General features: G+C 38.1%; 1 protein-coding gene across 2 annotated transcripts; it reads right to left on the minus strand.

Annotated features, from left to right (window-relative positions):
• Positions 1-18,874: 18,874 nt before the first annotated feature.
• LOC119708038 (guanine nucleotide-binding protein G(i) subunit alpha-1) lies at positions 18,875-52,496 on the minus strand. Of its 2 annotated transcripts, XM_038153840.1 has the most exons (9): positions 52,031-52,496; positions 32,817-32,859; positions 32,597-32,738; positions 28,043-28,200; positions 26,411-26,539; positions 23,277-23,406; positions 21,918-22,071; positions 20,817-21,031; positions 18,875-20,715 (listed from the first exon to the last, which is right to left on the minus strand). In XM_038153840.1, exons 1-8 carry the CDS (start codon positions 52,146-52,148, stop codon positions 20,841-20,843), a joined length of 1,065 nt encoding a protein of 354 aa, XP_038009768.1. In that variant the 5' UTR covers positions 52,149-52,496; the 3' UTR covers positions 18,875-20,715; positions 20,817-20,840. The 2 variants fall into 2 exon arrangements, with proteins under 2 accessions (XP_038009768.1, XP_038009767.1); XM_038153839.1 differs by having other exon boundaries at positions 18,875-21,031.
• Positions 52,497-72,089: the final 19,593 nt, after the last annotated feature.

Here is a 72,089-nt window from a genome sequence, read left to right on the forward strand (position 1 = left end):
AATACCAAGGTTTCCATTCCAAACTTTCTACTTGCACCCTGTAAGAGCTGTTTCAATGCCAATTAAATGTGCTACTGCTATCCATGCTGTTCTTCAGCTAGAGCAGCCACACTAAGCTTCTGTAATTCATAGCAAGTCATAACAATAATGTTATTGTCTGTGGATAATCATCTGTGAGAACTGCTGACAGAGGGGAAGAAGGAAAAACTCTCCATTGTGTTAAATCCAGTTTGAAAGAGCCCAGAGGGAGGAAGAAGCACAGACTCATGGCCTGAGGTGCTTTCAGAGCACCCTACCATGCTCCACACAACATCTTCCCTCTTTCCAAAGCTCTGACATGTCCAAGGATGGCCACATGGCAGGGCCAAAGGCAGCCTGTGTCTGTTTGCAGCAGCTCTGTTCCTTGGACACTCTATGTAATAAAATGACCAGAAAGCCAGAAAGGGTTGAATCCCAACTCCTCTCACTCATCTTCAGTGGCATTTACTAAGGAGCAGTAAAGTGAACACTTTGTTGGTTTGAAGAATTTTTAAATCAGATTTTGTTCTAGAGGTGTGCAGAGTAGTCAAAGCAGAAAGAAAGGCTGCTGTGAAGAATTAAAACAGATCAGAAAAAAAGAAAGAAAAGATGTTCTATTCCTTCACTGGTGCAGTTGTGCCGTTTTGCTTCAGCAACATGTTTCTTGCTGCTGTGAAATAGGAGAGAGTAGAAACACGGAACCCACCAAACCCTGAAATATCAAAATTGTTTATGTCAATTTTAGGAAATGTCTGTTCTAGAATACTCCAAAGAACATTTGATCTTTGCTTTTTTTCTTTTCCCTCTCACTCACAGCTGTAAATGTAGGTCTGGAAAAACAAGGCTTTAGTCGCAAAAAGAAAAAGATTAATTTTAGAAGCTGCTTTATGCCCCTCATTTTTGATTATCAGGCACATAACATATTTGCTCAGAATATTTACTTTTACTTTGTTAAAGTATAGGTCCAAGTTCATTAACATACTGTGCTTGTTTTATTCTACCCCAAAGAAGAGAAGCGGCCATAAACTCTGCTGAAGAACACCTGATTACACTGGCTCTGTATGCAGAATGAAAAAAATATATCAGCAAGAATACATCAGTCAGGGTGGACATAAAAGTCTATTTCTACTCATAATAGATAATTTGTCATCCTAAAATATTAAGCTTTAAACGGCAGATGTGTGTCTTTACTTCTGACATAATTTCCATCTTTGATATAACATCGCGATACATCTTAAAAAGACACAATATGATTGTAGTTCATGTTTTTTAAAGGTCACTTTTACCACATTTTCAAATCTGTTGATTATTAAGCTTAAACACCAGAGGAATGACTCCTGTAATGGCTTTGTCTGTTCAGTGTCTATTTCTCTCTGCTTCCTGAGAGAAATCAAATCATGAGGAATATTGAAGTCCCTGGTCACATATGTGAAAAGTTCATAAGAGACTTCTGTATTTATTTTCCTAAGAGAAAAGAGATTCATCTCATCTGAATTACTCTGTTTATAAAGTGTTACATCCAAAGCATACAAAAGTCAATTCAAGTGTTCTGAATAACATTAGCAGACTTAACATCAGGCCCTAAAGTCATTTATGGAAGAACAAAGATGTCCCTGTATGCCTGGATTTTTAGATTGAAAGCCGTTGAACTTGTTCATTGTGAATAAGATGATGATTTAAACATTATTTGTTGTACTTTCAATTTCAGATACAAGTCAAAGACATCTTGGATGGCCACTTCATTATTTTCTCCTCACCTCCCTTACTGTTACACATTGCAGTCCAAAGACACTGTCAGGTCTATATGCAGCAAACTGGAGGAGTACACACAAGATGTGTGTGTTATTCAGCAGTTTTCTTTATAGTTTGCAGCACTTTCCCTGAGCTGTTAATGGAGCAGTCTGGGTACTGGCTCAGCCAGATCAAGAGTTGTTTACTTGTCTTCCTCTCTGCTGGATCATCTACATTTTCACAGGATGTGGAAGATGAAAAGTTCTCAAAACTCCGTGATTTAATACACTCACCTTTTAAAAAATGTAACACCTTGCAGGTCTCAGTGATAATCAGCAATGCAATGTAGAGGTTGTTTAACTAGAATCCCTCCTTCACTAAAAGTCTCACAATATTTTAAAAAATTTGGGAGTTTTTTAATTACCCTAGAGATGAAAAAAACACCAACAACTTTTTTTTTTCTCTCTCTCCCTACAGATAAGTCTGTCTTCAGACCAATTTCAAGATAGTGTTTTCTTTAGGAAAGACACAGTCAGCAGACTACCAGCTTGCAGTGTTCAAGCAACAGAAATACATTGTTGGAAACCCTTCGTGCTAGACTTCAGCTGTGCTGGCTATTTAATTACCTGATTTAGTAACGCAATATTCCCTCTTGGACTTATCTGAAAGCAGCAATATAATATTTTGAGGACAGAATTATAAGCAAACCTACCTTGAAGTAGTAATGATGCCAGCAGTGCAGTGCACATGATTTACATCACCTTTGAATGTAGTTGAAAGTATTAGGCTGCAAAGACTGAAGAGAGTTTCCAACAGAACAGTTGCAATCTTCACTTTGGAGTTTTTGGATCCCACATCCCCAATATTGAATCAGTCTCAATCACCCTGAAAGCACCCTGACTTAACAGCATGTGCAACTCAGATCTACCAGCAGAAACGGGTTTTCACTGCATAGCCATTGCTGCACTCTAACACTTGGATGATGAAACCCTGGGAACTTCTTCCCTTTCATTCTTGCAGCTTCTAAAGGAGCTGATCTTCATTTGCTTTTGAAACTCAGAGCCAGCGTAGCTTATTAAACAAGATGACTAGAGTTGCCATCAGACATGCCGAAACTCTGAGATTCCTGGTGTTGAGAAGAACCAAGTCAGAACTTCACCTGATCGTATTCAATGTGACAGGACTGAGATATCTCATAGGAACAGAGCAATTATACTAAATATGAAACACAGATATAAGGCCTCCTGAAGAGGGAGTCATACACATATAGGTTTTGGCTCTTTGCTCAGCAAACTTGCCATAATCTACAGGATTTTTGTGTTTTGTGTAGGACAGTGATAACCCTTAATTTCTGATTTTTTTTTTTTTGTCTTTGGATGCTGGATGCCCCCTGTGTGGTGGGTACATATACCACCTATGTGGAGGATATGGGATACACTGACATTGATTTCTGAGAACAAGACAATCTTTCTGATTTTTACTGTGGGCTGATGCATTGCCCCAGTAACTGTTTTCATTCTCCTTCAGTTTTTCACTCATAGGAAGGGAAGAACTATTTCTTTCTTCTAATAAAGTCCTTTGAATTAATATTTATATGAATAAATTCTGTAGCATGAATAAACTCTCCAACACTGCACTACCAATAATTTCTGTTACATAATTATTACAGAATATTGATTTATGAAGAACTTAACAGTTAATAGGATTCATATGAATCTTGATTAAATGTCTGCATTAAAGTAAAACACTTCACAATGGCGTTAAAATACACACTGCAAAAGGTAGCTGAAAATTTTCAATGCAATGAGGACAATCCTTCCTCTTAGAGCCAAGCACACACGAATATCAAACACTTCAAACAGTTGTAGACATCAAAAATGTCTATTGCTTGGAAAAAAGGAAATAGAAAAGTAAATGGAATGCATCAGGGCTGAAATTAATAATTTCTGAGATTAGGCTTCTGTTTGGAGTGTCATGTGCAGCCATTATACTCTTAAGCAGACCTGACCAACATGCTCAGAGGAGGGAAAAAAACCCAAAAACCCCAAAACACCAGAAAAAGTAAGAAAACTCACTGGAATTTGGAATATAATTTATAATCTTTGTGCTAACACAAAAATATCATTGCTGTTAAAGTAATCTTCTTAAAAAGGTTCATGGGTTAAAAATTTCATTAGAAATTAATACCTTTAGCTTGAATCAAGGCACTTCAAAAGATAAATTTTCATCTGTTAAAATTTAAATTATCATTATTTCATGGAAAAGAGGATTTTAATTAAAAAGACACTGAACTGCCTTCATTGGGACAATACTGTAGTTTTTCTTCTTTTTATTGTTTGCTTGGTTTTGCCATTTTTTAGAAACAAATAATAGCTCTGAAAGCCCAAAATTTGTCAATCACATTATCAGGTGATTTTATTAACTGAAGAAATGAAGGGAATAGGGGCCCGGAAAAAATATTATTAGCTTTGCTGACATAAGGAAAACAACATTAAATACCTGGGGTATTTAAGAAAAAAGCCTACATGGGTAGATATACTTATTTCCTTTCCAAATTCCAACTGATATGCCTGAAGAAAGCTCAAATGACCCTGCCCTCCCATTTTAACTGCATATTGGCTCAGCCTCATTGCTAATCAGAGGTCATTTCTGTGAAACACAGGATTGTGGAACAGAATTACTACTCCAGCTCTCAGGGCCTAACCCTTGCTCTAGAAGGGTGACATCATTGCCAAGCACCAGTAAACTGAAATAAGACTGAGCTGATTTCCTGTTACTTTGTGTACCTCCCTGAAAGATGCACTTTACAGTCCAAGTTCACTGCCTTGCAGGAAGAGGATGATTATTTTTAGCAACATCCTTGAATGTTTCGACCAGTGTGCAGATATAGAAGCAAACGGGACAATTGCTAAATCTCATTGCTCTGGCTTTTTTTGTTACTGAAGAACAAAGTTAAATAGAATACAATGGTGGATTTATTTAGCGGAATCAAGCATCAACAATTACAAAAAATATAATCATCTTATGTTCTTTATATTACCTTTTTATTAGGAAAAAAAAAGGAAGAAAACAAATTGAGGTCACAACTTATTTTTCCAAACAGTATGAAAACATTATGAAGAGTTATGAAAACAGTTATGAAAACATTAAAAAATTCAGACCATGTAATCAAATCCTGTGGTAAGATGCATACCAGCTTCAGAAGATTTTACTTCAGAAACCTCCAGCAACAAATCTGCCCTTTTCCTTCTCTTCCCACACCTACAGCAACTGTTCTGCCATGGTATCTGCCGTAAGATTCCTGAAAGGAATTCCATTCTATTTCCCCAGAGTTTTCTTCACCCATCAGTTCAGAACCAGTGTTTCTTGAATTGAGACAAAGACAGAAGTTGCAGATTCTCAGATTTGCCATTTGGCAGCTCAGAATTCACATCTCTGCAGCAGCTTTCCTCTGCTTTGGGAAATGTAAAATGTGCCATGTGCTATAACTGCATGGTCTCAGTACCTCTTGAGGCCTTTGAAGGGCTTAAACACACCATCCTCACCTTCCTGTGCCAGTCACAAACAGCTCACCCCAGCCCCATTATGGTATGGCAAGGAGCAGGAGCCCTGCATCCCCTTGGGTTGTGTTTGTGTGGGCAGGAGGATGTGCCAATAGCAGATACATGGTATGGGATGAAAGCAAGCAGCTGTGGGAGAGGGATACCACAAAACACGAGTCACCCAGTATGGAACACCTGATTACTATCCCGCTGGAATTTTCCCTGCCTCCACACTCCACCTTCTTCCCACTAGACCACTCCAAGCTTCTAAGACTGCTTATCCTCTAGCAGGACAGGCCAGCCATAGTATGGATCACAAATATTGATGTCCCCAGAAGAAGGGATATTGGTAGATTTTACTGCAGAGCCCATGCCAGGTATTTTGCTGCCACCAGGAACAGAAACAGGTCGCATAGTCTCAGATGTGGCTGAGAAGAGCAACTCCCAGCAGAAGGGCATGTTTGCTCAAAGGATGATGTGGCTACTGTGATTAATGACAGAGGGAATTCTTACACCAGTGCAAAAGCATCAATCCAATCCCTTCCAAGCAGGAAACAAGGAAAAAACAGGAATGGACCAGTAGTATCAAATCCTTCCCACAACAGACCAGCCCACCGCTCCAAACTCAACTGCTTTTCCCATGGGAAAACCCATTCCAGGTTCCCATCTCTAGACTATTATGAAAACAGGGAGATCATTCAGACTGCACATAGGGCACTACCATCCTCTCCCTCTCCACACTGAAGGATGTTTAGCAGTAGTTCATAAATAATTTCAGTAAAGACTCTTCTCCAATAAGCTTTTTTTTTTTTTTGGTATTTTCATCAAACCGAATAGTCTTACTAAAACTTTTGAGATCCCAGTAAGCTAAGCACAAATACTGGCAACAATGCCTGTCTTCAGACTAAAAAAGTTCCTCACCACAAAAAGATCTGAGACTTTAGCCTCACCTATCCCCAGGCTTGCCCATACAATTCAGTGTGGGTCATCTAGCAGCAGGCTGATTGTCAAAATGTTTCAAAAAAAGAGAAGAGGGAGCAATGAAAAAACAGACTGGTGTGATGGGCTGCACTTGAAGGAAGGTCATGGACACCAAGAAAAGTGCAGTTCCTTGGTCATGTTTTCTAATCTGAGTCTCCTGCCCCAGAAGACCCCATGGCAGGACACTTTTCTGGCTCTCCAGGTGTAGCAGGTGTCCAGGCAGAGGTCAAGTAGGCTGCCATTAACTGACAACCTCATCCCAGTCTCCTGCCCCCACAGGCTGGCTGGATCCTTATATTGAAAAACAAACAAACAAACAAACAAAAAAAAAACCCCAAAAAACCAAAAACTTAAAAAAAGTTTGTTTCAGTGTTTTGATGGGAGCCTTTTCTGCTCCTACACCTCTCACAAATTTTAAGCTTTTCAACAAGAAGGCAGCCCAAATACAGAAATCCAGGCTGATACAGAAATCCAGGTTGCTAAACAGGAGATTTATAAAGGAGGAATTCTTTATCTCCACAGATAAAAGGCTGCAAGCAGTAAGGAGAAATACTCAGAACTTGTAGAGCAAAAGAGCAGCCTTCCAGCAGGCTAAGAGGTTTCACAAAGCTTTCATAGCTCTGTAGAACAAGGATGACCTTTACTGTCAATAACAGCAACATACTGGTTATGCTTTGTATTATACGAGTGTCCTTATTAAGTGCCCTTATGGTTATGGGACATTTTGTGCATGCTGCAAACTTTCACTGTGGAGAAAAGATCAGTGCTCTAGGCAGGGAAACAAGCAATACAGATGAGCACAATGTATGGTTAGACAAGAAGGGGGACAGGGAGTTTGGAGAATGGCAGACTTGGACAAGGCTGAGCCTGCTGAACACTTCACTGGGATGGTAAGGCACAGCTCACAGCTCTGCACAGTGGCTTCAAGCACCTTACACTGCTTGTAGAAAGGCTGTCCCACACCATCCTTCTCCTTAGTGACATGACAGAAGACACCCTGCATGTCAACAGCAAAGAGTTAGGAGATTCTCAAAGCAAGTGCATGAGCCTCTAGGTCTGTTGGTAGGGCTGAATGCTAATGAATACCAGGGAGAAGAAGTTTTTCCTTGAGGAGAAGAAATGGACCTTAGTGGAAAAAGGCTAAAGGGTAAAAGGCAATTTGTGATGCAAGCAGTTGTCTCTGGTGTTGTTGCAGAGACTCAGAGATCCCAAATCACCTTCCACAACAGCTCACAGGGCCTGTAAAAAAAATAAAAATTACTACCACTACTACTTAATACGATCATAATTTTATTATGAACACTGCATACAGGCATGTGTACTCCTTTCCAGTTGAGAGATCACTAATAACACACCAGTACTGATTAACCTTGGGTATACAACTGTTAGAGACCAAACTGTACTAAAAGTGAGATATGACATCACAAGCTTAACCAGCAGATGGTCATCTTACTTTGAACTGATTCCTCACTGACCAGTGCAAGTGAAGGATTCCCAAGATCCAGAGAGCAGTGGCAAGGCTCTCTTCCAGAGGCATGAGCTCCCAGGAGATTGTGCCTTCAGCGGAAATAAAAGCACTGGGCACAGGTTGCTGCTTGTTTCTGTACCAGTGACACACAAAGGTTGAGCTGTGCACAGTCTCCCTCAAGTGAGTAACAAGATGTGTGTGCCTACACTAAGTTTAGTTTTCACCAGGAATGTGCATCCAAAGGAAATGAATCCTCATTGCTTCCCAGAGTTAATAGGTTCTGCAAATCTGGTTCTGTACCAGGAGTGCACCTAGAGCTCCTAAGGGGCACATGGTCCAAAAGAGCAGCGGATTCAGAGTAACATCTGGTGAAACAGAAACCTTAGGCATTGCACCCTTAGCAACAGGGATTTCACTCGAATAAATCTGCCTCTTGCAGTCGGGGCTGCTTGCTATCAGGTATAGCCAAGGTGAGTGTGAGACAAGTGATCCACCAGCACAGGTGGACAAGAGACACACTCCAAAAAAAGCCAGAGTTGGTGCTGCAGCTGAACCACTGCACAGCCCAGCCAAGCCACTGCAGAGCACAAGCAAGAAGAGCATGGTAACAAGCCAGTCTGCATGTACTTGGAAGAAGGACTTAAATGCCCTCCCTGATGATCCCTACAAAAGTTAGCAGAGACAAAATTCTCCACAGATTCTTTCTATTTGAAAGGCGTGATACAAGTGTTCTGTTTTCCTCTAATGGATATAAAAAGCATGTTATGCTGGAACAGGTCTGGCAATTTCAGTTTCAGATACCAGCTGGTTTTAGTACCAGCTTTTATGAATCCTTGAAAAGATGTTCAATTTTGCTTTAACAGGATTGCTGATAGATCATACTGTAAAGCATTAGTACATAGCATTTACTACCTTGAATCTGGGTTTGAGAACACTACATCTGAAGAGAAGCTATGAAATCTATTTTCTATGGAGAAGATAATAGCACTCTGAAGTCAGCTATTTTTAATCAGAGAGAAAACATGATAAAACCAACTAATTTAAGATAAGTTTCATATAAACATGTTTTCTAAAAGGAGATAAGCACACATTTTCCAAGAAAAAGGTTATAGATCTAGTTTCTAAAGTAATATTTCACCCTGTCTCTTTGGAAAGTTTAGACTGTTTTTCTAACCTATGCCTTTAAAGAAAAGCTGAGTACCTTTCCAGGACATGAGAGTAATTAAATACTAAATAAATGATCTGAACTACATCACTGCAGCTCAGAGAACCAGATCTCAGAAATGGCTGAGGGACAATAGTGCAGTTTTAGAGATATCTAAAGAGTAAGGCTGAATATGATTATCTCATACTCACTTGGTCTGCCACAGACTTCACATGCAACTTCAAGTAAGAAATGTATTATAATAAGTGAGGTATGCCAGGAAATGGTCTTTCAGAGATTCTACAGAAGTCATTTTTGCCTTCTGTTTTCAGTAACAGAGTAATACTTCATGACATTTCCAACTGTGGAAATTTAAGTTCGCTCTTAAAGAAAATATCTTTAACATATCATAGCACATTACAGCATGAAAAGGGACTGTTTTACAGGTAGAAGAAGCCTTCTCACCTACACTGGACATGATATTGTTTATATAATGATTCATAATAAATAAACCTAACTGAACTCCAAATAAAATAGGGATTTTAAAATATACAGAAGCATCCTGTTGCTAGCATTACATTATGTTATCTTTTATGACAGCATTTGAATTTTATTGCACCAGACTAAACAGAAACCATCTTAAATGCTCACTGGATACTAAAAAGTTCTGCTACCAAACCATTACACATCAGAAAACATCTATTATAAGTCCTGCCATGTTAAAGGTAGATGCTCACTTGACTTACTGGCCAGCATGGGGTTTGTGGTCATCACAGGTTAAGTCAGCACTAGATTAGCTGGTCATCCTCTAACCTTAGTGGAAGCAGAATTGAGCCGTGTGGGACAGACAACGCTGAACACAAAACTCCCATTATGTTGCCAGCAAAGCAATGGGCAGCACTGTCAGGTACGTTTTAGCATTGTTTTCTAGTTACAGTACCTTTTGCTTGGGTCTTGAGAGAAATTCCCAATGCCTGATGCTGGTTTTGAGGGATGAAATGTGATATGTTTTGATGTTCGTGAGTTTTTTTCCAAAAGAGGATTTGTATCCCTCTCCAGAGCAGGCTAACTTCTCAAGCTTATTTACTGCAGTGAAATCCTGTCTGACTGGTAAATCATGGTGTCCCCTGCATATGCTGCAGACTCCTTTGGCTGGGATTCACTCTGTGGAATCACTTCTTACATCTCCTGAATAACTGTGGGGAATTGAATACTACCCATGTCTTATTAAATGCTATTCCAGACAATTCACCTCAAATGATCATTTATGGGAACAAAGCAAAAAGACGTTTGCATTTGTGGTCAGAGCAGGTATTTGTGTAGGAAATGAGGCAGCTTCCAACTGGCAACTTCCAATTCAGGATAAGTTTGTTCACTTTAAATGGGAAAGATCTAGAAAGTTTGGTTTTGGTAGTCCTCTAACTCGTATCAGACCATCACTGCTTCATCCCTGATTTAGCATGGTTTCACACCTGGCACTCCACTGCCTTGGGTCAGACTGACCAGCTGTGTCTCCCACAATAAAACAGCAGCCAGCCAGGAGTTTTTGTTCCATCAGCAGTGTAAGAGTGACTGAAAACAACACTTTTAAAAGCACCAAACCCAATAAAGCCAAACAATTATAGTTTATAGCAGGGCACAAAGCATTTAAGAACACAACACAGCAAGTGCTAAGAAACAGGTGCCAAAACCTTCTTTGATCATACACAAGACATGTAGCTCAGGAGTTGCATGTAGCACAGTCAGAGGCTGTGTATATGGCCATGTAATCATCATATGGAAGCTGTTACAGAAGAGAAAACACGTAAGGATTCCATATTGCTTTAAATGGGCTTATTCTTTATCTTTCCACAGTGTGCAGATCTGACAGCCTCTTTCCCTCTGCTTCCTCTCCAAAAAACTAAATATGGCATTCACAAGACAGATGTTAAAATCCTATTTTGCAGCTATAACACATCCCACAGCCACTGGCATCCTCAGCTGCTTCCTCTTCCCCAAGATCCACTCACTGCATTTCCTGTTACCTCCCTCTCCTAATAAAAATCCCCCTAAATCAATTCATCACTTGACAAGTGCATTTATTGTAGTTGTAGATAAATAACAAGAGAGGGGACAAAAAAGCCCTGTAAATAAAAAGGTACACTGGTCAAAGCTTCATGGCACTACTTAGCCTTTATCAAAGTGTGGCTCGTAAGCTAACAGCCCAAGTTAAACTACAGAGAGATTTCAGGCAGCCTGAACTAAAAAGTAATTTTCAAAAGCACACAAAGCTTCAAGTGCAGTACCAGAAGAGAAAAAGAAAACATGCATGACATTTCTAAACTGCAGAGGAAACAATTATTGTGGTCCATAATAATTGATGTATCAGCAAGACTATAAGTACTCGTGGGGTTTTTTTAACAGTATATTTAGCACAGCTGCAGTACTATAGAACATAGAAAGGAGTACAACAACAGAAAAAAAAATTAAAAAAGGGAAACCATGGAAGGAAAAAAGACCTCTAAATTAGACCCATTAAATATTTAAACCTATAGCAAGACAATGGGAAAGCTTAGTATAGTTATTTGAGGCATTTTCCATATACTGTGTAAGATTGTAGCTCTAGAAGAGAGATAGTGATGAGGGAAAACTTTCTAACAAAGACAGTACGAATTTTTTTAAAGCACTACAAACTACCAAGGTCACAAAACTACCCACCTGCCTCTTGAGCTGAAGAGCCTCCAGGGAGCAGCAGGCAGCTCAGGTCTAAAGCAAAGATCCATTGAACAAAGCTATTGAAATATCCCATAGAACTACTGAGTTCTGTCACTTAGCTCTAGCTCTTCCATTATCCACACTCTTTGCCATCAGAAGCAAACTCATCCTGGTGACAAAATACATTCTGATGACGCTGCTTCATGATTATCATTATCGTGATTATCTGTGATACTCATTATTCGTGATTATCTGTGGCCTGACCTCCAGGTTGTTTGACAGCAATAAAAAACCAAGTCAGATATTAAAGATTAATCAATATAGGAGGATGAATGATTGCACCTTCTCACCATACTTCTCATGGCATTTCTCTTTCAAAGAATTCAGCCCCACTGGGCACCTAACAAAGAATACAAGTGAAGAGGTGTGCTCATAGAACTGCTAACAGAGTATTTTATTTTGGTATAATGAAATATAAACAACACTTTGCTGTAACAACACTTTGCTATAAACAACACTTTGCTGTGCTTAAAGCACAGAAGCCTGTGTAGACACATTAACTCCACAATTTTGCCTTCCAGAACAAAGCTTGTAAAAAAGATCTGCCTTAGAAGTCCGGCTTATACCTCCTGGGCCATTGGAAAATTGACTTCCTGAGTCTCTTTTTGAACACAGCAAAGATTAATGGCTCTAAAGCAGAATAGAGGTGGCAATGAGGCGAAGAAATGCTTTTATAGCAGCCTTTAGTTAGAGCCAATTCAGGCAAGGGACAAACACCTTGCAAGGAAGCTGCATGCCTTCATTCAGCAATTTAAAAGTGTTCCATTATCCAGTTAAACTCCTGCAGTCCTATTTCATCATTCTGCCTTTCCTCAGTGTGCCACCTGAATTCTTCTGGAATGAACATAGTACTCTGATTTTGTCTGTCTTTCCCTGGTCTAATGGCATCATGAGTTAATGAAGCCATCAATTAACTATTCTTGTCTCACCAGAAATAGGACATAGGCAAAAAGGGGCTTTAGCACTTTATCACTTTTCTTTTTAATCAGATTTTTTTAAAGGGTATTAAATTGTTTAGTAATCTACAAGCATCTCAAGTAATGTCTAATCTTTAGGAATGGAAAATTTTGAAGCTTGTTGAGATGATTCAAACTGGTATTTTTTAGTAAGACACTCAATTCATATTCCATCCCCATCCACCCTACCAAAAGGAAATTAAAAAAAAAAAAAAAACAGCTTTCCACTTTTAAACCCCTTTCATTTATAAATAACTTCACAATTCAAGATACGCAAGGAGAAATGGAAACTGATTCAAGAAAAAACAGAATGAATGGACTAAAAACCACATTGTACAGAAGTCTCCTCAGGCCAAATCCATCCAGCTCAGAAGAGAAATAGCTGAAGGATGACCAAGGCAGCTGGTAGCTCAAAAGATTATTAAGTGAGCTGGTAGCTCAAAATATTATTAATCCCAAATTGAATTCGACATTGTGAACTATTACAAAGATGTTATCGGGGGGAAGTCTGTAAGGATGATTTTGTTATCATCCAAAGCTGAAGAGGAGGGACAGCAATATTCTCATACACTAGAGCACCACTGGCTCAGGCCCCACCTCAGGATAATGACAGAGTTCAGCTTCAGCTCAGAGCAAGGAGCTGAGTAAGGGTCTCACTCTGAGACCTCCTATTGAACTTTTTACTTAGTAAAAGATACAGGTATTTGTTGCAAAGGAATGAATGACTAGTATTGGTAAGTGTGACCTAGATTGTAGTCCTTGCAGGAGGTCAGTATCATATAAATGAAATCAAATCAACAGGACAAGGTAAAAAAAATGAAAATCAGAGTATTTACTTACTACATCACGAAGATTTTATCAGATTTCAGCAGGCCAAATGTATTTCAAAAATCAGACTGAGTTTGAGCCTTAGCATCCTAACTGCCAGCTGAATGTCCTTGCAACTGGACTAGAGAAAATACTATGAGTGTCATCATACCCTCACTTTTGTAGAAAGTATGGCAATGAGAAATGCTACCTGGCATAAATCTATTTCAAAAATTGAGTTTCTGAAATGCTGGGAAAACATGATGTGTTATTGGAAGAATGCAAGTCTCAGTTACCTAATAAGCAATTTTAATTTTGCTAAGTTTTTCCTTAGTGATCATGAATTCCTTACTTTTCAGAAGTACAAGTTTTTTGTTTTAAATAATGTGAACTACACTGCATTTTGTAAAGGCTCAGAAAACACATTACTCCATGCCAGCTGACAGGCAATCACTTGAAAAACTCTTTTAACTCACTTGAAAAGCTGAACATTAAAGTGAAGCAAATTATTCATTTCTTGCAAGACTGCTCATTGCCTTCTGCAGTCCATTTAAGGTGATGGAACAGGTAGCTCCTTCCAAAGCCTTTTCTGGAAACCACTTTGTGTAAACAACCCATCTGCAGCAGCCATCACAGTTTGGCCTCAAATGACCTGATCACTTGTACTCTGGTAATTTAGGGTCCTACATCACTGATACAATTCTAGTATTTCTCTCCTCTTGGCCAAGCACGTCAACTATCAGTGTACTGGATTAAAAACACCAGTGCTATCAGGAGGTGCCATCAGTTCTTTGCTGCTAATTCCACAGGAGATACAAATGCTTCATTCTGCTTCTCTTACAGCCTAAGGAAGCATCACATTTCAACACTGATCTTGAGAAGACTCACACAGAGCACTTTGAGTTCTCTATTCATCTTCATTTCACAGAGTTACTGGGGGAAAAATGAAGTGATATAAAATAGCTTGTTCCTGTCTCTGCACTTTAATATTTAAAACACTGTAAAACTCATTTAACCTCACCGTTTATCTTTCAGATCATCTTTGAAATGCTGAAACACTAAAATTTCTGGTGCTGAAGACAAAATTCATTCAAGACTAGCAAACTATTACTCTGCAGCTCTACTTGCATTTTTTTCTGGCAAAGCCTTTAAGAAGAGGAAGAAAGATCATGAAGGACTGAGAATCTGGATAGGACAAGATGCTCCAAGTTTAAGTAGCATACCAACAACTGTCTCCTAGCACCACCCAAATACATAATCTCTTGTAAAATTGTATAGCATCTAATAGCATCCAAATAAAAACTCAATAGACATCAGAAGTGCACCTGTGTCCCTCCTCCTCTTCCACCTCTCTTCACTGCTGGAGAGTGGTCCCTCTCTCCTCTGAGTGCCTCCTGTCCATTTCTTTTTGCTGAGTGGCTCAGATCCTTTCCCTCAATATATGGAAGATCAGGCTCCATGGGCCTTTAACACACAGACATCAACAGCCTCACCTGGGAAAGGGATAAGTAGCTGAGCAACTGCACACACCTCACTGTTACTGCCTCACTCGAGCTCCAGACAACAAAAGCAGGCAAGAATATACCAAAAAACAACTTTATGCCACAACACTCCCTCAAAGCTGCTTTCTTCAAATGTTGGACAGAGCTGTGAAGATCACTGCTGAATATTTTCTTTGATGCTTTCCCAGAAGATTAATCTCATATATACCCAACTGACTACAAACATTTTGGGGTTTTTTTGTTGGTTTTTTTTTGTTTGTTTGTTTGTTTTTTGTCTCAGTAGATGATAAAATTTATGACTTTCTTCCATTCCTTAAACTGAATCAGAGGGCCAAAGACTGAGAACTTCACAAAGAATTAAATTAATAGGTAGAAAGACTAGGCAAACAAATGACATTTAAGCTAAACCAACATAATTTGGCTATGAAAGATATGGGCAGAATCTATATGCAACAACTTCAGAATTTGATCAAACATACTCATGTCTGTGGGCAGTCCCTAACAAGTTCAATTTTTTTTCAATAATCTGTCCAGAATTATGAAGGCTTAAAATCACATTTTGTTAAATGCCAAAAAAATAGTAGAAAGGCCATCATTAGAAACTGGATGTAATGAAATAGCCTTGTTGACTTGCAGACCTACAGGCCAAATTCACATCTTCAACATATGTTCTAATGTTTAAAACAACAAAAGTGCAATGTAATTTTTTTTCTGGTTGTTGCATTCAGTTTTACATTCTAAATTATGCAGTTGATAGCTACAGTTTTGGTTTTTTTAAAAATAAATTTACCATAAATTAATGAGAATTAATAGGAATAGAAATATAAGTTTTGGCAATTCACATCAAGTCAAAGTTAATAGCATTCTCACAAAAAATTCTGTGTTTTATTAAAGCTCTTGAAAGTTAGACAAGGTATTATAAATTTTTGATTTATAGAATCGGAACAGGAACAGCTTCATCTTTGCTTTAACCTATAAAAAATTCCTGACTTACAGTACAAGTATTAACATTTTTTAATCAAAACTATTTAACATTCTCACGATGACAGTTTCATAGCTTTTTTAGAATAGATTTTGTGGGTTGGGTTTTTTTTAATCATAACTCAAGAATCAAGACACTGGAACAGAGGAAGAGTGAAAATTTGTGACCATACCTCCCAATATTTTTTCCACAGGAAGATTTTATAGTTCCTGAGACAAATTATTATGAAACTATGTAAGAAATAGATGCTTTATTCATTTGATTTAATCTAGAAAACTGTTCCTTTTTTGACAAATGGAGAAAACCTAGAAGTATGTTTCTATTTGCAATGTGTTTCCCTCTCAGTACTTGTACTGTACTGTCTCACAGCGCATTCTGATTCTGTAGACAGGAGGACATTTGTAAGAGGTATTTGAGATGTGCTTGGTGTCATGTTCTAAGGACTTCTGATCAGACTGTGGATCACTGTGGAACTGTAAACTACAGAACTAAAAAGCCTCACCTACTCAGGTTCCTGAACTCCTAGACTTTTCTTCATGCTTTTCTATACAAACACATGCAGTTTTAAGTACACTTATTTTCTAATCAATCTGCATATTCTTACATTACCATCTTAATAATAATCTTAAATCAGGCATCTGCATATTCTTTATCTGCAAAAGAAAGTACAGATCAGCATATCTGTATCAGGATTCAAGGTACCCGTTCCTCAGATGTCGACACAAATAGCACAACCCGTGAGGGAAAGCACAGTGACACCACCTCTCCCCAAACTTCTCTTAGTGGGAGGATAGAAAAGGAGGAAGACTAAGGTAGCTGGGAACAGCTAGTTCTGTGAAGCTGCAGTGACTTCCAGTGACAATGTATTTGGTTTTAAACGCCTTTTGTTCCACTGCAATTAAAAAGAGTCAATTTTCAGATGGCACATTCTTATCAGTACATCCTTGCATGCATAAATCTTTCTTTGTAACAGATGCTCTGACATTCCTTTCAGAATTGACACATAGCACTAGAGAAGTATAGCTCTACAGACATGTCTTTCTACACTGTGGGATCCTTTTTTCCTGTCCTAATACCCAGAAGGGAGTATGACCAAAAACGGTATAGAACTACACTGCCCTATATAGATCTCACCTTACTGACTTTTAAAAATAAGCCTAACTATGCCTTAGATGAAATAAATTACTCCTACAATAAACTGCTCAATAATCCTGATCTCTGTTGTGTCAGGTAACAGTCAAAGTCTTCCAACTACCACAAAAAAGACACAAGCAGAGCAAACTAGCCAGAAGCACCTTGTCTGGAATGACCAACTTTGAAAAGCACTGCTTCTAAATACACCAAGGACAAAAAGCTTGATAAATGCAATTTAACAGCCATTTTTAAGTACAGAATATTTTCACTACTTGGAAATATAACTAAATAAAACTCTGGTCCTAGTTCCCTCTATGTCAAGCCAGCTTCTTTGCAAGAACTCCAGAGGCAAAACAAAACCACAAAATGGTGTTCTTGCACCTATGCAACTGAAATTTCAGTATTACTGTTAATCAGAGTCCAAAAACTCGACAATTTTGCAAAAACTACAAGCACTGCTTACAGTCCATGACTGATGAAGTTCCTCTTTTACCAGTCTCATGTTCCACATTCATGGACTGTGAATACACTTCCACAGGCTATGAATTATTCAAGGACAAGGTGCTTAAAGACTCTTGTTGCACCTTCTATACTTCTTTAAAAATGAAGTATAGTCAAGGCTTTGAAGCTTACAACCCTGGCATTACTTTTTGACCCACAGGATCGTAGCTACTAATATGAACTATAACAGCTTCAAGACACATTCACACAGTAGGACAGCCAGTATCTTGGCAGGGTTTCCTTTTCGCTTGATTTGAAACAGACAATTACCCTTTAATTTTCCCCAATTCTGAATGCACACCAGCCACCATGCTGTTCAGCATGCTGGAGACCGATCTCTTTTGCTCCCTAAGGTTTAATATAGACTTTAAATCATGAAGCTGTTAATTGCTTACATGGAACCAGAAACAGCAATCCAGAAAATCTACATTGCTCCTATGCCGTGATCCTCGACCTTGTTTTAGTTAATGAGAGATTACTACATTTAACATCAAATTAACCTCCAGATTCCATAGGTGGCATATTAATAGCAAATTTTCCAAACCACCCTTCCACAGTGTTAAGCCTCTTAAAATAACTACATGTTTAATGACAGCTGCATTTTACTGAGACTTCAATCACAGACATGCTCAAGACCATGGGGCTGGAGAAGTCTCCACAAAGGTCTGGTTTTTTTACATACAGTACATTTACAATATCCTGAAGGATTTTCTTAGGTAATAGAGAGAGCTTCTTTGTATCATGCTACAGAAAGCAGTTCGCCTGCACACTCTGCATGACGAAATCAGAGGAATGGGAACTGGACGAGAACAGAGCTCAGGCTGCTGAGGGCCAGGACTGTCCCCCTTAGACAGTGGTACCTACAGCATTTCCTCCATTTTTTGCAGTGCTCTGACAGAGAAGCAGGCTCCTGATGGAACAGAGATGTGGAGCCTTATTACAGCTTCAGTGAAAACTAAGTATGTGGCTCCCACCACAGCTGCATGCAAACCTTCTTGGAGCTCTTCCTAGAGAAGTGGGCTAGGCTGACAATTTTATCTCAGGACAAAGACTGATCTACCAGGGCAGCACCTGTACAAGGAAACATCCCTCCTGGCTAGCATCAGGTCAGAAAAGACAAGATTATCTGTGGACTAGCAAGGAAAATTCACAGTTTTGTTCTGTGTTAATATAAGAATACTTCATAAACCACTAGTTACAAAATTCCAAAAAATCTCCAATTGAAGGTGCTAAGAAAAGTATTAATTAATAAAAAAACCTAATGCTTCTAGCACAAAGTTTTTACATTTACTCTTGACTTCCTATCTTCTCATTTTTACTACCTAGTTACCTCCAAAGAACGGATGCAAAAAGATTTCCATCAGCACATTTAATGAAAAACATTTCTTTCAAGCAAGGCACAAATTTTAGATTTATTTGATTAATCCCAATTTTTGTTTTACATTAAGTACAAAAAACCAGCTGGAACGTAGGTGTAAATACAATCCACAAAGTAGTTCAGTGAGCTTTAAAATCATATCCAGAACCGTAAAGCACACCTAAAAGCAGCCCAGGATATACAGATTGCTTACCATAACTGCTGAAAGAGCTCATAATGTATCAACATATTTAACAACCTCCAGCAATAACTTATCTCCTTTCTAATCTTTCATTTAAAATGCATTTAGCAATTCTGTACCTAACAAAGAAAGCATTAAAGAATGAGAAGGGCAGGTAAGTTTTACTCAAGCAGAGGCCTAACTTAAACACATATACAATCAAAATTTAAACAACAGAACAATGACTTCAATATTTTGAACATTCTAAGAACATAAATGCTAAGATAATATAGAAAAATAGCCACAGGCTCCAAGACTTATTTACTTCTCAAAGAACTTAGGGGGTACTGTAGCTGCCTGAAATATTCTAACAATTATAGAAAATTGTATCTCCAGGTTTGGTATGTTCGTGTTTTCTAGATGACAAACATACATTTAAGACAACCATCAACTTATTTACATTTAGAAGCTTATTCCTTTTAAAAACTGTATTAAAAAAAAAACCAGTTTTGGCACTATTCCTAAGGCAATGGATGATAGGTACCTAAGACAGCAAATCACATAATGAAAGCATAACCAGAAGAAAATCATCTTTAACTTATAAGAAACTGTGAGGCTATAATTAAAGAGGAAATCAAAAAATCAGCACTTATAACTCACTAAAACACCCTACCCAAAACACTGAAGATTCTTCCTATATGCAATAGGAATTTGCTTTAATCTGTGAAGCCCCCTTGTCTTGTGGGAGAACACAATCTTTCTATGGTGTTTAAGTTATCCAACTAGTTTTACTACCAGAAAATAGCAAACAGTTTAAGGAGAACATGAGTTTATGTTTAAAGTAAGCATAAAAAACATTACTCTGAAGTCCTGCCTTTGCTGTCTATTTAAAACACCCCAAAGGTAATTCTTCCATTCACTCCACTGAGTAAAGACCACAGCATCAACTTTTTTTTTTATTGATACAAATAGTTTTAACAACTTCCTTTTCGCATTTCCATCAGCTTCAGTGGTAGCTGACCCTTAAACAACAATTTCCCAGTGTTGCCACATTTCCACTGCAAAGACTGCAAGCCTGGATTTCATAAACTGTGGATAATCATTTAAATTTTAAAATAATCTTTGCTTTTATCCTAAATTTATAAAAAGATTTTTTTTTCAAAACTTAAGGCGAAAAATAAGTTTATTGGTTATATTTCTTTAAGTTTGAGAAGGTGTATGAGGCTGTTTAAATATCAAAAAAAGCTAACGCCATATACAGTATTACCAACAAAAGAATAAGGCAGCATGCTCCCTTTAGATGAAAAGAAAATTTAATTTTACAAGATGTTTAAATAATCCAAAGGCAAAAAGTGTCTGTCTCCTCTAAGAGTATCTTCATAAAACATGGAAATTTTAGAGGAATGTTTTAGAGGACATCAAGTTACTAAAATATTTCATTCAACGTTTATACAAATACATTACTACAACTGTAAGTTTACATACAATCAACTGACATCTCAGTGTTAACTAATTACTTAAATTTACAAGACAAACATAAATAAAGCTGTTAAAACAGGCAAGTACAGTACTGATCTATCATTGAGCACAATGCATTTTGTACTTCTTTCACCTTGAAAAGAATCAGATTAGAATTGTGCGAAGTCTATCTCCAAACCTAAAAATAAAATAAAAGAGAATTAAGTATATCTATGCAGGTTTTACACAGCGTGGGCATATTCCAAATGTTTAAGTCCTCTTTTCAGGCATGTAATTTACCATTTAACAACCTTTTGTCTGTTCTCAGAAGAGGCCACAGTCCTTAAGGTTATTTTTAATAATGACATCAGTTACAGCATCAAAAACAAACTGCACATTTTTTGTGTCTGTGGCACACGTGAAGTGAGTGTAGATTTCCTTTGTGTCTTTCCTCTTGTTCAGATCTTCAAACTGACACTGAATGTAAGCAGCTGCTTCTTCATAAGTGTTTGACCCTAGAAGAGGAAAATTGCTCAGTAAGCAGATTTCCAACAGAGGAAGAACAAGATGAACACTGTCTTTGAAGGAAGAGGTTCTTTGGAAACAGTTAACCTAAACCTGAAGAGGAGAAATTCCACAGTCATTGCTTTAAGATACCATTAAAAAAACCTTGGAAGGAGACCTTTTGGATACATTTGTAGTAATAAAAACTTAGCACTCAATTCAGCTCCAGGTGCAGGAATAGTCTTTCTATTTACTCCAGTACCAGAGGAATAAGTCATTAATGAACCACCACTTTCCTAGTTTAGGATATTTTGTTTCTCTCATTTAAGTTACTTGCTTTAAATTTTTATGTTTTTAAAAGCTTCGGGGTTTTCCCACACTCAGTTACAGACCCTTGGCATACAAATTTCTCCCAAGCTTTTTACTTCCAGCATGCTATTTTCTGTCAGAAGTTACAATGAAAATGATACATAAAAATGCTACGACCTGTTAAATGAATCAATGCTCTTTAGCTGTATATTTCCTGAATAAGCCAAAATGTCACAATGTATGAACACTCCCTGTTCAAAAACCTCTCGTGTATCTCAGGAATTCCTACATATCAAAGTACAAAAGTAGTTTGTTTTTTCTTAGAAATAAGAATGGGCTAAATAAATGAGCCTGGACAGTTGCAGCAGTAACATGTAAATGGTAACAGTGGACCAGCATTATTTCACCTGGTTAAAAAGAATTAAGCACTGTTTTATTTGTGACCCATCAAAACAACCCCCATCTAAATTTTAGGTCATATATATTTTAGATGCATGAAGTTATACAACTCCTCATGATCTGTGCATCAAAAATTAGGTATTTTAACAAAAAAAAAAAAAATCCTTGACATCTGCATCACTCCAATACCTGCATATTCAGGGTAGCAAATAGTGAGAGGACTTCTTTTGATTTTTTCTTCAAAAAGATCTTTCTTGTTCAGGAATAGAATAATAGAAGTGTCTGTGAACCATTTATTGTTGCAGATACTGTCAAACAATTTCATGCTCTCATGCATTCGATTCTGTAAGTGAAAAAAAAGCCATCACTTTCTATTTTATCAGACTTCAGTAGTAAAATAAGGATACATATTTTTGATTACTTACAAATCAACCAGTTACAAAACTAAGTTTTTAGCAAACAAAATCACATTTTACTGCAGGGACATACAGAGAGGCCAAGACTACCACTAAGATCACTTCCACAAGCAGGGTTTAAGCAACTACTTTTTTCTCATTTCCAGGTTTAAATTTTCAATATTTCAGAATTTTTTTTGTGTGCTTTAACATTTTGCAGTACAGATATTCTACAAGAATTGGTGAGTTACCTGAATTTGTCTTAACACTGATTAGATCTTCTGGAAATTGAAAATAAATTCTGCACCTAGCTGATATTCCAGAATAAGGAAGAAAGTTCTACAAAGCTAGAGAACCAAGTAAAGCAGGTATTTTAACTCTTACCATAATACTTAACTCTGTAGAAAAATTATCCAACATGTAAGTACTTTGGCCAAGTTCCAGTCATTTAAGTAGCAGGATGTTAGCTACGACCTTCTTTGACACTATATTTGACTTGAAAGGTTTTCTTATTTCTCTTTCCTCCCCAAATTATATTTTTTAGAAAGTTGCAGAACACAAGGAAGAGCACAAAAGTCTGTTAATGATTCACATACAGAGGTAAGCATCAGTTCAGACCACTCAAGACAGTAAAATGCACCCTGCGCACAGTGATACGGAAGGAGTAAACTCTTGAAAGAAGAGAAAGGAGCCGAGGGTGTTGGAAAGCAAAAAGAAGAGAAACATTTCTGCAACTAAGACAAGAGATTGGAGAAACACAGTTAGAAAGAAACAAAAACTGAAGACTAAGGAAGGAAAGAAAAACAAAAGGTGGTAAAGCAGATACAGGTAAGTAAAAAAATTTCCTACTATGTACTTCTAACATCCAAAAAGAGACTAAGATGTGTATTACTGACAGTGTATCCTCATCAATTTATGCTTCCTTTAAAACATGAAAAGTGTAGCCAAAAGAATACTTATCTCTTAGTATTCCTTATGAGAATATGAGGAAATACTTTGGAACCCAAAAGCATGAATTCTCTCACCATTTCACTGAGACCTTTTGCACAAAGCCCATAAAGCACAAATACTTCAAAAGACCCATTTATAGATTTCCTTCAAAGCTTAGCTTCTGTGCAACAACTATTCCCCTCTTCAACATTATGGTACTTGCCATTTCCTCATCTTCCGCCAAGACCAAGTCATAATCACTCAGTGCCACACAAAAAATAATTGCTGTAACACCCTCAAAACAATGAATCCACTTCTTCCGCTCTGATCTTTGGCCTCCAACATCAAACATTCTGCAAAACAGAAGTAAAAAGCAGTGAATGAACTTTGACATTTTTAGCTTTCTGAATATTAACCAACAAAATCTGGAATTATCAGCTGTGTAAGTCTGAGAACAACATCTTAAAAAGAAGGCAAGAAACCCTGCCTCTTGTATTTTGTCAGTATACACCTCAATTTTAATAAAGCTTTGAAAGTCTTCCTATACATTTTAGAGAACATGAGAAAGTATGAGATGAAAGATAAACAAAATTAACTACTTAAAATATTATACTTTATTATCAAAGTTATTTGTAATCTGCATAAAATAAAAATATACAGTTAGCTTTACTAAAAAGTCTACCATAATAAAAGATACTGATCAACAATGTCCTGGTGAGTTTTAGCTCCTCTCTCTTCTAAGTCAAATTACAACTTAAATCTCTTCTTCAATTGGCCATATTTAAATGGGATATTTTTAAGAGATTACCTTAGAAGACAAAATAAGCATTATATAGTTTAAAAACCCCTTATTTTCCCTCCAATAAATGCATTTTTTGAAATGCAATTAAGTCTCTCATATGACACACTTACTGAAACTGACTTGTGTTTTTTAGTAGCTCCTTTTCCTGTTTTCCATGAGTTGTAAGGTTGCAAGTACAGGGCAGGTAAAAAACCCTACCAATTTAATGCTAGCGCACTACAGAAACACTGTAAATTGCACTTGAAGGGATTCAATTACAGTTGTTATTTTTAGATATCTTCAAGTGTTCCAAGTTGGTAGGTTTTAATTTGAAAAACCACAGTAAAAGAAAGTAGAGAAAGAAACAAATTAGAAGGAAAAAAAAACAAACCCTTTGCTTTGTCATGGAAAAATGTCAAAAACACTGTAACCTCTAACAAGGTCTTATATTTGGAAAAACTACTGCAGAAGTGACAATTCTCCCTGCCCTTTTAAGGTTCTACATTGAGATAATGCCATGTCAAAAACTCTTGAAAGATAATTCCTGCTGAAAAAAGGATTCCTTGGAGGTGCTCCTTACCTTCAGAAAAATCTTTGAAGGGAGGTCTTTGGATATCACTCTATACAAATGTGAGGCAGCCATCTACTACTGAGTTAAATAATTAGCAAAGGCTGTACCCATAGAATATATTTTGTACTTAATAATGTACTTTGCACTGTATCTTAATAATTAATCCCTTAAATTTTAGTAATTACTTCTGTCAATTCTAATGCTACGCTCTGTAAGTTTATACTGAGACCTGATTTTCCATAAGAAAGAAAAGCGTTCTTTGAACAGAAAACTAGTAAATAATCAGACTCAACTTTTGGACTAGGCTATAGAAACAGGATGAAGATGACTTGCTATTTGCAATTCAGATTGAATCAATAATCAAAGCTATGTTAATTACTTTATAGAGAAGGCTGAATTGAGGCCCAACCTGAAGGAATCTAAACACACACAGCAGAACAGAAAAGAAAAGGAAAGAAATTGATTCTGTGCAGCTAGTCATAATTATGTACCCTTGTCTTAGTATAAGCAAGCCTTTCATGTGTTTGGATGATCTTAAAAGTTCATTTCAAGGTTATGTAAGAGTGTACTTCAGGCCCTCCCAACAACTCATTAAGCCTATTGCCTAAGGCACAGGTACAGATGTTTGAATGTACAACATTACAGCTAAACAAGTCCACAGGCCCGGCTCAAAGAGACATTTTACAGAAGTGTGACCATATGGTACTTGTAACAGTCCCAATAATCCATAGAGACTGGACCCATCTACAGTAGGGAACAAGAAACATTGGAAAGTAAGTGAGAAGATGAAAAGCTCCTGAGAATACTCAAGTTCTCTCTTCAGGCATGGCCAAGGACTACTCTTAGATTTGCAAGAGATTCATTACCATTTATCAGCTATTCTTTTGTGGATTAATACAAATTTTGTATTCTTAAACCCTAAAACAAGGAAACAAAACAGATTTTCACAGTATTGATTGTCCTGAAGTATCCATATTTCAGTTTTTTCCACGCATTTCCATGAAAAAAAATTCTATGAAGCTACTAAACAAATATATAATATAGACATGCTGAACAATTTCTGCAGAATCTAAATCCATAAAGTGTGTTTTACTGAGTTTTCTTCTCATTCTTCCTCATCATTAGAAGGTAGAGTACAGTGATGGTTAACACTGTCTTGTGTTTTCATCTTGAATGCTGCTCGTGTATCAGGGCAAACTTTTTACAAGAGCATATTGTGAGAGGACAAGAAGGAAGGAGCTCAAAGTGAAAGAGAGTAGGTTTAGGTAAGGTATTAGGAAGAAATCCTTTATTGTGAGGGTGGTGAGGCAGTGAAACAAGCTGTCCAGGGAAGTTATGGATGCCCCATCCCTCAAAGTGTTCAAGGCCAGATTGGATGGAGATTTGAGCAAGTGGTCTAGTGGAGGGTATCCCTGCCCACTGCAGCAGGGTTAGTACTAGACAATCTTTAAGGTCCCTTCCAACCCAAACCATTCTCTGATTCTCTGTCTTTAGACATAAAATGCTCAGTATATTATCATTATTTTCTAAATCTCACACCACAGGAAATGTAAGTTACATTCTTTCATCTCTAAAATACTAGCTTAAAGTATAGGACATATTTGAATTCACCTCTTTGGGAAAATGGATTTACTCTTTCATGCAACACCAGCAAACTCTTATAAGCTTTCAGATCTCCAACAGAATTTAAAAAAAGTATCCACTAGAACAGCTATTTAACATGGCAGAAAATGCAATATTTTGTTTTGAGTTTTAATTTATATCAAAAGTATCCTTACAAAACATTTTCAATATAACAAAAACTTTTATTGGAGCTCCAACAACTCTCACATGCCTTCAGAAAATTGAGTCAAGCACAAGTATTTCTTTTTTTTTTTTTCATAAAAATGGGGGGGAATAATCAAGCTTGTGGTTAGACAAGTTTGTTAAATTACACCATTGAATGCCATATTCCATAATTTTACAGAAACTTTGATGGACAGATAACCGTGCATGATTTACATACTTAAAATGAAGATCCTTGAAAGTAAAGTGAGTCTCCACTATTCCTGTAGTTTTCACTCTAGTCCTGAGAACGTCCTGTTGCGTTGGAATGTAGCTGGTTTGTGCTATCCTGTCCAAGTCATTCAAGTAACTAAAAGTAAAAATAAACACTGCTTTCAGTTATTCATAAAATAGCAACAAAATAATTACAAAAAATTATATAATTTTAAGTCCATTCATTACACTGTGCTTGAATTGTGTAAAATAGTTTTCTCTGAGACACAAGACACAGTATTCTACTCAAATTTCCAAGATTTTTTGAAATAAGCTTTTGAGACATAATGATATTTCATCCTAGATGAAAGGAAACTTAAGCAACTTATTCCATTACAAAGAATTCTTGTTTAGAAATTTCAAAATGCAAACATGGTTCCATAAACATCCATGTTATTGGCACTAATCATAACATCTTCATCTTTGCAACCTACTGAACTCCAGGTTACTTTGAACCATAAACTAAGCCCAAAATCACTCTACTTGGTAACAGATATGAAAAATAACTCAGTGTTTTGGCCAGAATTAATGCGTCTAAGAAAGGGCCTAATACATAACAATTAACTTTCTATCAAAAATTCCTAATTGCATGTATTTTTTAGAATTAGTATGCTTTCACTGCCAAACTCCTTTCAATGTAGGCCAAGTCCAATGTTTCCAAATAACTATACAGCTCTTACTTGTACTTTTCCCATAGTAAATAGGGAAGGCAGTTCTATTTTCTGTGTAGCAAGAAGTTAACAACACTTTCAATACAGTTTTACAAATACATTTATATGGCCAAAAGAACAGTTTTCTTATGAAACTTGAGTCACAGTTGTCTAAAACAACAAAACAGACCACAGAAGATTAGCACAGGAGAGTATGTGAATCCCCAAATGAAGCATTCCATATGGAAAAAAGTTTATACAACTGAGAAACAACTTCAAGCACTACAAAATACTTCGGAATCATAAAAAAAGGCACTACAAGGCAATATCACTGCTATTGCCACTCTACCATCTTGCATTTCCTCCAGTGGACTCTTTTCCTTGACTGACTTACCATTACTTACTGCCACATCATCTTATTTTTGCCTTCCTAAATCCTTAATGTTTTATTTTCTTACTTATGTGCCTTAGCATAAAAGACACATTCTAATTGTTTCTTGGCTCAACACATTTCCAATAGAAACCATTAATTAACAATGAAAACATAGCAATGTTGAAATAGGAAAAAACTCTATTATGAAAGAAAGCAGCATCCTTGGTAATACAGATACAAATCATGTAATCACATTTCTCTGGACACATTCGGATAGATGCTTTAGTCATGCTTTTGTAATAAAAAACCTATTAAAGCACCTTAAATCAATCTTTGTCATCTTTAAGGGAGTGAAACACGTGGTCAGAACATGACAAGTCCATAATTACACTATGCCTTTTCCTTTCCAACCTCAAAGCTTTGCTGCAGCATTTTGACCCAAGCTCACTATCTCTGTCCAGATACTTCTGTGGTTTCCATCTACGTGGGAGCAGAATTTGTCAAAACATGACACCTCATACTGCTTTAGCTACTAGTTAGAAGGCAAAGAGAATCTTGTCTGTCACACTGTACTTACTAGGCAGCAGAGTCATTGAGCTGGTATTCTCGAGATCTGTTGAAACAGGCTTGAACCCCGGTGTCTTTCCACAGTCTCTTGATAACTCCTGCAAGCTCTGAAGTCATAAATCCTTCTTCTGCTGCTCCAGCCAACACAAAGAGCTGACGAGCATCATCCTTTAGGATGTAAACACAGGGTGAAGAGAGAAATATTGAGAAATACAACAGAAGTATTGTCACCTAAGAACTACATCCATATCACTTGACCTGGTAAATGCGGATGTAACCAAACAAAAAATGTGTAAGAAAACAATTTATTTTAGTGTTCTGCATTAGATATTAAACCCCTCATTTTTCAACAACAGAAAAAGACTAGTAATCAAATTTATCATTAGCTGACAAAGCTTCTGGTCTGTTTATAACTTGAGCGAGGTTTTTATAAACAGGAGCAGTTACATATTTTGTGCTCAAACCTAAAGCTAACCATATTTGCTCATAAAATACCACATACTGGACAAAATGGCTACAATACAAACCAGACCCTTCAGAGGGGTAGCTGTACACTGAACAACTGAAGAAAACACATTAAATGCTTCATTTTAATTACATGTGCTTAATTTTAATTACACAACTTTGAAAGTGACAAATAATGACTTCTTCCCAAATCATACATCAGGAATTAGAAAAAAACTTCTAAAAACCTTTTCAGATAAATCAGCTACAAATATCCATTGCCTTGATTCTACTGAGACCAGGTTCTCCTGGTAATGCAATATCAAGCAAACATCACGACTTTTAAGAGCAAATGCTGGATTTTAGAACTATATATAATAATTGGCTTTGAGAGTGAGGCTAATGAAGTACAGGATGTAAATCCACCATTCCCCTTTTATCAGCATTTGACCAGTTCACCAGCAACATCCAATTTTGACTGAGCAACAAAACTTAGTATTCTATTTTCTGAAGTATTTCTATTATATTTAGACCTGCACTGAAGGAGAGACCGCAGATGGGTACAGGCAAAATCCACATTAGTACTCTCCTGTGGGTAGCTGCTTGACCTTGGTTATTAGGAGAACATGATCCAATGCCAAGGTATGTCAGCCAGAAAAATCAGCTTGTAACAACTACCCACAGCATGTACTGTTTGTCCAGTAATTAAAAGAAAGAGAACAATGAATCTGGAAAGGAGGAAGGAGAAAAGGGAGACTCAGACATGTCACCTGTGAACTGAAAGTGTTTCAAGAAAGAGGAGGATTTAAAAAGGCAACATATAAGGTTATTCTCACAAAATGTAAGTGAAGACAAATATGCAAATCTGTAGAAAAATCTATCACTTTGCTGTTCCAAAACAAAGCTGTGGGGAAAAAAAAATAATTGCAGGATAAGCACAGAAAGTAGTGATTGTTCTAAAGATACTGTGCATTGTAGACTTAAATAATCAAAGACTGTGTGAGCTAACAGGGAAACTGTTTACAGATGGATTGGGTAATACTGAATTTCAGAGGTTGAAAATTATAGGCTTGCAATTCAGTGAACTCAAGCCAAACTTGAAGAGATTCAAATATATATATATATATACACACATTTGTAGGTATACATATGAAGAACGGGCTGTTGATGTATAGTTGAAAGTGCCTTTTGAAAGCTAGAATAGGTAGAAATCTAAAACAACATTAGTCAAACAAAAATATTGATTACTATACATACAAAGAACAAACTGTGAACAAATAATGAAAGTTGAACAGATTGCACTAATAATTACATATAAAACCCAGAGCTGTAAAGATGAAAGGGTTGGATAGTCAGATTTCAGGAGCTTCAATTTGAACACTATGCCTGCATAAAAGAAACCTGAATGACAGTTCTGGTCTTGAATACTGTTTGTGGATGCAAATGGAAGGACCTACAACTCACAAAGGCAGCAAATCTTTAAGAAGGGACAATATATTAAGACACATGATGGAAACAGCTCAGAAACTGACAGTTTTGTCACAAAAGATGATGACATTTTATACCTAAGATGGTCTGACTTTCAAGTATCTCTACATGCTCTCAGACAGGGGCGTGGGGAAAGGGAAGGCAGAACAAGATAATTGATTTCAGATTCTTTAAAGGCCAAACATTAAAATGAAAAATGGTCCCCATCTTCTTTTTGCTAAAACGGCAACTACGCAGACACCACAAGTGAGACAGTATGCAATGATCAAGTCCTATTTTAATTATCATCAATGCTAGATACTTTCTTTAGTTATACTAAAATAGGGAAACTTCCTCTACAGGTGTCATTTTTTAAACCAGATTCTATACATAAGGTAATGTAAAATAACCAATTTCACAATCTCTCCAACTGGTGCAAATGTCACATTCGGAAAGTGGTCCACAGGCCATTGAAGCACATTCACTAAATGCTTCTCAAAACACAGCTTCTACTAAAACTACCCTGTAGCACAAAGGCAGATACACCAGATTTACAACTGACCTGCTGGTGTTACTTTTGCTCCCTTGATTCAATAACTTGAAAAAAGAGAACATTCAACTCTCTGCTCTACCATTAGTCTTATGACAGAAATAAGAATACGTGATTTTCAAAGACACCTTACCCCATTTAGAGCAAAACCATCAGAAATTCACCTCATAATTTTAAGAAAAATAATCTGAATGCAACAGTTTACACCAGGAGTTACAATTTTGAGCTATTTTTTCCACTAAAGACAACAAAATTGAAACAAAATTGAAAATAATTAAGGTATGAACATACTACTGCTAACATCTAATGCAAGTGTTCCATAGCAATGTTCCTCTAAAAAAAAAAAAAAAAAAAAAAGACTTTGGACCACCAAGACCTGACTAAATACAAAGGGATGGACAGCTATTTTAAGACTCTTCCTGACACAAGTTTGCCTCATCATTTATACGGCTCTCTGAAGTCGAGAAACTCAGATGACTTAAAACTGACATCATATATAACATGGCCCTCAAAATCTTCTAGTTAGTCATTTTATCTGCTAACACCTAAATTTACTCCTCCTCCGTTTTCTCTTACTACGCATTCAGTAACATAAGTCTACCATCTGCCTCTTTCCAGCATCAACTGCCAGACTCCAGAGAGGACTGCACAAACACTGAACTCACAAGCAGTGAAATACTGTCAGTGCTCTGGAAAACTTCAGTCTCAAGGGCAGACTACAGCAAACATGAGAGCAAATAACCAGAAATTGAAGCTTTTACTAGTTATGCTTACAACTGAAGAGACACCAGGTAAAATTAACATACGTACATAAAATAATCAGATTTAGACTTCAGATACAACTTTATGACTCACTATACATAATTTTACAAACATCTTCCTTATGGCAACCATACACACTGCATTTCACAAGGTTAATGAATGAATACTGTCTAACATTTATAAAATGCTTTTCAAACAACCAATAAAAACTTGAAGACTGTCAAGAATGAAGAATCTACATATTGCTTCTTACTCTTACAAACCCTCCTCTCCTCCCAAACTGTAATTCCACCTGAAACAGATGGAAAGAACTTATGACAAAATATTCCTTATGAACATCAGCATGTTCATGAACAACAAAATCCTTCCTCCATCTTTCCTGTGAGACAGCCACAATGCGGCAAGTTTTGGCTTCCAAACCAGTACTGGGGAGCATTCTGCACTGTGATTTCTGATTTCTGTGGGGAGGAGGTAAAAGCATACATCCTGAACCAAGTTAAACTGCTGTTCAGACCAACAACTCTGGGAATCAGTTTCAGCACTGCAGCACAGACTGTATAGAGTCTCGTAATGAGAAGACAAGCAAAAAAACAGAAACTGAGCATTTTACAGAGATATTCCAACTCCCTGCCTGACCAGATGTGGATGTAATCAGGGTCACCATAGGTTAAACCACAGGATTAGGACTGGAGATACCACCAATAGGTGGGATGGCAAATAAACTCATCAGATATTTGCATGTGGGACATTAGATGAAATAAGATGGAAAATGTACAGAAAAGCTTAGGAAAAGGTCTCATTTCTTGGGAAAAATCCCAGGATTGGTATCATGAAAAAATGGGATCTCAGCAGCAGGTCCATGAACAAAATAATTTGCTCTTTAAGCAAAATAAAGACCCCAGCACTGGAAATCAGTACGAAACAAGATACAGCTTAGAGGCTGGCTATGTTTCAGGCATTGCTGTGTCTATAGCAATATAGAGAAGTGCAGGCAGTACAGTGCAGAAGCAGCTAAATGCCTCCCTATTTATTAAGCTGTATTTTTCAAGGTGCCTAACTTAAATTACCTACTTACTAGCCCCCAAGTCCATACAAATAGAGACATGACTGTGGATTCCTTAAGATTCAGACGTTTAGTTCTCCAAATTTAGACAGAATTAAGAAAATAGTATCAAACCAAGTAGTTGCTGTGAATCAACCCAGTGCTGACTGCTCCACAGGTCATCTTGTGTGTAAGGACCAAAGGCATTTAGTTATCAAACACTGTATCTCACAAAGATTTCTGAGGGAAATAGTGTGGATATTTCAGCTGTATGTCTGTGTGTGTACTTCAATACTCACAGCCCTGACTGGATCACCAAAGTCTATCTTCAACCTCCCCATTGCTCTAATGATAGCAATAATGGACTGAATGGTGTTACTGTAGACAACAGCTTTGTACTGTTTACATTCTTCTTCTGAATAACCAGCTTCATGGATAATCCTATGGAAGAAAAAAATAAATAAATTCTCTATTCAAATTAAAAAATATTTATCTATCACAGTATTTCACCACACTTACTTCATTTGCTTGACAATTGTGCTTTTCCCCGATTCACCAGCTCCTGAAAAATAAACGTGTGAAAATTCACCATTAGGCTTTTATTAATCTTTGAAAACACATTTTGATTCTACACTTCACGTACCTAACCAATATAAAAACCTTCAACAGGTTACAACATGTTGAACATGCTACAAACTGATTTTTAATACAAAAATGCACCTTCATCTGGTAATTTCAAAATCAAGCCACTTCAAGAACAAATCTCAGTTCTAACAAGTCTTTTCTTTTACAGAAGTGTGCATAATCTTTACATAGTCTGCTGGTGTTTCTAATGTGAACAGGTGATAAGTTGCTGAACTTCAAAGGGATCTAAAGCTTAACTCCTCTTTTTAATCAAAACCTAACCAAAATCCATTCTTCACACTGTACTAATAGTCTTTCAAAATTGCAAATGAACACCTTAAAATTCTTCAAGGCTTTAGTCCTTCTAACCATCTTTTGACCCTTGCATGAATAAACCAACAGTCAGCCCACTTTTTGTTAGAACAGATGGCATGAGGTTGGCCAGTCAACCTGATATCATTTTAAGTGCTTAACAACAACAACAAAACAAAGCCAAAAGCTATGTTAAAATACAAAGCTTAGAAAAACAGTATCTCTCTAAACAGACAGGGAAAAAGACACAGTTTTTGCTGTCTCAACAATCCATCTTTAGTCTGCTTCTTACTCTAAAAAATATATGGAACTCTTACAGCTGCAGTCAAATCCCTTTAGACAGCACACTCCCAGTTTTTCTGTGACTTGTGCTGAATTCTCCCTCTCACAGTTCCCCTTTCTCAATATAGCTTTGCAGAAGTGAGTACAATCTTCACACAGTCTACAGGTATTTCTAATGCAAAGAGATGACCCATTGTCCAACTCCAATATAACCCAAGAAAACTCTGACCACAGAAAGGCACTGATAAAGGCTGTACTTATTTGTCTCCAAAAAAAAGGGCAAGAACCTGACGCATGACAGTCAACCTCATCTTGGACAAAATAAAGGTTAGTGAGAAGTGCCAACACAGGTTTACAAAGTACGAACTGCACTTACTGAGTTTTCATGAGGAAACAGGTGGGTTTGGTGGTGAAGGACACTTAACAGATGTAACTTACTTTGACTCTAGTAAGGCTTGCAATGCCACTGTCCATGGCAGCCCTTGTACGAAGCTGGGTAAGTACCAACTTCAAGGTAAGTCTGAAAGTCTGCCTAGACAGCAACAATTAAAGGTTTGTGTCAGTGGTTCAAAAATCTAACTGGAAGGCATTTAAGCAAGTCTCCAGGAGACAACATTACACTAGCACAGTTTAGCATCCTCACCAATGACCTGAAAGCAAAGGCAGAATGCACTGACATCAAGGCTGCAGCTGAAATGAGCCTGGGAGGCCAGGAAGTGGTTGCCAGTGTTAGATAACAGAGGTGCTATTCAGACGGTCCTCAGCATGCTAGAGGACTGAGCTGAGGAATCTCAGAACACAGGAAATTGTGAAGTCCTGCAAGTGGCACAGAATAACACATCCAACGCATCAGATGTGGGACTAATGGGTTAGGAAAACTGTGGGGCTCAAGAAACTGAGGAGTCAGCAGTGAGGCCTTGTGCACTGGGTCTGTCTGGGACAAATTTACCTCTCTTCACAGCAGCCCTTATGGTGCTGCACTTCAGGTTTGTAGCTAAACCAGTGCTGGTAACACTCATTGGTAAGAGAAAGTGATGGTTCTCTTATAGCTGAAAAATGCATGCACAGCATCAAGGCATTTTCTCTTTTCCACCATGTCCCCAGCCCTAGTGAGTAGGCTGGGTGTGGACAAGACCTTGAGAAGGGACACAGCCAGGACAGCTGACCTCAGTCAACCAAAGGGATATTCCACACATGATGCCATGCTCAGCAGTAAAAACTTAGGGAAGGGAGGAAGAGGGGTAGTCATTTGTTGTTACAGTGTTTGTCTGAATATTTTTTTGTTATAACCTTTGGAGGTGTGGATATAGTGAAGAGTCTGGGACATAATTCATACAAGGAGAAGCTGAGGCAATGGGAGTTTTTTAGCAGGGAGAACAGGAGGCTCAGGGGAGACCTCAACACTCTCTACAACTATCTTAAAGGAGGCTTTAGCCAGGTGGGGTCAGTCTCTTCTCACAGGTAGTAAGTGATAGGCCAATAGTAAATGGTGTCAGGTTGCACCAGGAGAGGTTAAGACTGGCAAGTAGAAAAAAATGTCTTCATCAAAAGCATTGCCAAGCATTGAAACAGGCTGCCCAAGAAGTGGTGGAGTCACCATACTTGCAGGTATTAAAAAACTCCAGCTCTGGAACCTGGGGACATGGTTTATTGGTGGCTTGGCAGTGCTGGTTAATGGCTGGGCACAATGACATTATAAGCTTTTTCCAAACAAAACAATTCTGTGAGTCTTTTCACACAACCATTATGAATGCCAAGGCTCTGCTTTCCACGACCTGCCTCCCAGGGAGAAGTAAGGAATTAATTCTGCTCTTTGCTCTGCTAGTGTGTGCAAGCCGTGGCTTCCCCTATTAAAACATCATTATCTTGATCCATGTATCTTCTTGCCTTCCTTGTATTTTTTTCCTCATCCCAAGGGAGAAGAGAGTTATCACACAGCTGTGTGGGTGTTTGTGTTGACCCTGGCCAACAGCTTTCCCTGCTGCAGTGGCAACAGGGCAGACAAGTGAAAGGACACTGTTCATCCCCAACAGTCAGCATTCATTATGCAGTATCCAAGTACTGGATACAATTCTCCCCCTCAGCACCCAGTAAATGAGATAGACAAAAAACAGTTGAAGCTCACTTAGATGTTTAGAGGGCACATGACATTCAAGAAAAAGCTACAAGGAACCAGGCATTTTAATCCTGGAAAGACTGTTATAGGGAGAAGAAGGTTGGATATCTGTAAATTTCTGTCCTTTCCGTAACACCTACTTAAAACAGCTTAAAGCAGAAGTAAACTTGCCAGACCCATACAACAAAGATGTGAGGCTATTAAGAACCTCTAGCACAGTCAATTTCAGAGAGACAGGGGAAGGAGGTGCAGGGAACCTGTTCCATGAAGAGGCTGTACAGCCCATAGAGGAAGTAGAAACTCAGCCTTGGAGATCTTCAAGATTCAACTGGACAAGGCTCTGAGCAACCTTATCTGTTTTGATGTTAGCCTGGCTTTGAGCCAAGGGCTAAACTAGATGACCTCTAAGAGGTTTCTTCCAACTTAAGTATTTCATTTCTGTAGAAGAGAGTACTTCTACACTTAAATACTATAAAGTGATCCTTTTAGGATATTCCTCTTATTAAACCAAATACTTCAGGACAGGCTCAGCCCAATTTAAGACTGGCTGTTAAAGGTTGCCCTACCTTCTCCCCAGCACTGCTACTGATGTGATTAGACCTTTCTTCCTCCAACACCACAGAACGAGTGCTGGCATCATGAGGACACACTGCGCTCAGAGGAATAGAGCAGGCCTGTCAGCATCAATCTAGATTGCTTAATGCCATCTTTAGCTCATGTCAAAGCAAAAGACTGAATTTTTTATAAATTTGCAAGTTTCTTTATAGAGCAGCAATAGTTCTTAAGAATCTGAGTGGCCATGGAAGTACATTACTATAAACAGAAATCAGACACCAGTACAAAAGTCAGTTGTTAATTTAGATACCTGAAGCATTTAAAAACCAAATAATCTCAAAATAGCTAATTATGCACTTAAGCACAAATAGGTGACAAAAGTTTAAAGATTAGCTTTATTAATAAAATTACTACAATATGCTTTGGACTAATATTTTTAGTCAAATAATTTGAAGATGTTATATTCCCTGCATTCAACAGCAATTTTGGAGATATTAAGAAATATACTACAGTATTTAATTTACATAACCTCATAAAATATTTTGTTAAAAATTTATCCCATTTGACTAACCAAGAATGCCAGTGTCAGGGCTAGTTACAGTTTAAAAATTTAATCATTTGTCATACACTTTGTAGTCCATTTTTTGAGTCTGATATGCATGTTTCTCTATGGTGTTAGAACTCACATGTACCAAATGCCTACAATTATCATAAAAGCATTCGCAGTAACATAACCACAAACACCCATAATACACATAAAGAATAATTAGGTCATTTATTACAGAGTACCTAACATCAGCACTAAGTTCCTGGAAGGTGCATTCCCCTATGTTATTTAATGGAAAACAGAAATGGTTGTGCTTGGTTTGGGTTTTTCCTTTAACTGCACACAGAAAAGACTGCAGCATTTGTAATAATCTTTGCAAAGTAGACAGGAAAATTTCACCTTACTCATTGTACCATACTGAAAAGAAATTCATTATTTTTGCACTCCTGAATGCAGAACTCTGCCAGGTTTTCTGACAGATATACTTTGTAAAAATCCTTCCTTTATCTCAAGATGAATAAGTTGCCCATAAAGCAAAATGAGAACTAACTCTGGTTTAGAAAGTTTTAGACAGAAGCAAGCAGTATTAAATATTACATGTGACAGCTGTGTATAAAATGTCAGAGCTAGCTACACTGTCATAACCAAACACTACCTAAATTTAGACAGACTTGACTGAATATTCCTCAAACATCTAGTAAATGAGGCTATTTATTGCTTGCTATTTTAGTATGATACTTGATTTTAGATCACTACTGTCAATAATTTGAAGTCTTACTGGCTCTGTTACTATTTATTTATAACAAAAATATTATTTAAAAGACACGACAGCTCTGCTTAGACTAGAAGAACAGCAGCATGTTATTTCTGAATTTAAAAGAGTACTGGGCATTTTTTGTTTGTTTACTTTTGAATGGAAATTTAAGTTAACTGTTAGGTCATTACATTAATGGAAGTTTTAATAACTGATTAGTCCTTTCTTCCTCTTGCACACTTTACATTTTTCATGTGCTCCTCAAAAAGAGGGCAACATAATCTACAAAAATCTAATTTAAAGAATTTTAAAACTTTTGTTCACATTGTTAAGTAAGAATATAACTTGAATTAAATCTAATACTCTTCTTACACCTGCTCGCCAGAAAGCAGGTAGATTCTTATGCTTCCTTATGCAGACTGCAAATGTATGGGAGCAAAGTAAATCCAACTCAAATAGCAAAATTTCACATTATCCCCATAGATTCTACTATAATCTGAAGGGTCTCTTGTATCAAAGTTTAATACTCAGGCTCTACCTTCAGGTGTTATTATTTCCCAGCCAGTACCATGCTATCCAGAGCAGTATTTGCCTGGGTGCAGCATGAATTCTGACAGCACTCCATGAATTCAGAGCCAGCACATAAACCCAGGCTGTGACCAACCCTACTGCACCACCCGCAGCACGGGGAAGCTGACACTCAGCTAAAGAAGAGGGACTAAGCTCATATTATGATTTTTCTTTCAAGGCCAGCTCTTTACTTTGGAAACATCAAAAGCATCTTCCTGTTTAAAAAAAAACCCAAACAATCAAAAAAACCATTTAACAGATCAGTCTCAATGAATCTTCCCCTTGTAGGAACCAAGTAAGACAAGCAGAGCTCAAATAAATTTAAGAAACAGCTAAAACAATATATGAGTCTCCAAGCTGTGAATTGGTCAATTCCAAAAAGAAATTTAAAAACATTTATAAAGACTGAGTTGGACTTGATCTTAAGGTTCTTTTCCGACCTAAATGATTTTATCACCCTATGGCTCATTACTATGAAATTGTAGTAAACATCATCTTAAATTGAGTATTCTTTCCAAATGGAGCAAATCTGTGTTTAAAATGAATTGAAACATTTAATAATTTGGTTAAAATTAACAGGTAAGCAAAAATGTTACTTTATACTACTTAGAATGTCTCATGACTTATTATCCCACACACTGCCTACATAGGAAGCATTCCAGAACTACTAATTTCTGGAACAAATGTTTTATGCACCCGTGTACCACAAGGAAAGGCTGAGATCTTAACAGTAACATTTCTAACTAGTGACACATTTGCTAACTGGTCACTGAAGAAACCAATCAAATAGCAAGGTAAAAAGCAAGGCAAACTTCAAGTTCACAGTATCCCTCTTTGGACAAAATTAGCTCTCAAGTACAACTATTTCTAATAGAATAAATATACTCCTCGTAATACTAACATAGAAAAAAATGCAGACTAAATTAAAATAACTTAAGCATTAGATAAAAACTAAACAAAAAAAAAATTGGGCTGGCTTTGAAATAACACCAAATAAGTCAGACAAAGGAAGAGAATTCACAAAATGTATACAGCCTTGTATGTTACCAGAAGAGAGCTCAAATATGGACAAGAGTAATTAATTTAAAACTTTCAACAGATGTCTGCCAGCTTTTCAGCCTGTAGAATAGGACACTTAGACCAGACTGACTCAAGCATAACGACACACATGAAATTTAAAATAAAATACACAGACTTGTAAATTTTTGGATTCAGGTCCTGTAAAGTTCTCTCCCCACAACTTTCCTATCCAATTCTGTCAGACACTTGAACTTCACAGCAGAAAGCACAAGTTGAATTGTGCCTGTTTCTTAGCTCCCACTGGTCACAGGACAAGCTAAGTACCCAGTGATTTCTACTCTTTCTGCTATGAGGTCAGGAATCTCTGACAAAATCACGTGGCTTTGTAGCTTGGAAGTATAATCTCTTAAATTTATCACTTCATGACACATCATCAGACATGAGATTTAAATTAGAATCCAAGCTGCCAATCAGTGTTACTATACTCAAAATACATCAATGGTAGTACAAGTAACCCACAGTAGAAACTTTGCTGCAACACACTCTGGACAGGTTGAACACCAAAAGAAAAATTCTCCAAAACCCATACTGCTCTGCCTGAATTTTCTTATTTTGTCCACTCCCCCTTTTTGAAGTCTCCCAACAGTAACAGTTCTCTACCACCATCTGGTATTCTTCTTATTCTGGGGCAGCTGGTAAGCCTTGCAGTTTATGTCCCTTTTCCCCTTCCCAACTGTTTTCATACAGTCAACCAAAGGGAGATATTACTCATTACTTCTAAGGTGGCATTAGTCTTGGAATTTCCACAGCTACTGGAATTTGAATGTGCCAGGAATCTTTCAATGAATTAAGAATCTGTATGATTAGTATCTGGCAGAAAATATTTCAGTAAATTAGTCATGTAGTAATAGTGTGAATCACAGATTACGTCACTGATTTAAACCAGAGAACTGACAGATTCTAAAATTATGGCACCGACTCAGATAAAAAAACTGAGATAATTCTCAAGGTTTCAGCAGTTGCATGCTTAGTCCTACAGAAGCAAAATCATTTACACCCATGTGCCACTGTCACTTTTATAAATTCCCTAAGAAATCAAAAATTAATTACAACTAATCATTTCTTTCCTAGGTCTTCAGTATTGCTCGTATTAGATGTTTGAAATCAACTGTATACAATAAAATAGTCAATCTATTATACATAAAACACAATTTAAGAAAACTGTTAAGATAAAATGTCATCTCAAGAACCAATCAAGTAGAATCTCGTGGTAGCATCCTGTATGTTTATTCAAGTTAGATATCTAATAGACTAATCTGAGTTTCTTAAATTGGTATTTAGACTGTTACTAGAGCAAACACAAAGGCAAGTGATAAAGACAGTGTTAATTAGTTTAATATTGAAACAGTAAGGAGAAAATATGGGCTTACATTTAATATAACCTCTGGAACCAAATGAATTCTAAAAATAAATCTTATGGTGAAACAAGGAGGGCACAGACTCCATTTTGCAAACCTTAAGGTAAGTTCTATTCACTTCTTTAGAAGTATGAATTGAGTTTTGAGCTACTTGCAAGCTTCAATTAGTGCTTCGTATCTTTTTATGACAAAGTGTGATGAAGTGTTCTTTTTGCTTAGAACTCAATCATGTGATAAGCAGACATCTAGCAGAAATTATGTGCAATTTTATGTACCATACAAAATTAAATCCATGAAGCTTTTGAATACCAATTCTACCTAGCTCTCCAAACACATTTCTATATTCCTCAGGTGTTTTAAATTACTAGCTTCTGCTACTGCTACTTAGTAGGAACCCTTTTATCATTATGTGCATCACTTATAACTGTACTAGGGAGTCATCTCACTCTAAAGGAGAGCACCAGTACAATGCCAAGTGTCATATTTCAGAAACTTTGTAAAACATTCAAAAGGAAATGTGGTACCTTGGGATTGAAGCTACTTTAAAAAGGTGTATCTGTTGAGAATGTACAGGAGATCTCTGAAAGACCACTGCCTTCGACAGGGACAGTGCCATTGTGCTTTTTCCTTCAATTAAGACAGAGGCGTAGCTTCCTTCATGTGACATGCCAAACCCAGCAGGACTACGACAAGCTGAGAATCAAAGGCTTGGAAATAAACCTCTCACTTATGCCAGAAATTAAATACAGGTGCTAATGCATCTTTGGAGATGAAAATCACTCAGTAATCATGCTTGCGGCCTGACAACTACATGGCACATCACCAGCAGCAAAACATGTGTGGTTTCAGGTTTATCTAAGATGCCAATACTGACACAGCTTGATAAGATCAGCAGTTGGCTACTTAAATGTATCAGAGGCCAGCATCCACACTAATGTCATCTAAAATACTTGGAAATCTCTTCAAAATTCAAAGCAAAAAAAAATGTTAGGCTTTTGAATGGAACTTCAATATAGCAAATAACTATCTGGTCTATAAAACTGAAGTAAGATTAAAATTTGCTACTTAAAAAAATCAAGTGGCTTCCTTCTTCCATACAAAGTAGTATGCTCAGAAACAATTACTACATAATTTAAAATCATGGTATGAAAGAATATGATTAAAGACCTTCTTGAACATGAGTTTCAGTGCTTGTTGTATGTGAGCCCAAACTAGGAGATAAATGCTGACTGCTCCAACAGAATAAACCAAGTCCTTTACACTCTTACAATGTCTATCAAGAGAGTTACCATCAATTTCTGTCAACAGAGTACAGCATGCCTCATCCAATCTTTCAAATATGTATCTAATAAACCTTCCAAAAAACCACAGTGCCTTGACATTGCTCTCCACAGTGTGGTTGGCCTTCATGGCCTTTTACAGTGCACCATGCTATAAATACAAAGGTGCAAAGATGGTATGCAAAGATGGCAGGTTCAGAGATACCAGAGCAAACTTACCAGCATTAATCACAACCAAAAATGCTTTATAAAAAAATTCTGCTCTGCAACAAAGGCATACTTTATGGAGGTTGTTCTGGCAGAGAGATACACCAAAACAACTTCGAAAAACAACATATTTTCATTGCAGGCCCCACTTCCAATTCAAAACAACACTACTGTTGCTCTATCTATAATTTTGACAGAACCTACTGTCCCAGCTACCTCATATACCTATGTAACACTGAAGAGTTGGGACAATCAGAAAACTGTGTGTGCATTTCTAGGAAAACAGGAAAAAGATCTCTCACACAAATCTCAACTGATTTTATTCAAAGCCTGACTTGTTACATAACACCAAGGCACTTGTTGCAGATGTGATAAATGGCTACTGTCAAAGTTCATACCAGGGAACATGCTAAAAGCTGTCCCATTACTGTAGAAACAAGGCAATACACTTCAGTTCATATAAATTTTCAGTATTTACCCACACCTAACTTAAGAGTTTTTAATCCTGTAGCTCAAGGACTAAGATCTACAAAAATTAGGAGAATAAGCATATTGATAGTTGACCAAAATTCACATCAATGTCACCAACTCCACCACAACTTGGACGGACCTTAAGTGACAGATATTAAAATGTAAAAAGATCCTAGATATCAGTGAACAATTTCTTTCAAATACAAAGATTTTCATAACTCCTATTTGTATTTGAAGCAAGAATGAAAATTCATGAGCATAGTCCACTTTATTTTTTGTTACAAGCACATTCATTTTGCACACAAAACTGCCCTGAATTAGAGTGAACAGTACTTGAAAAAATACAGCTTTTTTGGGGTTGTGTTGTTATTTAAACAGAATTTGTATTTAACCAGTCTCATATTAAAATGAGACAGCTTTGAAATACATAAAAGTTTCAACCCCCTCCAAGACGCTCAATAATCCCAGAAACAAGGAGTAAGACAGACACCTACATAAATAGGTGTTAGGCTTCAAACAAGTGTGTAATCAAAGGCTGATCTAACCTAACCCCAAACGCTGCTATGTTCCTGAACAGCAGATAGAGAAAATAATATAAATAGACCCTCATCTAGGAATTAGATGACAGCTTTTACTAGCTAACACTGCAGCCCTAAAGCATATTAGAAGGGATCCATGTCAATTATTTAAGAGCTTTATGTTTAAGCATTTATATGCTTTAGAAAGAATATAATGGTTTTGCCAAGAGTTCACCAGATTTATTAAGGATCTGCATACAGCTGAGAAATCCACTTTCAAAATGCTTCAAGAGATATTTAATGCATCAAGAATACAGCCCGCACTTCAATGAGACTTCACAGTTTATTTTCTGTCCAGCACTGTATAAAACATTACTACCAGACATGAAATCAACAAGATTCAAAAGAACATTTCTTTAAATAAAATCTATAAATACTCAGAAACAACTGTCTGGTTTACTCCCAATTTGTTTATTGCAAGACCCATATCTCCAGTAATAGCAAGTTTTAAAATTGCATTCCAACACTGCATTCACAGTGTATTCTATTTTAATATTACTACAACTTTACTGTTGCCTCCATTCTCTTCTCTACTGTTTGGACACTGGGCAGGCAGTTGTACTTCTTGCCCACTACCATCTTGCATTCTTCACCAAGAAGTGCTGGGTAGAAGAGGATTCTTCCTAGTCAAGCCTACAACCTAAAAAACAGAAGAGCATGAAGAAGCACAGATCTGATGCTCCCTGGATTTGGAATGAAAAGAAACTCCTACCTCTAACTGGCAATCAGCACATTCCTTAACATGGGCTGTCTCTGTCTGCTATTTTAGCAAAGAAGTCTTAAAAAAATTGATTTTGAATAGAGTTTAACATGTCTACCATGTGGACCTTGCAGGTCCAGCAAATTTCACATTATTCCTAATCCAATTCTACAGTGAACTGTGACACAGAAATACAGAAATTGAAAGCATCCTATTCTGCATCCATTTTCCCCTCTACCTGCTACTCTGCATTCCCAGCACTCCATCTGGATCCAGCAACAGCTCTGCTCCTCATTATGCTTTTAGTCAGGTCCTCATCAGACCATTATGAAATACCAGTTGAATTGACCACTCTAGCAGCAAGCTAAGTCTAATCAGGACAGCCAGTCTGACTACTCAACCAGCAAAAAAACCCTGAATTAATCATTTAAAAGTGACAGGGACAGGGCAAAGCTATTCAGCCAGATGCTGCAAGAGCACTTTCCTTTTTAGCAAGACAGAGCTTCTAGAACAGCTCTGCTGCTTGTAAGACAACATCCAGGGCTTATTTCTAGCATTCCAATACAGATTTAGAAAGTAGGCAAGAAGCTCTTTAGTTTTATTGGAAACTATTAAAAACCCCAGAGATTTGGAATGTCCTTACAACAGCAACCAATAAAAAACTTGTAGCATGATGCAAACAACTACAACAGCTTTGTCCACGTAAAAAACCCAAAGTTGTATGCAAAAAATCATTTTATCAACTTTGCAAAAGGAAGATGGGATTACAGGGAGCCATTTGATTGCACTAGTCCTTTCAATTCAAGAAACAGGTCATATTAAATTCAAGACTATTAATTATAAACCCACTTCACAGTTTCAACAAGAATTTCCATTACAGTACATCAATTACTTCTATAAAAACAATCTGCTTAGAGAAATGACTGTAAAGACTTCCCGTCCATTCTGGATGCCCAGATTTTGTTATATTTCACTAAATATTTTTATCAGGTATCTTTGCTAGGTATATTACTCAGTACAAAGGCAACACTACATTTCTAATTAGAATATTTGAAAAACTAATGAGGTTCAGTCTATTTCAGAAGTTGAAGCACAGTATATATGAATGGTGTTGATTCCTTTAAATAAGTTGCTTCACAAAAACAATTTTCTAATTTCAGTATCAGTTTTATAGGGACACACAATATTGAAGATTACATGTAAACATAAAAAACATAAACACCAGGTACCCAAGTAAGCATACACTCATAAGTCAACACACCAACTTGATTATCAAGTTGTTACCTAAACATACCAGAGGGGGTCTTATTTAAAGCTTCAATGACCCTGCAATTACCAAAGCCAGAAAATCAATTTACTTGCTTATCACATATTTAACAAGAATTTACTTGCTTATCACATAATAAGTCTCTTATTAAAAGAATTGGTTCTTAACTGCTTTATGTCAATTAGCCCCATCAGCTGAGATCCAGAAAGAATTATACCAAAAGTAACTTAAAAAAAAGAATAATGTTTCAAAGGAAGGGAGAGTCAGCAATTGAACCAAAATGAAACAAAGTAAAAAACTAACCTCAACAGGTACCACACTTTCAAATCAAGGACTGAGGCAGGTGGGTATCTGTGACTCAAGGTGATATTGAGGCCTATAAACTTTAAGCTATAGATAACTCCAGAGACCTTGAAGCTGGCTCCTCAGCTTTGCAAACCCCAAGGGCAAAGCCATGATGAGGGGAAGTATCTTCCACATCCCTAACTCTAATACTTCTTACACCTGTACTGTAAAAGGACTACAAGTAGTTGCAAATATGAGTAATTAGTCTACAAAATCGCTCCTTTAATTCCCATCCTTGCTAAGAAATCTTTTGTCTTGTCTGTTCCTACTTAATGCTCAAGGAGAAGAAACTACTTAGCATTAAGAAGAGTTCAAATCTCTTCTTGCAGAAGCATACAGTGCTGGTACACAAGCATCCCAGCAAAACCAGTTTATTTTTGTCCTAACAGCCTAATTTCCAAATCTCAGTTATCCTTCCACTCAGAAATGTTATTAAGTTAAGCCACTAAAAGAAACTTGACTTCTAAGAGTGAAAAGTTTGAGTGAGAAAAATCTGAAGTTCTGATTTTTCCAATCACTCTATATACCTTTCCAACTTCAATACTCTGTGGATACAGAATCTCTCAGGTAAAGCCACCCGAGTTCCATTTACAGAATAATTGTGTAATTTCCACAAAGCCTGAGGTAACAGTAGGGCACTGAGCAAACAAGGGGAATAAATAGAACAGCAAACCTAGGTAAAAGCTGGACGATGACTAAGACTCAGAATTGGAAGTTTTTATTAATACAGGTTCTCCTATACATGTCTTGGGAAAAAACTACAAACTTTTAATAGCTAATTATCGAGTCAGTTAAGATCTTTATTTCACTGTTTCCATGGCAAAAAAAGAACAAAAAACAAACAACCTCACACTTAACAGAACATCTTAAATACCTATTTTCTATATCCAGATTTGTTGTACCACAACATTTGCCAGATAGCATGTTACAGGAAACACTGCAGACATCCATCAGCTAGACAGCAAAACTGACTTCAGATTATGCCCTCTGAGCCAGACTCATGGCTTGGTTTCAAATTATTTAGCCAGACTTTAGGATATGCTGGCTACTCACTTATTCCTTCTCAGAGGACCAAAACAACAAAAGGGTAAAATGTGGCAGCAAAAGAACTACCCACTCTGGCAATATGAGTATATAAATCACTACAGCCTAACTATAGCACAAAGCCCCAAGTTCAAGTTGTGCCAACACAACTATGCAGGGAGCTGCACTGTAAAGTCGAGTTCTGATGTGAGTTAAAAATAACTTCACAAAAGGAGGCTAGCTGAAATCCACAACAACTTCAGTAATATAATCCATAGGACAGAATAAAGTGCCATATATATGACAATGATGATACTTTTTTCTGCAGCACAGTTTATTGTAAGACGACACTAATTACATCATAGTTTATTACAAAATTTATAAGTGGTACCACTTGAGGTACCACTGCTGCTGGGAGTGGAAAGCTTATCAAAAAGTACCTTACAAGAGCCTCTAATTCAGAAAGAACACAGCAGCAGCTTTACACTGTTTTTGAATGAAAAATTGAGGGAAAAAAAAACATTTCTCAAGCTTAAAAAGTTTTTAAACTATTAAAATATTAAAAAGTCCTTAATACCTATTACAATACAACTAATTTTTATGTATACATAACTAGACTTTTTAATCAAGATTTTATAAAGCAAAGTCACTGCTACTGGTATCACAAGATAGCACATAATGCATAGTTTCCCTTTAACCCTTTCTAAAACAATAGGTACTGAAGTAAATTTTGTCTTAAGAATGCTAAAGAACTAAAAATGATATAATCATAAGTAGTGATTTTATAAAGCAATTTTCAAAAAGAAGAAATATAATAATGCAACAGAAGACCTGAAATCACTGAGGATAATTTGTATTGAAGTCTGTACATACATTAAAGACTGATACTATGATGTTGTGAACTTTTACACCAGCATTCAAATAGATGGAGACAAGCATAAAAGACAAGCATAAAAGAACTCACACTGCAGTAGTACAAACACAACCATAACTAAATGGGTACGCTTACTGCACATCCCTGAGTCTCCTCTCACAAAAGCAAGGGGGATTATTACACTATGAGAATCGAGTCACTCCACATAAGTAACATCCCGATTGGCACAGTCCAACTGTACCATATTAAAATGCAAGAGAGCTCCTAGTTCAGAACTCCTCCTAAATCTAAGGAGTCAGGCAGGAATGGAGGGGCAGGGGTGTTCACACTAACACAGACAAGACCAACAGCAACAAACCAAACCCAAACATTAAACACTTCTTTCAGGTATCAGAAATCAGCTTTTAAATAAGAGGCAAACTTCGTAAGCATCTGTAGATAGTTGTCTCTGAAGGCATGACAGGAAATAGTTTGTTAGAAATGTTTTAGACTAGGCTGGCATAATTTATGAAAATAAGGTCAACAACTCTGAAATGCGCAATACTTGTTTGTGAGAAAAAGGCTTTTTTGAGAGCTCTCTTAAGTTCAGACTTCTGAAGTCTTTGTCTGCAAGTGTGGAGAAAAAGAATATTCTGGAGGAAAGGCAAGAGAAGTAACGGTACAAGCAGCATAAATGTATTTGTTCAGTTCAATGTGCAACAGGGTCTGGAAGAAGCCAGGTACTGCCAAGCACTGTGAGGATGATGCTGCTGAAAAGAGGAGTATGCAGCAGGAGTCAGTTTGGCTGAGCAGACAGAAAGATGCAGGTCTGGAACAAAAGAAAAGCAGACAGAAAAAGATACCTGAGATGTGAAGAACTAGAAAAACAATTAAATAGAATTGTTCTGGTTACCATCTTAAGGAACAGGAAGCTGCAATGGAAAAGATTAAATGCAGCACTGCCTGCTAAATGTCACTTATCTTTAAGAACATGACATGCACACATTCCAGCATGAATCACAAGGATCTATTCAGGAACAGAAAAGTGGCTCTGCTAGTCATGAGGATGAAGGTATCCATTGAACTGTGATTATCCAGAAAGGAGACACACAATGACAGCTGTCAAACACACAGCCTGTGACTTCCTGGATCCCAGGACCTGCTCCTAAAGAATGATTAGGACACATCTATTGCCTTTTTCATCCAAGATACAAAGAACCTTAACACCAAACTTGCCATGCTAGGTGAAGGATGTGGTAATTCGAAAGATAAAGTGCTAATCCTATAAACTCATGGTGCCAATTTGAATGTATTCATAAAACCTGATGAGTTTAACCTCATACCAGAAGGAATTCTGCTAAATGAGGTACTGCCTGTTCTCCTGCAGTTGGCATAAATTCAGTCTTATGTGCTCTAGCTAATTCAACAGAAATGTGCTTGGGGACGCACACCTGACTGGGATCACATGTCTATTAATGCAGCCCACAGACTGGTCACTCAGAATCACCACCTCCCAACATAAGAGTTACATTCATTCTGCAAGCATCACCAGAATTTTTATTTGTTGAATATTAAAAGTTAAGATGAGGAACCATGGAAGAAAAAAAAAATTTGGATCTACTACTTTCTCTGCCTGGAAGACAGCAAAAATATAAACTGCTTTTCAAAAATCTTACACTAAGTATCTGTGTTTATCTATTAAAAAAAAATAGAAAGTACAAGGAAAGAAAATATTACTTCAATTAGGACACAGAAGTTTAGGAACTGTCAACTTGCCACAAAAAAACTGCTTAACAAAAAGTATATACTTTTGTATGTTGAACTTTTAGTGTTGGCCAATATACTATATTGCACTTATATTTTTTTGTTCAGTTCTCATGAAACTTAAATTACACATTGATTGAAAATAGCATTAAAGTAAATAAGCTTGTTTATGTAATGGTTTTAAAAGATAAAATCATCAAATCCCATATATAAACAAGCATTTTCCATCTGGCTTACCAAATACAAGATCAAATTCAGCTTACTTCTAAGAATGATGGTTCTCAGAAATTTTCCAGGAAAGACTCTCCTGCTGTCGGGATAGCACACTGAAGTGCATGGAATTACAAGGTTAAAATAGCTATACATGGATAATGTTTAGAATCCAGTATTTTTATTCCTAATACTTGCATTCAAAATTTTATGAAGTGATGAACCAATTCACAAGTATGACCAAAAAAACTTAAGACAATGCAGTTCAATGGTATTTTGTGCATATTAAATATATCTGCTTATTCCTACAGACAGGACAACAAAATATAAATCTAACATGGACCAGTGATATTGTTCACAGTGAGGGTTCAGGTACAGCAATGTGACATCTCTCTCAATTAAATCCCTGCAATTTCCTGTTTCAGGAAAAAAAATAGAAAAGCATATGATGGAATACATTAAATTTCCAGTCTAGAAATCAATTTATTTTATGAACACATCTTCCCTCAATTGAGCATTCTAGCTCAAACTTCAGGAGGATTCTCTAATCACCATGCAAAAATAAATTTTTTGCATATGCTGGAATAAATCCAATTTAATGGGTCAATTATAATAATAACAGCTACATGAGCTTTTCCTACATAAACAAGGTGTTTCAGATGCCACTCGCACATTGCATTTTCCTGGCAGCAGACCACAACTGTTACTTTTCCTTTTATTTCACTATCTTTTTGGCAGAACAAACCCACAAATAGATGTAGGAGTACAACCAAGTAGATGATAAACTATGACGTGTGGGCTGAACAAGCAATTGGGAAAGTGAGTGGTGAGAAGAAAGCGACTCTAGTAGAAAAACTTTTAAATATTTTGCCACCAGAAAAAGCATTCACATCACATTCAAGGCACGTGACAGACTTGTAAGGAAGAGGAAGGGAAAAAACTCATTCCAAAACATGTGAAATACATATGTGCATCCATGGGTGTATGCACAAAATCCCATCCAGAGTTCACTAAACATTTAGGCAATCATTGTTTAAACAATCATCCCAGCACTGGTCCCAGGAGAAACCAGGCTGCCAGCCTTCACACCTCTTTCTAGCAGGGGAGATGGAAATGCTAGCCCAAGAGAGCTGCTGCTCAGAACACCCTGAGAACCCACATGTACTTTACCATTTGTTCCATGTTCTCACATCTCTGAGAGCCCAGCAGAAAGGCTTTCCAGCCTTAGAAACAGAACTTATAAAATTTAAGCTCATAACATAGGTATTAGTACGTAAGAGCATTAAAATAGTGGCAAAATCCATTCTTAAGTTTAAAGCATCTTTAAACAGACGTCATCTGTATCCAAGAATTATGATGAAAAATAGGAAAACAAGCACCAAACTACAGGCACCACAAGTTCCACACAGAACAGCAAAAAAACTGAAAATTAATTTCAAATGCCTTGCCAGATGACACAAAGTGTTACCTTGCCACTTTTTAAAAGGCAGCAACATCTGCAGTATTGCTAGTATCACATACAGGAAAACCTTTCCGTACAACAAGCTGAGGATTCCAAAGGTGCTCAGGACTAGGCACAGTACCAGCCCAAAACCTAACAGATTTAGGTTTCCACCAACAGGCTTCCACTTCCATTTCCTGGAGAACAATTCCAGCTTTTGTTTCTGGCTTATCTCACAAGTTCAATTTTAAATCTAGAAAATCATTTTAGGATCTTTGTTTTTCCCATTCTAGGTTTCTTTCATTTCTCCATCTTATTGTAGATAAATTTGCTCAGTCTTTTGTCCCTTTCTGGAGCCATCTTAGAATTCAGCGACGGAAAGTTATTCAGCGGTCCACTATGTTCGTAGTGAATAGAGCACCACAGGACAGCAAAATCAATGCCGAGGGGAGTGAGATATTGTGCATCATTTAAAAAGTTTGCTTGAAACATCACCTGAGAGGGAAGCTGCAACTCAACAGCTATTTTAACTCGCTATTAGATCCAGTCTGCTTTTGTTATACAGAATACACTGCAAAACTTCCTACAATGTTAATTCAATGCAAATCTTGCAGCATTCAGCTGTCCCCAACCGACAGTAGTTTTAGTCCTGAACAAATGCATTCTAATTAAAACTCTCACTTCCTTTTTTCTTGTAATTTTTAAAATAGCCTTATCTTTGCACACAAGGATATCTTAAAACACACAAAAAGGCAAGCTTTAAGTACTTGTGAGCAAAACTGAAGAACACACGATGGAACGCTATAAATCATTAGATTACACATGCAGTAGCTCCATCGAGCTGGTATTTCCCGTTGTAAAACCCCAGAAACACAACCAAGTTCCACAAAATTAAATATATATACATATATAAAAAAGAAAAACACCCAAAAGTTAAATGGTGTTTTGCCTTTTGTTCTTTTGACACTCTTCTATACTTTACCCTCGTAGCAACAGTTTAGGAGTTTCTCGGGTCTACAAGAAACATTAAGAGTAAATATCCCCCCAACATAACGCTTCCTTCCTTTCAACAGAGGAAGAGAATCCAGGTCAAAAGTTTCAGGCGTTATCCCTTTCCTATGGAAGTCAGGGCCCGGGCAGCCCACGCCGTGCCGCTTCCCGGGGCGCTGCCTCTGATCCTTCCCGCAGCCGAGGCGCCCACCTGCTCCAAGAGGCTGCTGCGCCTCTCGCGACCCCAAAACTCCTGAGGGGCCCCGAGCACGTACCCCGGGGTCCGAGGGTAGCACCGCCCCCCGCCCAGCCCGGAGGGTTCCTATAAAACTATACCCCTCGGTAGGCGAGGGAGCTTCGGGGAGCGGCTGCCTCCAGAGGAGCCTCCCCTCACGGCATCCCTTACCTAAGAGGAGCAGCTTGACTTCCCTGGCCGCCTTCTCGCCGTCCTCCCGCAGGTTCCTGTCGATCATCTTGCTCCTCTCCACCGCCGCCTTGTCCTCGGCGCTCAGCGTGCAGCCCATCTTGGGAAGGGGCTGTTTGGCTGCGCCCGAGAAGCGAAGCAGGGAGCGGCGGGGTTCGGCGGCGGGGAGGCGCTGAGGAGGGAGGGGGAGCGAGCGCTCCTCGCTCGCTCTCTCCTTCCCCCGCTCCCTCACCTGGAGAGCAGCGGCGTCGCGGGTACCGCGCGCCGGGCTCGGCTCACGGCCAAGAGGGGAGGCGGCGAGCGGGAGGGGCGTGGGGAGGCTCGGCCGGGGGAGCGCGGAGCGGGGACAGCGGGGCTGCGGACGGGGGGAACGAGGCCTCGCACCGGGGCCGCCGCTCCCGCCGCCGGCCCTGAGGCTGCTGCGCGCGCGGCACCGCCCCCGCCCCGCCGGAGGCGCGCGACCGCGCGCGCACCGCCCACGCCGGGAGGGGAGAGAGGAGGGGCGCGCGTGCACGGCGGGAAGAGCGGCGGGCGCGGCCGCGCGTGCGCACGGCGGCGGCCAGGCGTTTTGGGGCGGGGGGCGGGATGGCGGGAGCGGAACGGGGAAGGGGCTGGGAGCGGAGCGCGAACGGGGCCGGAGGCGGCGCGGCCCGTGACGCCCCCGCGCGCGAGCCCCGGGCGCTTGCCGGGGAGGGGCTGGAATTCAAACTGCTCGCGCGCGGGAGGTTCCATTGCTCGGCGGGGCGGGGGAGCGCCGGGCTGGGCTATGCCAATGGGGTACCCCGGGGGGATGCAGGAGCCGAGCTCCTCCTCCCCTCACGCCCTGTCCCGCCCTGTCCCCCTGTCCCGCTGTTTCCGCTGCCGGGATCCAGGGCAGCACCTCGGGGTGCAGCCCCGCCGGCGCTGGGTGCTGGCAGTCGGCCCTCAGGAGGGGCAGTGGCAGGGCTGATCGGTCAGCAGTACTTTACCCCAGGAACCCAAAGCCGAACGAACCGTCCCACCTCACGGCTCAAAGCTGCTCATCCCGCTCTCTTTTCTTAAGGACCTTCCTTCATCCATGTATATAAGTATTTAAATGGGGGAGGGGGTGCCAGGAGAATGGAGCCGGGCTGTTCCCGGTGGTACCAAGCAGTCGGACGAGAGGTAACAGGGAAATTGGTGCACACACCATGAGAGAACCATACCTGAACATGAGAGAGAGCGTCGCTGTGCAGTGACCGAGCACTGGAACAGGTTGCCCAGAGAGGCTGTGAAGATACTCCAGAGCCATTTGGATGCAATCCCGGGCTGTGTGCTCTGGGATGACCCTGCTGGAGCAGGGAGGTTGGAACAGATGCCCCGCTGTGGTCCCCTCCAGCCTGACCCACTCTGTGATTCTCTGAGAGCCCAGGCATGGGGCTGTCTGCACATCTGTGACCTGTCAGAGGTTGTTTTATGACTTGCTTTGCTCTTTATTATAAGAACTCTAAGGAAACTATGCAGTGTTTACAAGTCTTTCCCCAGCACGCACATGTTGCGCTGTTCGGATTGCAAAAGAAAGATCCCGTTACCCGATAATAGGATCACAGAACAAATGGGGTTGAAGGGACCTCGGGATAATCCAGCTGAGCTGCGGTGTGACTGGTACCCACAACCCCATCTGGTGAGCACTGATAGGGTGAAGCGCTGGTTTCATTGACATACGTAGATAGAACTGATAAAACTTTGTGAATCTCAGGAAAAACTTCAGTCAAAACATAAGGCACAAAAGCCTGCAAGGAAAATTTGTTAAATTATGATTCATCATTCCAGTGAGTCCTTGGGATTTTTTGTTTCTATAGAATCTCAAGAACTTCTGCCCCCAGAATGAGCTCCAAAAGAGCAGCATTTTACAGCACAGAAGGTGTTTTAGCATTAGAGTGCAAAGGCTTTAAGTCAGACTCAGCTATTACTGTACTTAGCAAATTAAAAAGCTTTTTTCCTGTAATACCCAGTGGAAAAGTGTGTCAAATGTTCTATTTTTAATGGATGTGTTGGTTTTTCTTCTTTGCAGGGGTCTTTGGATGCTGTCGATGAAAAAACCATAATTAATGGCGTAGAAAATGAAGGAGATAACACTCAAACTATAACTTAAATATTTTTAACATCTTCTCATTGGTGGGCATGCTCTCAGCCCTAGCAAAGGATGGTATAGAATTCTTTCTTAAAGAAACCCCAAAGTACATCAGTTCTCAGGACTTTATAAGACCTCTGAGACATTTTATTTGGCCATCTTCATTGTCCTACTGCTGTGGAGAATGCCAGGGCACCTGAGAGGTGTTTGTTGCTTCTCTGCCCTCCTGAGTTGTTCAGGTGCTGAGTCTATTTTGTGTTCTCTTGGGCAGACTTCCACCCTGGTACTGCGTGGGATAAAAGCTTTAACAAACAGTTCATCTCACATATGGAAACCTAGTCTTGTTTTAGGGTTCCTGGCCTCTCCTGTGGTAGAGCAATGTCAACTGCTCAGGAAAGAACAGAGTTAGTGGAGATGAAAATTAATAAGCTTAGGGATACTTTTCTAGTTTGGAAATCAAGGCTAAAGAATGATTTCTGAGATAAACAACACGTGGTTAGGGTATTTGTAAGTGAAAGTACAGATTAAGGGATAAGAAAGTAGTAAACAGAGATTATGGTAGGTGGAAATAATGTGATAATAAGAGTGGCAGATGTTACAGAAATTGAGATACTACAAGTGGGACACCTCAACTTTGCATGGATTTTGTTCCATTTAATCATGTGCATAGAGCACATATTTCTATACTTTTGACCAGGAGTATTTGTTAGAGTGTTCTTTCTGTCCTTTTTCTTCTTTAACACTGTCACTACATTCATTGTCAAAAAACATTAAAAAAACCCAATTTCCTTTTCTTTTTATCACCCTTTATCTGGAAAATAGAACTGGATTGTATCTCCTCTTTTGCACATATAGCTTAAAGATTGGCTTCTTAGTTCTGTTTAACCCAAGCCCGCTTTATTTCATAATTAGCACTTTTCTACTACCTTTTCCTGTTACAACCCTGTGGATAAATTGTACCTGTTCTACATGGATAATATTACAAAAAACATAGGGCAACTCCTGAGCATTCTAATGTGCATTCCTTTTTGATTTTTCAGAAGTGGAAGTACTACATGGCACAGGTTCACCAATATTATTTCCTTATGCAGTCTTCTTTGAAACTCTTAAGAGATCTTTTCAACAGTGTTCAGCGATGTCAGTTTAGTTCTACTTATGCAATAATGGTGCAAGGGATAAATTATTGTATTCTAGTTACTTCACACACATAGCAGCTCTCAGGGTCATGGAATAGCAGAAACTCTTTCTACAGTGCCCAAGAGGGCTGAGAAAGGATTGTGCTAACTCTCTTGTGGCCAGGAAACTCCCAATATTCAGAACAAAGGTTGTCAGTGCAGTGCTTTATAACAAATAATGTCTTATATGGTGCTGTGGAGCAGTGTAGGCCTGAATCACTACCTGGAGCTACCACAGATCTATACCTGATGTCTGAAAGTATTTTCTTCTAAGATAAAATAATCTACAAGGTAGTGAAAGAAACTATAGTTATATAGCTAAATCTAGTCTGTATTTGGACAGGTCACCAATGATCCCCATGTTTTATTCCAAAACATAGGGAATGTGTAAGTTTTAACTCATGGATTAGCATTTCCTCACAGCAGTATGGTTATGTGAGACAGTGCATTTCATCCCTGCAGTTAGAACTGTGCAGCTTTTACCTTCATCTGACAAGCTGGGAGATTGCTCAGGAGCTGTGTTTCATGGCCTCATTCCTGAGAGGCGATTATTTCAAGAGATTTTGTTGTTTTGCTTGGTTTAACAACAAATAGCTGTTGTTTGATATGACCTCCTTTTGAGTCTGCATCACCAGCTCCTGGGCTCATTTTTCTGTAAGATTATCTTTAGCTGCTTGCTGCATGGGCTTAATAGATAAATTTCTTGTGTTTGGTATGGAATGCGCAGTGTTTTATGGGGATAATGATCAGCCTTCAGCCTTCTATTTTGCTGTTTTTCACATTTTAATTTAAATTATCTGATTTAGTCATTGTATTTGCTCTTGTCTTTAACAAGTCACAGTACACAAAAACATATGAGAAATTGAATAAAGTTGTTACAAAAGAAATAGAGGAAAGTGGGCAAGGATTTGAATTTCTGCCTTTAAAAAGGTAAATAGAGCAAGGTAAAATACTTCCTGAATAAAGCATGTAACTATATGCATAATTATATCTCAATACCTGAACTATAATATTCTTTTACTTAAAGTATTTAATTTCCTTTTGTGCTAAGAAAATAAAGTCATCCCAAAGTATGATGCAAGGTATCTTCTTCCATAATGCTCGCTCCTTCTGCCATGGGCAGGGACACCTTCCAGCCTGACCTTGAACACTTCCAGGGATGGGGCATTCACAGCATGTTGTTCCAGTGTTTCACCACCCTCACAGTAAAGAAGTTCTTCATAATAGCTGATCTAAACCTACTCTCTGTCAGTTGGAATCCACTCACCCTTGTCCTGTCACTGCATGCTCTTGAGGAAAGTCCCTCTCTGTCTTCCTTGTGGGCTCCCTTCAGGTACTGAAAGGCCACAATGAGCTCACCCTAAGCCTTCTCTTTTCCAGACTGAACAAATCCAATTCTGTCAGCATTTCCTCATAGGAGCAGTGCTCCTTCAACCCTGTCAACTTGGTATCCCTGCTCTGAAATTGATCCAACAGGTCCATTGGCCTTCCTGTGCAGGGGACCCCAGCCCTGGATGCAGTGCTCAGGGTGGGGCAGACTCCCCTCCTGACCTGCTGCCCACGGTGCTCTGGACGCTGCCAGGACAGGGCTGGCTTTCTGAATCTGAAACAACAGCTGTATCACACCATTTGAAACTTAAACAGATGAAAAAATAATTAAACAGAGCAAATACAAACCCTCCACGTAAATTAAATGTCAAAGGCCCCATTGCTGAGTCTTCTGGCAAAGTGCTTGCAGTCCACTTTCAAGAGCTTCTGGATTACACTGTATGCATACACAAACGCTGATTCTTCTCTCACGTTACTGTGATTAATTAATGGATAGTGGATACTTTAGATATTAATTAGCTAGGATAATCTCCCTGTTCAGCAATGTCACTAATGACAGGGCAGAGCTCATGCAACATCTCTGTGAAGGGCCTTTCTGACTAAGAGATTTTATACACTTAATTCAAAATGAAATTTTTCTTGGAACCACAAAACAAGTTTGGCTTTATAATTTCCCAACACTGCAGATGAGCAATACTGAATTGATTAAGCTGTAGCTTGGTAGCATGCTAACACCTAAAGTGCTTGTTAGTATGGATGCAAATAATTGTTGTCAGCACCTTGGAAGATTCCAAGGTGTATACTGTGTGCAGGAGGTGCTATTGGCAGGGAGAGGAGACATGTGCTGTGTATGCCAGTGAGTGCTGTGCCCACCCTAGTGCTCACTGTTGCCTTGAAATAAACAGTGAGAGTTCTGTTAATTTTAATGAAGGCAGTGTAATTACAATGATGTGGGAAGAAAATCGGCTTTGTGTATGCACACTGTGTAATCCAGAGGTCCTTGGAGGTGGACTGAGTGTGTTTTGCTAAGAGAAGGCTGAGCAATGGGGAAGAGGGGAATGTTAATCTTTCCAAGAGACCAGGTTTCCAATGAGTTGTGCAAGGATCTAACTTGATGATTTCAATGTTCAAAACACTGTAGATAGATCTCCTAGAGTATGATAGAACCAGGAGTAAATGTTCAGCAAAGAAGATTTCTTTGTGTGCAGCCGGCATGTTTTTGAAACATGAGTAGTTATAGTAGAAGAAACTACATAACCTACCGTCCATTCTACCCCTGACCTGCAAATGAAGTAATCATGGTACAGACTTCATAGTATGAATAAAAAAAGGAAAAACTCATTGAAAAATTGAGCACTTTATTAATGAAGATTGTATTAATCTGTAAGAGAAAGAGACACACACACACAGATAGACATTTGTTTCCATAGTGCTAAGAGTCCAGCAAAAAATCCAGAATTAAAATTTCAGGACATAATGTCTTTAGTATATCCATAGCAGAAATGGATTATATGTAAATTAAACCACAAAAAATCAGGTAAACCTGTAATACTATGAAATACATGGCTTTTTGGGATGTGATCGGGATGGTTAAGTTATGTTTTGTTCCTTTGTATGTATTAGTAAATTGAAATTATTTCCCAGTTAGTGTTAAACAGCACTGAAATACTAAGTGTTGTATTTGTAAATGTTATTGCATGTTAATAAAAATTAGATACATAAATAAGTACATTCATGTGCAATTGTCACACCAGCAAAAATTAAAATTATAAAGTGGAAACCATTTAATTCCTGTAAAATCTTTTTTATAGTGCCTGTATCAATTTCGAATTGTAGGAAGTAAACATCAGCATATATAACAAAACTATCAACCAGTATAATATCTCCTGTTACAATGCTAAGTTTTCACAAATTGGTGTCTTTTTAAATGACTTTACAATAATGTATATTTATTAAAATTCATAGAAGTACAGTAAATGAAACAATGGCATAAGATGTTACACTAAATGAGATATTCAGGAAAATTGCTGCAGGAATGGTTAATTTTTATCTTGCATAAGCACAACATAGCTATAAGATAATACAGCAGCTTACATCTAAGTGTCTTCACACATGCTCTGAAAGGTAGCTTGTATCAGTAGATACCTTGAATAGTCAGTTTTCTTTTACTGCATATGAAAATATTACTTATTATGATTAATTCTATAATGTATTGTAAATGCTTGTATACGAGCATTTAATTCCAGTTATAAATATGGTATAAGTCCAGCAATGATTTTGCTGACAAAACATTTCAACAAACCAAAGAACAGGACTGATTAATTACAGAAATTCAGAGAGTTTTTCAATAATTGTAGTTTTAAAATAATTTGTAGGTAAAGTGCATTGATTGAAAGGAATAGATTTTGACCATTTTATCCAATAAATGTTATTTGTTTTGTTTCAAATGAAAGTTGAACAATATTTACGTGGAAATGAGCAGTACTTTTTTAATACGTAGTCCTTTATATTTTTGCAACTCTTTGTGTGTGGGCTATGGCAATAGTCTTTCCATCTTAGAATGCTGAACTGTGAGTGCTGATCTATAAATACCAAGCAAAATAACTTTGAAATATTTATCAAAGTGGGTTTGTCCTTCTCCCTAGGCACGATGACAGATACCAGACCTTGGGGTTTTTGTTTTATAACTCTAAAAGATTCTCCTGATTACAAAAGAGGAAGAAGAAGCAAAGTGCTAAAATTGCCTGCCTTCTTCTGTAATTGTTGTGAAGCAGAGGCATGAAGCAGGTCTGAAGGAAGACCTTTGCTGTGGTTTTGTGTTTACATGTTTGCTGAATCTTCAAAATGTTCCTCTTCATTCTCAGCCATACCAGGTCCCAGATTCAATCCAGAGTTGCACCTGTACACTTGCACTTATACATTATTTTACTCTCAGCTTGTAATTAGCTCTGAATTCTGCAGCTTTTGAAGAAGGGCTTGTGTACACCAAATCTCTTCTTTTTTCCTTAGCTCCACCAGTTAATCTAAATAAACCAACAAGCCTTAGTTTTAGCCACTTTATTAGAAGTAATGAAGTTCGTGGTTCTGGGTACACTGGAGTCAATGGAAATGTGACTATTACTATTACTTTATGTAAATTACTGTATGTAAATAGAGCCAGAATTTCTCTTTTGGAGCTGCTCAAGTGGTTCAAGTTACACATGTGTTTAAGTGCATTCCTGATCTACAGCCAGACTCCTTAGCATCTTTCAAAATTGTTTTGTAGTTAAAAAAAATTATGCTGACACTATGTTGCAAAAGCACTGTTTTTACTTGATGAATGAAAAAGGTTACTATTCTTTTTGTCTAAAATCCAATCCTAAGTTATTTGGTGGGAAAGATGCAATTCAAGTTCAGAACTTGAAATAGGAACATCTCGGTTTATTTCCATTCAAAATGATGTGGTTTTGTTGACTGAGTAATTTTCTCATTTAATTCTCCTTAAATGGCCTAAAAAAGGCAAAACACTCCATGTCATCGGAAAGACCTAGATAATTATTCAGGGTATTCTCTAATGCAGTGACAAGACTGGTTATATCTTGTTCATTTATCTGAAAGTAATAATTTCTCAGAGAAAAGCAGGTATGAGCTTTATTGCAGGAAATAGTGGTTTCAAATGTTACTTCCTTTGTCTTGCAAACAGGAACACGTAAACCCAGCACCTATTCGGTTATATTCCAGTGCCCCTTTGTTTGTTTTGGCATTTGCTTGGCTTTTATATAAATTAGTAGAAGTTGCCTGGGTAATGTTTTTCATTCTATTGTTTGTTTACATGTCCAGTGTCCTTAAAGCTTGTAGAAATCATGGGCTGTGACTTTTTTTCTCAAGTTCACTTTTCTTATATCTGTGCAGAATACAGAAAATCAATGGTTGTGAAGTTATTAATTTTTAATTTTTATTGTGAATTGGATACTATTAAGGTGTTCAGCTGAATAATACATTATGTCTAATGGTGCCTGGTATTATAAATTACATTTTGAACATAATATTTACTTTGAAAGCTAAGCAGTTTTGCCTAGGAGTACTCTGTTTATCTATTTAAATCTCACCCCTCCACCCCCCCCATAAAGCCTACATGTGCCAGAGGAGGATCCTGAAAGAAGGTTTTCTCTTCTTGAGTAAAGTTTGTAGAATTAATTATGTGAACAAAATAAAATCAAGAACACAAGCAGTGGTTTTTTTTATAAAAATGTAAAGGTGAAACAGTCATGACATCTATTTGTAAAAAAAACCATAAAAATATGTTCAGAATTTTTTTGTCTTAAAAATATTATTATTAACAATAGAAATAAAATGCATTGGATAAACACTGCCAACACTATTAATACCAAATCTCAGCTCTACTGTAAGGAAAGACGATCTCTGTCATCAGCATCTGTAATACTTGGTTGTAGCTTTTCATTACACATTGCTGGAGACAGTGGTAAAAGAAGTTAGAAATAAAAACCCTGTGTAACAAAATAGATTCTTCTCTCCAGTGTGCAAAAATAATTCTTCCTTGTCTGTCACAAGATCACCTGATTGAATAATCTGGCAAACTACTCTACACAGTTTACTCCGTCATGTAGAATTCTGGCTAGTACATCTAGGATTTGTTCCCAAGAAAATAGATGCTGTTTTAAGGCTTCTCTCACGAGGGATATTTGGAAGATCCAGATATTTCCCTGGCTGAGCAGAACTATAAAACTGAGTTGGGAGCCTCTGCTGCAAGAATTTGGAGAACCCAGATTAGAAAAACTATGTATTGATAAAACTGTCCAAGGGAACAAAAACAGGAAATGTTTTTAGATGAGAAAGAACTATCAGGAATTTAAACAGGAAAGGCTGAGTACTGTTTGTTACTGCAGAATGCTGATGCTGTGTGCAGAATGACCATTGCCCCGACTATGAGAGATTTGGCAGACACTCTGTCCAAGGATAGGCAGTCCAGATCAGCAGTGCAAAGTTGTTCACAAGGTGCTTCACTGGTTAGAAAAGCTTAGAATGGAATTCGAATCAAGGGAGTCAGGCATCCAGCTATCCCCTAAATTAGTAGGGCCAAGCTGCAAACAAGAATTATGACCAGAAGAAAGATCTCAGGCATGTTGAAAAAGCGCAGTATTGCAGCTGAGATCAGAGAAGTCAGAGGCAAACTGAAGGAACCAGACAAGAGCGGGCTCCAGCTGGAGCTGAGTGTTTGAGTAGGAGAGAGCAATCCAGAGCTGGTCACAAATGGAGGCACAAGCAGGTACAGTGCTGGCACTCAGAAGGGTTTGCCATCTGCAGGACAGAGATCCTTGGAGAAAAGGATCCACCATGGCAGGTGCTCTGTGGTGTGAGCGCAGAGCTGCACTGCCCGAGGCTGTCACAGGTGGGGCTACGGACAGGCTCCTGTTGGGCCAGGGGCTCACAAGCCCACTCATCCCTTGTGGGTTCTGAAACTGGCTGGCTGAGACAGCTGTGCAGGTCTCAGTGGCTCCTCTGATGATGGATAAGGATGGTTCTGTCAATGAATGAATAGCTGCACTTCTCAGGTTTCAGTTCCTGCAGCTCACAGCAGCCTTCGTGGAGCAAAGGGCTGGGGCAGAGCTCTGGTTTCCCAACAGACCTGTAAGCCATGGGCAGTTTTCCCCCAGAACAGTCTTAGAGTGAAAGGAAATCAGTAGTGTAGGAGGTGAGCAAAAGAATTTGGAATCCATAAAACTGCATTTTATCCAAAAAATCCAAAACAACCAAACAAAAAATCAAACCATTAACAACCCCTAACACCCACCTTGCAATCTCCCCCCAACCTTCAAAACATTCTCAGAAGTTCTAAACTGATTTATTTAGTAGGTTTCCTTCATATTAAATAAGCCCTCTCACTCACTGACCTCATCCTTTGTATATTGGAGTTAATTAAGGGTAAGTCCCAGCTAAACTCTTAGTTTTTCTAGGCAAAGATGGCATGAGTCTGGGCTATTCCATTTCTTTTCCATTTCTGAAGTATTTTCAATTAATGTATAAAGAATAGGTCCCTATAAGCATCTGTTTCTACAAAACCAGATCTGATGTTAATATATTATCCGTTATAAAAGCAGCAATGTAAAATAATTATTTTAAAAAAAATTATGGTAATAACATTGCAATAGTGCTGCTAAGATATCCCCTGCTACAGTAGGCTGGTCAGTCTGACCAAAAATAACAGAAGACAGATACACAATTAATTTCTTTATGAAGTAAAAGGTAGGAACAAAATCAATTCCAACCAATATTTTCTTGAATTTTGTTTTCCAAAATTGAATCTTTTTACTTTTGTGATGAAAATGTCTAAGGTTTTCACTAAATATTTCATGACATTCAGACTTCAAATGCAACAAAATGCTTTTTCCGTGATTCAGACCTTAGAGGGATTGCAGAGAAGTGAGCTGGCAGATTTTTAAAATGCATATGAAATTTTGTGTCTTTATATAGGTATGTATTTTTGTTGTTTGTGACATATATGTAAATAGTTTGTCCAGATTTTTATGGGTGGATGGAATTTGTAGAAGGGTTCTGCAGAAAGCAGTACTCATTTCTGTTCTATTCAATACAGTGTACAATAACTTCAAATTAGTTATCATACCATATCTGATAAAATGTGCACATGACACACAGGCCAACAAAACATTGAGTAATGATGAGGCTAAAGCAGTTATTTGCAGTATCCTAAAATTCTTGTTCTGCAGGGCCCTGGGAAGGGGGGGGTAAAAGTTGTTTATATAGCTAAACAAAGAGTAAGTGTATGAAAAGGCAGTTTTATCTCTTCTTGAGGTTTTAGTGAGACCAATATTGAAGTACTACTTGGAGAACTAATGTGGATGCACCAAAAAAAAGGAAATTGAAAGTCTACAGTATAAATAATCATTAAAATGCCCAGGGAGAATTCTCTAATAAAAAGGATGAGCGATGTGAGCAGCAGCAGAAGGAACTGGCTGGCCTGTGTCTGGCAGCAGCTTGGACAGGCTCTCAGAAGGGGCCACACATCCAAGTGGTACCAGGGAGCAGGCAGGGATGGATGTGAAGTGGCTGCCTCATGCCAGGCAGGGCACTGAGGAGACCCCTGAAACTTTCTTAATGACGAGTACACATTTTAAGGGTCAGTGAGAGATGGAATATTAAACTAGATAATCCACTTTTTATACTTCATTAATGTCAGTATGCCTATAAATAATTAAATAATTTAGGAATAAACTGTAACAAATCTCTGATTAGAAATTGCTTCAATATGATCTTGCAAAAGAAGGATCCTCCAAGTGAAGCAGATTTTCAAAGCAGCATGATTGTCTCCTAGTTAAAATAAAGTTGTGTGACTTGGCACAGAGAGCTGTGATACAGAATTCTGTAATTTGAATAAAAGGCACCTCTTAGTTCATTCTGAAACATGGTGGAGATACCTGGCAACTTTGATGTTCCTTTGAACTCCCTTTTAGCTCATTGCTAGCCAAATGGCTGCTGGGCCTTGCAGATATAGTTCAAAGCCTGATTTATGTTACTGATTAAAAATAATGTAAAAGCCTCTGGAAAAAAGAAATCTGGGCACATAATAATGCAGTATAGGGCTACCCACCAGCTTTACTGAGCCATTTACTGGATCTGGCTGCTGAGTTTTGATTCTTACTAGTTTCAGATCTTGGCGAGTGGCAGGAAAATGAAGTTGATGTTGGCACAAAAAACCCACTTTGGTAGTGACGTTATTGTGAAGAGTAGTCCAACTCCTCAGTCTCTCACCTGATATCTAAAGAGGATAGCGTATGTAATTGAATACATATGACAATGGGGAGAGAGGAGATAGTGCTTTCCAGTTGTGCCATCATAGGTGAACCTGTGATGTGACTGTGTGACTTGCCTGTGTTGATTACAGGCACAGATGACACTGTCACCAGCACTGCCAGGGAGCTGGCTTTGCCCAGGAGTCCCCACACTGTGCAGTGCAGGAGCAGGACAAGTTCTGAGCTAACGGGGCTGTGAAAGGAAAACACTTTGCAGTATTGTTCTCCAAGGAGGGCTCGCAGGGCCAGGCAGGGCTGCCATACCTGGTTGCACTGCAGAACTGGGTCCCTGGCCCCTCTGGCCCCTCAGCACAGTTTGAAAGTGTCTGTGTGACCTGGACACCCTCTGCTAGTGTCCACAGTACAAACAGTAATGAATGCTCGTGGCGTGCCCTATTTAAGGCCATAAGACAGCAAACAAGCCAGATTTCAGGGATGAGGAACTACAAAGGCGTCATAGAACCATGGCCTTTTTCTTAGGATTAGGTGTTCTTCAGTACTGCCTTGCCCACGGCAGCCTAGCCCATCCAAACATAAATGCTATTTTTCACACCAAACTTTTTAATTTTAACTTCCTCTTTATGTTTGTGTATATATTGTTTATTCACAAGCATGTCACAGCTTCCAGTGGGTTGAAGCAGGCAGTGTGGTATCTCTATTCATACATTTCTGCTTTTTAATAGGATCTATTCAGAGCAAGACAAAAGGCTGATTGAATGCTGGGAGAAATTTTGTATCGTAGAGTCATTTAAATGTGAACTAGGACATTCTCTGGAAAATTACATAAAAATGGCGAGTGACCCTGTGTACAATACTTGCTTTCAACATTATCCAAAGCCAAGACAGGCTTTTGACAGTTACATAATGCAGATGGGTCATGATCAGCCAACTCAGAAATGTTCAGCATTGTGCAAAATGAGAATCACATTTGACAAAGTTGAAGCAAAAAAAAAGGACAAAAAAACCTTTCATTTTCAGTATGCTGATCAATTTTCTAATTAATAATATCCAAATTTAGAAATATTTAGAATCATAGCATCATTAAGACTGAAAAAACCCCCGAGATCATTGAATCCAACTTTTGAAATTTTGTTTGTTCATTGTTTGACATCTAAATACTGCTAGAAAGACTGGTAAAGGCTCAAAATAAAACATCTGGGAGGTCTTTAACCTTCGACACTAGTATTTGCAAGAACATCTGCAAAATACTGTAAATGGCTTGTGGAGCTGCAGATGAGTGATCATATCTGCTACTGATCTCTATGAATCACGTATATCTTGATTTAGAGAAATTTTACTCTGACTCTTAAATAGCCATAGACTGACTTAGTTACAGAACTGAATTCCAGAATTCACAAATCCAAATAATTTAGCTCACAGCTAAATCTTCTTGCCACCCCTGCTTTTCTTCCTGCTTTCTCCACTGAAAAAAAAATGCTTAGGACTTTGAGTTAATGCTTATTTGCTCTTTCTTATGCCAAAACAGTAATTTTAAAGAAAAATATCAACAAAATATCTGAAAAACTGCACTTGCATCAGTAAACACCACATGGCAGCAGTGTCAGTTTTCTCCCAGTGGAGAAAATAAGGTCTTAAACTACACAGAATTGTGGTGTTTCCGTGTATGCAGTTTGTACTGTGTAAGCCAAAGGCTTTACACACAGATACAGATATATAGATATATAAATATGACTTTATAAATAAAATTAACTGCAGTAAAAAGTCTTATAGGTATATATCTGCATTTTCTGCAGGGGTATTATAACACAAGCTTCTTTGATATTTCTGTTAATATTTTATCCCTGTAGCCTGAAGGATAATTACTGTCTTCCTTTGCATTCTCTCTTTCTCTTCCAGGATGAGACTGTAGTTACTAACATGCAGCAAGTGTAATATTATCTCAAATTAATTATACTTTTGTGGCATTCCTTCCTTGAGAATAGCTGGCTTTTAATGTAGCCCAGTAAATAGTCCAAAATAGTGTAATGGACAATCAGGTAAGAACACATCAGGTAAGAACATTGCAACCTTTTTGTAGGTGAGACTGCTAAATGGTTTGTTTATACAAACTGGTGCTGCAAGTATTAGGATCTTGATTTTGTGTGACTAAAGACAGTATTTTATTCACTCTGGCCTATTTTGCCCCTCCCTAAACCTTCTTTTAGTCACAAAACTACTTTATAGTAGTGAAGAAGTGAATTATAGGTTGCAGTGAAAACAAGATTTCCATATCTGCCTTTAGGTTTCTGATTTTAATATGTATAAACTGGATTAGAGTGGTGAATTTTATCAAGAAGTGGGGTTTTTATGTTAAATCATAAAAAAAAAGGCCTTTACTCCTTGTCATGCAGTCTTCTGCTTCAAGGTTAGCTAGTTTGGATTGCTACTGCTTTTTGGCAAGAAGTGTGCTGTCAATCTGGAACAAGTATACAAAAGACTGAATGTAAGGAAAGTGAAAATCAAATTTGGTTCAGAACAACACTGAACATTGAAGAAGTTTTGTTTAATACAAAATGTTTTCGTAGCTTGAGTTGTCAATCAGTTCTTCTTAGCAATGTAATTGTCCTGAATTTGATACAAATTAATGTATTGAGGCTGTTTTTGTTTTGGAGCAGTGCATCATCTCTGCATTTCACTGTGGAGTCAGGTCAATAACAAGCACAAATTCAGGCTGGGTAAGAAATAGATTGAGAGCAGTCCTGAGGAGAAGGTGTTGATGAGGTCATGACATGCCTGACATGACCCAGCAATGTGCTTTTGGAGCCCCGAAAGCCAGTTGTGTCCTGCGCTGCATCCAAAGCAGAGTGGGCAGCAGGGAGAGGGGGGATTCTGCCCCTTTGCTCTGTTCTTATAAGACCCCACCTGGGGTCTTACACCTGCATCCGGGCCTGGGGTCTCCATATACAAAGGACATGGACCTGCTGGAGCAAGCCTGGAGTAGGACACAAAGGTGCTCAGAGGGCTGGACCACCTTTCCCATGGAGGCAGGCTGAGAGAGTTTGGGTCATTGAGACTGGAGAAGAGAGGTCTCTGGAGACCTTTTTGCAGTCTTTCAGTAGCTAAAGGGGCCTACAAAAAAGCCTAAAAGAGATATTTACAAAGGGCATGGGAACAAGATTAAGGGGACTATAGTGCTTTACAACAGAAAGGATATGAAAATCTTATTTAGACTTCTGTCTTGATCCCAATGAACTTACAAGTAAGAGAATTGCAAAGGACTTCTGATAATGCTCTTGCTGCACAGAGTATTTAATAGTGGCCATCATCCACTTCCAGTCAAAGCAAAAGTACAGACTTATAAATATTTAATCCTTTTCATTTCACTTGGATGAATTAATCTGTATAAGTGTAGTGTTTAATAACACAGTACCCTTTGCTGTGTTTCTCAGAAGCAGATATTACAATGCTGCCTGAACTCACTTTGGGTCATTAAACTCCATTTAAATTTTCCCTGTGGTTCTTCACAGTTGAGAATGTTATACTTCACTAACCTCTATGGGGGCTCAGCTTGATTTTCCCATATTAAATGTAGCTAACTTTTTTATCAATTTTCTGCCAGCCCTTTTTGACTTTGCTGCTCCACTGCATGTTATTATAAGTAAAATGGTCCACCCCTAGTGTAGTGTTGTTATATAAAGTTTAGTCAAGGCTCATGCTAGACAGGAAACTAACCAAAGCAGAGTTTAAAGCCCATTGTGATCCAAAGAACCATTCACACTTAATTCAATCTATAAGTAGTAATACAAAATACAAAACACCTGGTGACAGAAATGTCATTTTTCTGTTCCAGCTCCTGTCTAGCAGCATTGCAATCAATGGTAAATGTGTACATTACTCAGTTCTTTGTAGTAAATTCTAAATATAGGTTGCCATTTATGTTAATACACAAAGACTATTTCGACATGGAAGCAGAACCTTGGATGAAGCAGAACCAGAACATCCAATCCCTTGGATGATGTTCTTAACATACTCATACAAAAATGTATTTTTTTTCTCACAAGAATAGGATGAGTTTTAAAGGATTCAAGGAAATAGATGTATACTAACTGTTTTCAGCTGTGGAGAGAAAGTGAACTTTGTTGATACTCACAAAAGTGGTTTGTTGTAAAAAAAAAAACAGGAAAAATTAGAAAAGATATGGCAAAGGCTTGCAGGAGAAAGAGTCCTTATTCACCTGTTATCTAGAGAATTTACCTAAGTGATTTCTCCCCACACCATAGGAAGGAAAATCTGTAAAGGCCTCTTAAGACATATAGTGTAAATGTAAAATTTCATGAGGAAAGCAGCCTGATGAAAACACAGTATCATTAAATTTATATTGATTATAAAATGTGAGCAAAGTCAATGTTAAATTCAGTCAGTTAAAGATAAATGAGAATTTGCAAATGGTTGATGAAACATGAATATGGAAAAAATAATGCCCACAGTGATGATGTCCAAAAGTGTCAGAACTGCCATATTCCCTGCTGTTTGCACTGCTGAAAGCATTAAAATAACACCTTGCATCTCAAATCACAATTACCAGGCCTCTTCTTTTGCTTTTGTGCTGAGGAGAAGAGAGGGATTGCTATGGAGACAATATATAGCTAATAGCTGGAGGGTAGGTGGAATAAATTCAATAAATAAACAGTCACAGCTGAAAAGAAGGAACGAGGGATGACAACCAAGTCTGACAAAAAGCTTCTGATTTTGTATTGGAAATTTGAAAAGGATGTAGAAATCAAATGCTGTCACTAAAAGCTGATAAAGCCATTGAATCAACCTGGGAAAAACATGAGGGATTGATCCAGTGTTCAAAATGAGAAGCTAGCAGAGAATCATAGGACCTTTTGCTAAACTCTACAGCTGTTTCCATGCCTTTGAATGGATCATTTATATTATTACATTTTCTGAACGTCAGATTACTATGAAATCCCTTTGGGTTTTCAGTCTGGGCATTGTGTGAACACTTGCTCTCTCTATTTAGCCAGATCATTTCTTCCTGTGCTCTTAAAACCAGCATAAAGCTGGGCTGGTATGACAGCTGACTCCAAGGGATACAATCAAACAATCTTACAAATCACCTGCTAATCTTAAAAAGCCATTATATATCGGAGAAAGGTCATTAAATAATGCATAGTACGGCAGGTGACATAGAGTCACATTAACGGAAACACTTAACACTGTTACCATGGTTAGTGTGAAAAACATGCCCAAAAGGGGCTGGTGCTTTTGGCTGCTGCTATTGATTCCAGAAAACCTCATTAGTTCTGCTTCTCAATTAATTATGAAATACTGGAGAAATGCCTGACATTGTTCTTCTGTCAATTAGAATTTAATATAACAAAAGCATAATCTGTTTTTTGTTTCTTTATTTCTGCACTGTATAGAGCTCCTGCCTGCAGTGTATTATTTACTGTTGATCAACAGAAGTATTTTAATGGTGGGAAAGGAAAACTCTGACTGCAGAGTTGTTAACCTTCCAGTTGACTTTCTGGGTACCTGGTCTGGTTTCACATTTTTCATTGTACCGCCAGATGATAAATATTTTTCCTTCAGTGACTTTTCCCTCTTTCAATCAGATGGGTTTTAATCATTATCTTTTGCAGCTTTATGTTGCCTTTCCTCAGATTCATAGCCTGGTTCTGAGTCTTTCATTGGCCACATCTCATGCCTCGGGACAGGAGAAGGGTCATTTTGTAGGCAGGAAGAGAAGGATGGAAAGGTTGAAGAGTTGTTGTTTTTTTCCTATAGCCTACAATTCTCCACATCTCTTCTGTCCCAGTTATCCCCCCAAACTGTAACTAATCAGGATGACAACTTTGTTAATTTTTGGTGTTATTTGTAAGAAATTAGCTTTGCACTTTTTATTAGCACAAAGACTGAGTTCTCAGAGTTCATTTGAGTTTCTCATTACTCCTTTGTGAAATAATACAAATCTTAATAATTTGCAAATATATCTGACAGAACTATGGTTAGAAGATTGTGCTCAGCTCATTTTTCTCCCTATCATCACCCAGTATTCTTCTAATCAAACGTGGCTGGCAGTGACCTGTAGCAGTTGAGAAGCTGATATACACTGACTTTTGCTCCTCCTATTGCAGATGCAGTAATCTGCTGCAAAGAAAGTGTACTGTCTGCAGGGCAGTAATAGGCTGAGACGACTGGATCCAACGAGTGCTGCTAACCAGGGAAAGTCATGAGCCCTTTGCTTCGTTTGCTGTCATAATTGGTGGAAGTGAGGAAGTGGGTGTGTGGGGTTGAAGGAGGAAATAGGAGGGGAGCCTGGACTCATACTGCTAGCACATCTTCATTTTAATGCAAAAGGTATCAGGAGGAGCTATACTACTCAAAATGTCTTTTACAATGTGTTGGTATGTAGTGGATGTGAACATGCTTTGTAGAATTTTATACACAGAGAAATAAAAAGAATCCTCAAATTCTTCCAGGACAATGAAAGCTAGATGTGCTCAGTTCAGTGAACACTGATGTGCAGTAGTATTCCTACTGTTCTCTGACCTGTCTATCTCAGCCTACACTTTCCATCTCTCTCACCTCTACACTTGGCTGGCACTACAGACATTGCAGCAGCACATGGCCTGTTACTTGCCCTGTGCTTGGTACCTGTAGGAGCACAGAGAGAGCACCCTGGAGCTGGCCACAGGTTTACCTTCTTGTTGGCTCAGGTGGGTTCACAGTGCAAGCTGACATCTGTGCTGCCATAGTGGTTAAAGGTATCTCCAAACTCCCCTCCTATGACTAATGGGTGAAGACATTTTTTTTTTCTTCTCATTTTAACTGTCTAGAAATGATGTATCTAATCCAAGCTATTTGTCTAGAGAGTGTTGCCTGGATATAAGCAACGTGGAAGAGACACTTCTGAAAGACATTTTGTCTCCTATTGTGTTCAATCATTTGGGGATTAGATGAGTCACTCCTCAGATTTATCAGACCCTTTACAGTGATTACAAAGGAAACCTGTATGACTAACCTAGATTGTGACACTTTTCAGATGTTAAAGCTTGAACACAGGAATTCCACCTAACCTGAATGGCAGGGAAATTAGTTGAAGAAGTATTTCAGTGAAGGAAGCTGAAATATAGGGCAGCATAGAAGGTAACAAGAAAAACAATAGAAGTACTAAAACAATAGATCCACATACCATTGTAGTAAAGTATTGTAAATGAGTTTGTAGTGCAATGAAGCGTTGTTACAAAGTGCCATACTACATACCCCAAAAGTGGAGACATCACGTGGTATGTTAAAACTCTTACGTTTCCACTGAAAAAAAGATCCTCAAAGTTAATTAGTTTTATTGTTAATTTTTCTTTATCAATAATTTTAATTAATTTTGATCATTATTATTTAATTAATTAATGCATAAATGTATTTTTTATATGTAATGGTAATGTTTGACAATATTTTAATGGAGTTGAGCTATGGATATGTCTAGGCCCAACAGCTCTGTGAGCAAATGATCAACTTCACAAATAAACAGAATTCCACTAAGCACAGCAAAACTGATTTGTGCCAACTGTGATTTTGAAACTATGTATTTTGATGGGAAGCTTTGAAAAAAATAATTCCATTATTTAGAAGGTGTAAAGAGAAATCTGAAAACAGAAATAATTGCTCCATTTAACTGTCCAAGATGAAAC

Source organism: Motacilla alba, chromosome 1A (assembly GCF_015832195.1).
Source record: "Motacilla alba alba isolate MOTALB_02 chromosome 1A, Motacilla_alba_V1.0_pri, whole genome shotgun sequence".
NCBI classification, from domain to species: Eukaryota; Metazoa; Chordata; class Aves; order Passeriformes; family Motacillidae; genus Motacilla; species Motacilla alba.

Bases quoted from the DNA above. Each gene is read 5' to 3' on its own strand.
- LOC119708038 (XM_038153840.1), bottom strand. From the start codon at position 52,148: ATGGGCTGCACGCTGAGCGCCGAGGACAAGGCGGCGGTGGAGAGGAGC. The intron at 23,407-26,410 runs GTATGTAAATCA...TCTGTTTTGCAG, and splicing joins TTCAAGGATCTTCATTTTAA to AATGTTTGATGTTGGAGGCC. The intron at 21,032-21,917 runs GTATTGGAGTGA...TTCCTCTTCTAG, and splicing joins TTGCTACCCTGAATATGCAG to GGTCAAACACTTATGAAGAA.